Source organism: Magnolia sinica, chromosome 2, assembly GCF_029962835.1.
Source record: "Magnolia sinica isolate HGM2019 chromosome 2, MsV1, whole genome shotgun sequence".
Taxonomy (NCBI): Eukaryota; Viridiplantae; Streptophyta; class Magnoliopsida; order Magnoliales; family Magnoliaceae; genus Magnolia; species Magnolia sinica.
Window position 1 is genome coordinate 133012826 of NC_080574.1, and position 72089 is coordinate 133084914.

At 39.0% G+C, this 72089-nt stretch overlaps 3 protein-coding genes across 7 annotated transcripts; 1 reads left to right on the forward strand and 2 right to left on the reverse strand.

Annotated features, from left to right (window-relative positions):
* Window positions 1-8137: 8137 nt before the first annotated feature.
* Window positions 8138-8837, reverse strand: LOC131230681 (uncharacterized). Its single transcript, XM_058226597.1, has one exon. It carries the CDS (start codon window positions 8753-8755, stop codon window positions 8261-8263), a length of 495 nt encoding a protein of 164 aa, XP_058082580.1. The 5' UTR covers window positions 8756-8837; the 3' UTR covers window positions 8138-8260.
* A 16762-nt stretch (window positions 8838-25599) lies between these two features.
* LOC131237708 (uncharacterized) lies at window positions 25600-43568 on the forward strand. 4 transcript variants are annotated; one of them, XR_009167380.1, is made up of 13 exons: window positions 25600-25865; window positions 30108-30217; window positions 32796-32906; window positions 33102-33159; window positions 33896-33985; window positions 35456-35550; window positions 35729-35782; window positions 37295-37432; window positions 38371-38428; window positions 38545-38659; window positions 39368-39414; window positions 42462-42533; window positions 43215-43281. XR_009167380.1 is itself a non-coding variant. In XM_058235626.1 (13 exons), the coding sequence occupies exons 1-13, from the start codon at window positions 25691-25693 to the stop codon at window positions 43329-43331; spliced, it is 1266 nt and encodes a 421-aa protein (XP_058091609.1). In that variant the 5' UTR covers window positions 25601-25690; the 3' UTR covers window positions 43332-43568. The 4 variants fall into 4 exon arrangements, 2 of the variants coding, with proteins under 2 accessions (XP_058091610.1, XP_058091609.1); XR_009167381.1 differs by having other exon boundaries at window positions 43212-43266; XM_058235626.1 differs by having other exon boundaries at window positions 25601-25865; window positions 39345-39414; window positions 43212-43568.
* Window positions 43569-47255: 3687 nt separating this feature from the next.
* Window positions 47256-53429, reverse strand: LOC131237709 (fruit protein pKIWI502-like). 2 transcript variants are annotated; one of them, XM_058235629.1, is made up of 5 exons: window positions 52819-53429; window positions 50236-50335; window positions 50011-50106; window positions 49286-49366; window positions 47256-47493 (listed from the first exon to the last, which is right to left on the reverse strand). In XM_058235629.1, exons 1-5 carry the CDS (start codon window positions 53412-53414, stop codon window positions 47431-47433), a joined length of 936 nt encoding a protein of 311 aa, XP_058091612.1. In that variant the 5' UTR covers window positions 53415-53429; the 3' UTR covers window positions 47256-47430. The 2 variants fall into 2 exon arrangements, with proteins under 2 accessions (XP_058091612.1, XP_058091613.1); XM_058235630.1 differs by lacking the exon at window positions 47256-47493 and adding an exon at window positions 48737-49153.
* Window positions 53430-72089: the final 18660 nt, after the last annotated feature.

Consider the following 72089-nt stretch of genomic DNA (forward strand, 5'->3'; position numbering starts at 1 on the left):
GTGGCCACGTTAGCTGACTTGTACACGGGTGGACTTCGCACCGCTCTTTCAATATTTGAGAAGAACTTCATTACTCGGGAAAGTGTGTTGGACGATACACAGACAATCAGAGATATCTTAGAAATTATGATGGTGGTATACAAGTAATAAATTATGCTTATTTGATTATCTGAATTTTGAATTGTTGTACTCATTTTTTTATTTTTTTAAAGATTTGGTGGATTTGGTGGACATTTATTTAACGGTCCAGAAGGGGGCTACGGTCAAACACAGATATTTCACCGTCAATACAATGATGAAATAGAAACAATGGTCACTTTCCAGCTCACCTTTGTATGGATGGTGAAGATCTTCCATTGCTACTTACCACTGAGATCTTTCATAGCCTTCTGATTGTGGCCTTTTTTCCTTTGGATGTTGGACCACTTTCGCTATTTTATTTTTACTGCTTCTTTCGAGGCACATGTCATTAAGCTAGGATTGCTCGTTGAGTGTTATTTATTCATGGTGGGCCCATCTTAGATTGAATGGCATGGATGCGCCAACCGTACAACCACGAGCACAGGAGTGCGTGTTTGGGCGGTGGGATTAGAAGGGATTAGGTGGGATGGGATTCAAAAAATATAATTATTACCCATGGGATAAGATTAATGCCATGCTTTGTTGGTAATATAGTGGTACATTGAATGGATATACCCACCATCATTTGAAATTACTGAGAATAACACACATGTGTTATATCTGAACCGTTCATTTATTTTGTAACCTCGTTTTATGGCATGGGCCTAAAAATGAGTTAGATCCAAAACTTATGTGGCCCTAAAGAAGTTTTCAACGGTAAGTATTCAATCCCCGTTGCTTTCTATGGTGGGTTCCACTTGAACTTCAGATTTTCTGATTTTTTGGCCCATGCTCTAAAATAATCTCAAAAAATGGGTGGACGGTGTAGATATAGCCCACACATCATCGTGGGACCTACACATCTTGCTAACATTGAGTGAAATTCAATCTAATTCCAAGCTTTTCCATTCTTCCCAAACATGGAGTGGAATTGGCACAGGACGAGATGAATCCCATCCCACCTAATCCCTTCTAATCCCACTGCCCAAACACGCCTAAACACGCCCATTTTAGGCTGAAGAGCGAATTTACGGGAACACGTGCCAACCTGGCATACATGTGTAATATCCTGGCCATTTATCAGGTGTTGCCCACAGTAAATCATCCCTGGCCCAAAAACCGTGTTGGTCTAATCAGTAGGTGGGCCACACTTGTTTATTAACTGTAGAGTATTCATCATCATATTCTGACCGTCAATTTTTCTCAAAAGCATATCTGGCCTACCTGATGAGTGGACCACCCTACCTTTGGAGCCAGGCAACATCCAGGATAGGCCCACTTGATGAATGGCCTGGATATTGCACACACGTGCCCTCTTTAATGTATTCTCATGAAGACGGCCTATGCGTAAACGGATTGGCTACTCCCCCTGCCACCAGCCAATGGCTGATGGTTGGTGATCTGTGGGCCTCACCATGATGTTTGTGTTTCATCCATGCCGTCCATCTATTTTTCCAGATCATTTTATGGTATGAGACCAAAAATTAGTTATAAACCAACATCAAGTGGACCATATTACAGGAAAAAGTGTTGAATGAGCGTCTACCATTAAAAACCTTTCAGGGGCCATAAAAGTTTTGGATCAAGCTGATATTTGTTTTTCACCTTCATACAGGCCTTAGGAGGATTTTAATGGTGGATATCCAATTACTATTTTTTCCTGTGGTGTGGTCCAGCTGAGATTTATATCCCTCTAATTTTTTGGATCAAGCCGTAGAATGATATGTAAAAATGGATGAAACACATACATCATGGTGGGGCCCACAGAGCACCGACCATCTGCCACCGGGCTGCTGGCAGGGGGAGTAGCCAATCCGTTTCCGGGCTATGCTATCCTACGTGGAGTGTTGCGACGTGAGAGCCCTTGTTTATTGACTTTATACCGTATAAATTAAAAAAAATATTCTATGACTCGGATGGCTAGGACTTCTCAACCTAAAAAGGTTGACTTGGGCCATTTGACTATATACTAGGGCCCACCAGATAGAAGGTCGTGATTGATTCATTGGAATTGCCCTAAAAGTCGTACAAAACATTTAGAAATGAGTTATCAAGAACGAGGAATCCTATGATCCTCCTCTTTCAATCCAGCAGCCTTTAATCGAGAACATGTACAGTTTTTTCTCCAAATACCTACGTACGCATGTGTGGGACATCTAAACCGTGCATTGCATGGGCCTCACAACGGAGATGACATAGAATAAGATCAGGCCATTCAACTCATCAAGCGATTCACACGTGTACATTGAAACATGGACCATTGGCAAGTGACGATTGCTTTGTGTAATGTGGGGCCCGCCTCATCGCGGTCTGATTTTTCACCTAATTACTAAACCGTGAACGTTGGATCGGATGCCTGATGCAGGTTCCAGGTCATAGTTGAAAATAGCAGGACTGGACTCAATGTCCAGTTGAGTCGGATCGACTCAGAGACTAGAACCCGTTTTCCTTCAACCCCACTCAAGATCACTTTTAAGAGGCCTCAGTGTGCTTCATTTCTCTGTTATTTATTTATTTATTTTAATGAGAGTGGATCACGTGTTACCGTGGTGGGTTTTCCCTGGCTGTTGGGCCCACCTTGATGTATTTTTTGTATATCCACGCTGTCTATCAGTTTTTTTCCAGCTTATTTTAGGGTATGGTCCAAAATGAAGCAAATCTAAATATCAAACGGACCACACCATAGGAAATAGTGCCAATTGAATGCCCTCCATTAAAAACTTCCTAGAGCCCACCTTAAGGGGTCGTTTGGCACCATGGATTTAAAGGGATTTCAAAACCCCTGTGTCATAGGGCACCATAAAGTAATTGGGGGTTTCAAATTCAAAAAGATTTATTTAATCAGCACTTTGAAATCTTAGGTTAGACCTTGGATTGCATCTAAAATCATTTCCATAGTTGCATATGTAACATGTGTATCCTTACGCTATTAATTTATTGGACACATGGCCCACTAATGATATTCTAAAAATAATTAAATTATCAATTGCATCACTATAATTACTTTAACGCCATCAATGATCAACATCATCCAAACATTGTCCATGTAAATCACCAGCTAAAAATCATTGGTTAGTTACTCGGACTTTATCCTGTACTTTTGGCCCATCTAAGATTTGGAATTTCATCACTTTTTGGCAAAGCATATATTTCAATAGGCTTATTATAATCATTATATCAAAAATTACATAAGTTCACTAAGTATAAATGTTAAAGTTGATTTAATAATTAAATTCAAACCCCTACAAATGTACCAAGAATAGCTACTTTTGGATTAAAGTTAATTCCCAGTGCCAAACACAACGAGAGGATTTTGAATCCAAGGTGTTTTGAATCCACGCTCCCAAATAGGCTCTAATGTTATTTCTCATCCAACCTGTTGATAAGGTCACACATAGCTAGATGCAGTGGAAAAAAACAAATACCCGTTTCATTCAAAGCCTTTGCAGCCCCGAAGGTGTTTTTTAATAGTCAATTAATATCATTTGGTATGGGATGCATTGCTAGAGATTAGATTATATTTTGTTAGCATGCCCTAAAATAAGTTGAAAAAACTAATAAACTACATGAATATACAATAAATACACCAAGGTGGGTCTGAGGGCAGTGTTTCCTATGACGGAGACTGTCTATATCATATACCCCTTGATTATTCAAAAATCAAAAAGCAAGGGGACTTTCCATTCCAAATAAAGGTTTATTTGATTTAGAGAAAACCAAAATGTGATCATGAAAAAGAAAATATCATATATGACAAAGATATAAATCAAGACGAGCTGTTCATTTTAAGGTTGCTCAGATGCTTGCTAAATTTTAAATTGTAAATACTTGGTACATTTAAATAATTAATTTCCCATGTAAATATATAATTTTAGTATATCATTAGATCATTTTTAATATTTAGATTACATTAGATCCTGCAATATTTCCTAAGATGCCTGTGACCCTCTAGCTCAATGGTAAACTCCCATGATTTTTAACATGAGGTCATGAGTTCTCTTAAGTTACATTCTCCATGTAATCAGAGACATGGATGAAATAAAATATATATATATATAAGCTTGATCCAAAACTTTTAAAGCCCCACAAAAAGCCTTTAATGGTCTTTCACCACAAAAAGCTTTTAGTGGTCTTTCACTAAAGTTTCTAGTGGTGTGGTCCACCTGAGATTTGGATCTACTTAAGTTTTGGGATCACGTCCTAAAATGAAACGAGAAAGCAGATGGACAGCGTGGATATACAAAACATTCATCATGGCGGGCCCCACATGGTGAGGGTAACACACTAATGTATTGCCCGGGGGGCAGAAGGCAGAGAGTTTGTAGGCCACATCAGCATTTCTAGTATTGCAAATGCCAGCGGACTGTCCATTTGTAGGCAGTAGATTGGACGGTCAGGATCATCATCCACCAAGATGAAGAAAACGGTTCCAACTACCAAGTGTATGATGTGAGGTGGACATCAGACCAGGTCTGTGATCATCCAAGGTGGCAGAATTTGATTGGGCCACGTCCCACCATCAAATATTACCGCCAACTACTTAAAAACGTTCATATATGTTTTGCATGCGCCCAATCAAATCCAGCCACAGCCTTGTTGGGCCACTTTTTTTTCAATGCAAACATTCTAAAGATGGGTCCACCCATCTTGATGATCACCTGGAGTGAAAATCAGGCCAATCCGTTTTTCAAGTGATCTGTACCATCAAAATCATTGGGCAGAGACAATCTAACCGAACATATAGATGTGCTTCACCTGACAGGTGGATTGGCGTGATTATCACCCCAGATAATTTTCACAGTGGGACCGTACGTTTGAACGGTGTGGATTTTTTTGACACGTTCCCCGAAAAAAAGGTACACTACATACTGAGGGCTGTATATATATGATCCATCCTCGTGGCGTCGTATCCTTGTTTCTCCAGTCAGTAATTTGATACTCTGACAGTGTATAAAGCTTGATACGTAGGCACTCAAAAATTGTACACGTGGCCACATCAATATTTCTAGGATTAATCCAAACGCCATCGAACCGTTCATTTGTAGGCAGTAGATTGGACGGTCAGGATAATCCAGTCAAAATGTCATCGTCATCCACGGTTGGAACCACCGAGACAAAGAAAACGGTTCCAACTGCCAAGTGTACGACCTTGTGGAGTAGCACAACAGATTGTGGAGTGACCTTGCCACCGTGGATGTGATGACCTAAGGTGGTGGGACTTAGGCACATGTGGTATGTATATAACATCCAACCTATCCAACATATAATCCCTCCATGCATGTTGCCTATGCAAATAAAAAATCAGGGGTGGGACTGATTGATTGAAATTTTTCGATACCACCATTGTGTATGTGATGGATCCATGCCGTCTATCCATTTTATCCAATCTTTTTAGTGCTTTTATAAAAAAAAAGAAAAAAAAAAGAAAAAAAGAAGGTAGATTATAAGCTCAATTGAACCACACCGCAACAAACAAGGGGTTATTGACATCTATCATTGAAATGTGAAGTCATCTGTGGGTTCCATACTGATTTGTATCTGTAATCCAATCTGTTCATATGATCACACAGACACGGATGAAGGAAAAAACACAAATATCATATGGATACAAAACTCCTATGGCCCACAAGAAGTTTTCAATGGTGTGCATTTAATTCTTGTGTTTTTTGTGTTATGGTACACTTGCACTTTGGATTTGCTTCTATTTTCAGTTTATGGCCGAAAATAAGCTGTTACAATGAATGGACGGCTTGGATCAGACGCATATATCATGGTGGGCTCTGCAAAAATATGAAATTTTTTCTTGATGTTAGTGTCGAGCCAAAGCCACGGCCGATTTTTTTTATAGAAAATAATAATTGTTTTTTTACTTTTATTTCCAGCGGTAAATAAGAAAACAAACATCCTTTAAATGAACTACAGTTGAATTTGAATTTTTTAGCAATGTGTATAATGTTTTTTATGAATTGGTTCACCTTAAGATTGGATTCGCCGTATTTTTGGTGTCTAATAATCATGTTGATGTGCATTTGTTAGATAAGTTGGATGTAAGACACAAGGCTCGTGGACCTGCTCCATAATTTCAATTCTCCACCTTTCAAAGGATAAAAGTAAAATGAACTCATTAATGTAATTTGCATTTTGAAAAGGTACTACTAGATAGATGGTTCTTCAAGCTGCCAGCCTTGTTTGGCACCCACTTGTGGATCCGGAATACCTAGATTGGAAATTTCTTGGATTTCTTATATTCAAAATTCTCCTATTGTATTCATTTAAATTATGCAGTATATTTTACACGAGTTTGAGTTTAATTACTAAATCAACATTAATATTCCTAATTAGTGTACCTATGTGATGTTTTATTAAATGATTATAATAGTTGAAATATATACTTTAGTTGAAAATGATGAAAAGCTACGGATGGGCCACAATTAAGATTACAACCGAGCGACTAACTAACAATTTTTAACAATTAATTTACGGGGATAATGTTGGGACACTCATATCATTCTAGTGAAGTAATTTTAATGATGCAATTGATAATCTAATTGTTTTGGGATTTAATCTTTGGCCATATAATATATTAGTAGCCGAGTGACACATGTGACGCTTTCTCCCTTTAAAAATATAATAAAGTAATGAGAGTACGAGATATCCAAGCTAGATGGAGGGGGTGCAAAACTCATCAAAAAGTGAGTATTTGAAATCCCCCTAGATGTGGAATGCCTTGCAATCCTCCCTACTACAACCAGTAAATTTGGAATACCTCAAATCCCCCTAAATTTGTGGTGCCAAACAAACCCCATGTAAAATCAGGATCTTGTAGCACCTAAATCTAACCGTTGATTCTACTATCACCACCATGTAGTCCATTCTCCAATCCACACCTTACCATATCATAACTAGGCAAGATCACAAAGTAGTGAACTTATACGGCCACATCAGCATTTCTAGTATTCCAAACGCCAGCAGACCATTCATATGTAGGCAGTAGATTGGACAGTCACGATCATGCAGCCAAAAGTCTCACCACCAAGATAAAAGAAACGGTTCTAACTACAAGTGTATGACCTATATGCGAAGATGGACGCTGTTTGCATGGTGTGTTGACATGACCAGCCCTACTCTGATGTATGTGTGAGGTCATTTTTAAGGCAGGAAGCAAAAAATAAGGCAGATTCAAAACTCAAGTAAACCACACTGCAGAAAGCGTTGGGGATTGAACACCTACCATGGAAGTTTTGAATCAAGCTAATATTTATTTTTCCCTTCGTTTAATCACGACTTACTAATAGGTTGGCCTTTTAGATGCCCATGACTGAAATGCATTAAGCAATATGTGACATTGACAAAATAGTTGTAGTAAGCCCATTGAAACATATATTTTAACTAAAATAAGAAAATTTTTAAACGGTTGGATTTTTTAAAATGGGCTGGCCCATTTTAAAAAATCCAACCATTTTTAGCATTTGCATGGATTCTTGGCGTCACAAGCTTAAGCAAATTCTAATTCACACTATTTTGTTGCATTTCATTTTATATTAATTCCAATTCTCACATTAATTCTAAAAATCAAATAAATTTAATTTTTGTTCATGATACATCTATAGCTATAAGACTAATGAATTAGATTTTAATTTGAATTACTTGTATTCCCGCTTATGTCATTTCTAAGTGCATGCCTATGGTCTTCCATCACACTCCCGAGTATCAAAGATTTTCTCTTTTCTAAATAGGCAGAGTACGTGTCAGCCATTCGTGACCATAAATCATGGGCCCATTTTCGAAGTATCAAACCCATAATTGAAAATAATGCAACAACCTTCACCAATGGCTGGCAATCAAATGGACGGTTCTAGCTAAATGGTCAATGATCAAAATCAATTGGTTATTCTGATCAGTGTGATCTTTTGTCGTATGCTTCATCCACATGGGGCCGAGTAAATTTGATGGTTAGATTGCCATGCATATATGACACGTGTACGTAGATGATTGACCACCACTAAACTTTGGTCTATGCAATAAAGTTCATGAATTTCCATTAGAGACACGAGTCAATGTAGTTGACCAACATTACAGTAAAATCAACAGGAAAGAACACAAAGACATACACGTCACTAGTGGGCCCCACATTTCAACGTTACAGCTTGCGCGGGCTCTCGACGATCGTATCCAGTGCGGGTCGCCAGGATCGCTGCCTGGAGAACCGTTGATTAGGGTTGGGATGTTGGATCTTGACGGTCGACGGCTTGATTTCGGATGGGAAGATGCAAGAGTCGCCAAAGACGGGGAAGATCTTGCCAATGTTTTTTGATGGCCCACCTTGTTTGAATGCCTTGGAAGCGTTGTGAGAGAGAGAGGCCATGTTGATGGGAGTGAGGACTGAGTAGAGCATGTTCATGGGGAGTAGGAAGTAGAGGTGACGGGGCTCGAGGTCTTCGTCGGCTGCTAGGCCTGGGATCCGGTGGCCCACCTTGAGATCGGATGCATCACAGACGAAACGGCTGGGGTTTTCTAGCATGAGTTCAGCTGCATTGACTGGCCTTGTGTAGACCTCCACTCTTCCATCGAGGCATACAACCTTTACTACTCTACTTGAAGCAATGGAAGGTGCACATGAAATGGTGTTCCCCATGAAGAGAGAGAGTGATGATGATGATGGTGATGAATGAGAGAGAGGTAAAGAGAGGGAGGAAGAAGAAGAAAAGAAGAAGAAGGAGAGACAGAGGGGGGGGGGGGGTGATGGAGGGAGGGAGGGTAGGATAGAGAGAGAGAGAGAGAGAGAGAGAGAGAGAGAGAGAGAGAGAGAGAGAGAGTCTAGGAACAAGGATGTTGATGCGGTTGCACGGGATACATGATGAAAGGTTGGTAAGTTATGACTTCCTTAAGACCATGACCATATATGCATGAAAATGGTGGTTAGATAGAGACAGAGAGGAGAGAGGGGGAGAGAGAGAGAGAGAGAGAGAGAGAGAGAGAGAGAGAGAGAGAGAGAGATGCTAGGAACAAGGATCGTGATCTAGTTGCATGTGGTGGATGATGAAATGTCAGTAAGTTGTGAGGTTGAGGAGTTCCTTTAAATCTATGAATGAATATATTGCATGGAAGTGGTGGTTAGAGAGAGAGAGAGAGAGAGAGAGAGAGAGAGAGAGAGGACTATATGATTACTGAAGTGTACATATTAGTATCTTTTTTACTCAGTTTGTACGCGCGGTGCTCGTGGTTGGGTGATCTAGACACTTGATTGCACGGACCATGCTTCAAAAATTCGTTGATGGGGCAATCCTAACCCTTTGATCAGTGTGGGCTTACAAGTAGACCTGTAAGAATCCAAACTCACCAACAGCTCCTATTCAATGGTAAGAAGTCCAAAGTTTGAAAGAATAGGACCACCTGATCCGGCAGAGTTTTTTGCGGTATGGTCTATCCAAACTGGGCCCCATCAGATCAACCGTCAGGATCAATGAACCATGGGTCCTACCTGTACAAAACAAGAACTCAATGATACAATGCATATCCTCGGGTGGGGAATCATATATTCCTGGAGGGTGATTTGGAGGGTGGTCGTTTTTCTTGTGGATTATTAATTTAATAGAGGGTGCACATGGGTTAGGCATGGAGTAGAAGTCACTTCAAGACAAGGATTGCCAAATGAAAAGATATGGAAGAGCTAGTTCCTACACGAAATTATATTATTTAGGTGGATCACCTAACACCCTATGGCCCTTTAAGAAATATTAGTAATTTTGGAAATGGAAGTGGGGCTCACTTATAGTCTTTCATGGCTGAGAAGAGTTCTTTCTCTTGGTAGCTTGGGAATGGAAGTGGGGCCCACTTATAGTCTTTCACGGCTGAGAAGAGTTCTTTCTCTTGATAGCTTGGGAATGGACTGAGAAGAGTTCTTTCTCTTGATAGCTTGGGAATGGAAGTGGGGCCCGCTTATAGTCTTTCACGGCTGAGAAGAGTTCTTTCTCTTGGGTAGCTTGGGAATTACACATCACCTAATTACACTACATGGGTTTTTACATAGATTCATCATATGACCCCATCTGGGCCCTAAACCGTGTGCCACATTTAGAAACACGTGTAAGGTGTGCAAGGCCCAATGGGGTTTGCAGTGAATGGGTTGTAGCCTAAAACTGGAACCGACGAAGCAATACAACGGTTGGATTCACTACCAGGGTTAGAGGCTAAGGATTAAAGTCATAACTGAAGACTTACGACTATCTTTATAGTCCGCAGCAAGACCGTAGCCATTTGTACCATAGTAATAAGCTCATGGAATGTGGACAACTCATTTATTTATATGACAATGATCTAATACTCAAGATCAACCGATCAGTACAGTTTTTATTGAATGGTAGGGCCAATCCAAACTTCTAGATCATCACATCTGTTTGATATCATAGATTAAAATTATAGTGGAAAAACACCCGTACATAATCAATGTAAGCCCGAAACGTTAAAAAATAAATAGTCAAACAAAAACCAAAAATACCGGACCAAAATAAAAGACAAAAGATACAAGTATTGATTTTTGTCCGAGTCTTACTGCAATCCCCTCTTTTTTATTATTATAGTGATGTTATTTTCTTTTCTTTTTCATTATTTTGAATTTTTTAACTACGGTTGGTGAAATTCTTATTCCATGACACATCTATGCATGATAGGCCCCACTAAATGAACATTCTAGATCACTCCATGCATGTGCCGCATGTAACTTTCTCACAGTGCAGCAGAATGCATATCATACAAGGATCCATTGCTAGATGTTAATCGCTAGGTTAGTTATCACGAACTCAATGTGTATGCACGTGAGGAACGTGCGTGAGATCTGGACTGTTCATCTCTTGCACAGTAGCCTAGATAGGACCTACACTAAAAAATCACACTAATCAGATATCCATAGTATGACCTAATTAATGAAAGGTCAGGATCTCTTACACGTAAGTAGCGTGTGTGCGGATATTGAGTGCTTGATTACTACCTTAGGTAATATTGATAGAATTGCAAAGAGCTTTTGGTAGAATGGCATTTTCGTATCTTTTCTGGGGAGGGATTCATCTCAATGAGGAGCTTACGAGATAGTCCTTCCAGATATTTGCTCAGCCCACACGTGTGTGAAGCCCTGCCATCCAACGCAGCCGCATGTGCCAATATGGTATGCATGTGTAAGATCCTATCACTCCGTCAGGTACGCCACACTGGTTAGATCTTACGGTCTGAAACTTTGGTTATTTCATTCCTCAGGTGGGCCCCTGTGTGGGATTCAAATGGACGGCTAGAAAGATAGTCTTGGCTGTTTTGCACATAGTGGCCCACCCGAGGTGTGAAGCTGCCCGAATTTTTGAACCAGAAGAACTAACTAATGTGGCCCATCTGATGGAAGGTTCCGATGCCGTATTGGCTCTTGCAACTGCACATTTGGAAGGCCTTCAGCAAGCCTCTTCCTTTTCAACCAACGGTTCAAAATTGAGGCCGTTCGTTACAGCTAACACTATGTAGGGCTGAAAGTTGGGCGGGTTCAACCAGACGGACCCGTGACCGACCCGACATTGGGTTGGGATCGGGCAAGATATTTCGGGTCCAATCTTAAGCTTGGGCTATACAAACACCAACCCGATAAAACTTGGGTTGGGCTCGGGTTGAAGTCTCAGGTTGCCCGACCCGACCTGACCCGACCCAAACCCAATCAATATATAAGTTACTTATAAAATATAATTGAGTGTGGATCGTTTGTATCGAAGGCACACTAGTGATGTCTAGTCTCATTTGTGCACATCATTTCCAAAGACTCAAGCTAACAAGATATGCCAGATTTCTCTCCCAAATGGACTTCATGCTATGCTACATGACTTTTAAAAGAGTAGTTGTCTTATATTTTAGCTTGTTTTTTAAAGAAAAAAATGAAGTTCTTTATAATGAATAATCACATATATAATTAATAAAATTATAGATAAAAAAATAGGTCCTATATTGAAATATAATAAACTAATGTAATAACGAAAATATTAGCATGTATATACCCGACCAACCCGATCAACCCGACCGAGCCCGCTTGGGTTGGGCTTGAAATGAGAATTCCCAACCCGAGATTGGATTGGGTTGGGTTAGGGTACAGGAACCTTGGTTTGGGTTAGGGTTGAGCACCAACCCGACCCAACCCGTCTGACTTTCAGCCCTAATACTATGCAGCATAAGAAATCGAGTAATTTATTAATATTTCATATGTTTATTATGGGAAGAAGAAAGGAAGCGGATTGGCTGGTGTACCCTATATCCAAACCGTCCATCCATTTCTTGAGAACGTTGTAAGGGTCTAGCTCAAAAATAAGACAGATCCAAAGATCAAGTGCACCACACTGCAGGAAGCCGTGGGAGATCGAACGTCTACCATTAAAATCTTCTTGAGATCATAGAAGTTTTGAATCAATCTGATATTTATCTTTTTACTATTCGTCCATATTTGTGTGACTTTATGAATAGATTGGATGGAGATAAAAAAAAACATTAGGAACGCCCTACGAATGTTTTAATGATGGGAATCAATGTCCCCACTGCTATTTGTGATGGGGTGAACTTCCGATAATACTCATTTTTTTCACCTATCCTAAAATGATTTTGCCAAATGAATGGACGGTGTAGGTATAATAAATACATTGTGATGGGGATCAGAGAAATTTGATCTCTTTTCCTATTTGGAAACGGATTGGCTACTCCCTTACCAGGCTGCCACTAGCGCGGTGGGTAGGGATGTACATGGAGTCGAACAGAGTCAAGCTGGCCTCAGCTCAACTCAGCTCGACCACTAGTTGACCTCAGCTCGAACTCGGCTCGGCTTGGTCCTCGAGCCTGACTGGCCAACTCGGCTCGGTTCGATTAGCAGCTCAGGCTAGTTTAAGCCGAGTTCAAGCCTAGATCGAGCCAAGTTTGCCTGTGTAGCATTTTCACAAACACTTAGACTGCACCTTCAAAATCTCATTATATGTAAAACAACAATAATAGTTTTACAAGTATTTCATCAAACGCCTTCTAAGCAACATAAAAATCAAGAAAAAAAAAAAGGATAATTGTTTCATATATATACTTTCTTTGCCACCAGCCACACTTCGTTGAGTCGTTTCATCAAACACTTGGTGAACAACATCAATATTAAAGTAACTGAGCCACCAAACTAGTTCAATCCGAGTTCGATTCAAGCTAGGTTCGATCCAAGTTGAGTTGAGCTGGGGCCAGTTCGAACTCATTTTCAAACTCAAAAAAATCGGCTCGACTCAGCTCGAACTCAACTTCGAACCAAGTCGAATCAAGTTTTTTTGAGCCGGGTCGAGCGAGCTAACCAAGCTAGCTCGGTTCGTGTACACCCCTACCGATGGCTAGTAGTCGGTGCTTTGCTGGCCCCACTAAGAAGTAGGTATTTTATCCATGTAGTTCATCCATTTTTAGAAATCATTTTAGGACTTGATCCCAAAAATGAGAGGGATATAAATATAAAGTGGACCACACCACAGGAAAACAATAGTGATTGAATATCCACCATTAAAATCTTCTTAAGGCCCAGTGTATTGTTCATTTGACATCCAATATGTTGATTAGGTCATAAAGATCAAGATGAAGGTAAAAAAACAAAGTTCGTCTTGATCCAAAACTTTTATGGCCCAAATTTTTTTTTAATGGTAGAGGTTCAATCAACACTGTTTCCTGTAATGTGGTCCACTTGAGATTGGGATATACCTAATTTTTGGCCTCATACGATTAAATGATCTAGAAAAATATATGGACGGCATGGATGAACCACATACATCATGATAGGGCCCACAAAACACTGACCACTAGCCATTGGCTAGTGGCAGGGGGAGTAGCCAATCCGTTTCCTCTTTTTTCCATTATTCCGTACCATTTTATAGGGCTCGAGGGCCGCAGGATCTTCTGCATGCGCCACGTACAGCAGCTAATCCGCTTCAAGAAGAAAGGTACCTGGGAAAGCACCCCAAATTATAGTCTACTAGACCATCTTACGTTTGAAATTGTCCAACCTGGGTTTCTTGCAATGTGGGCCATCCACGGTATACCTACTAGATGAACGGTTAAAATCATTAAGGGTGTGACTCATGTACTGTGGATGTCATGTCATAGTTGAAAACCGATAACTAGACTCCAGGGCAGGGACTGTCCCTGTTTCCGTGGGATAAGCTTAATTCCCTTTTTAGTTTGTAATATGGTGGTACATTAAAAGGATATACCCACCATCATTTGAAACTATTGACAATAACACACATGTGTTATATCTAAACCGTTCATTTGTTTTGTAACCTCATTTTATAGCATGGGCCTAAAAATGAGGCAGATCCAAAACTTATGTGGCCTCAAGGAAGTTTTCAACGGTAAGTATTCAATCCCCATTGCTTTCTATGGTGGGGTCCACTTGAGCTTTAGATCTACCTGGATTTTTGGTTCATGCGCTAAAATGATCTCAAAAAATGGGTGGACGGTGTGGATATAGCCCACACATCATGGTGGGACGTAAAAAACTTACTAACATTGAGTGATATTAGCACGGGACCCGATACAATTCCATCCAGCCAACTTCCAAGCTTTTCCACTCTTCCCAGACATGAAGTGGAATTGGCAGAGGACCAATGCAATTCCATCCACGGTATACCTACTAGATGAACGGTTAAAATCATTAAGGGTGTGACTCATGTACTGTGGATGTCCTGTCATAGTCCGAAAACCGATAACTAGACTCAAATTGATCATTTCCAGCCAATTTGGGTTGACTCAATGACTCAATCGGGTCTTATTTTTAGGCCATAGTCTACCAACCAAGACTCTACTTTGAACCCTGATGGTTACCGATTCCGGGTTGACTCGGTACTTGGTGGGTTAACCAGGTTAGTTAGAAATGATTTATTATTATTATTATTATTCTTATTATAAAATAAATTAATTAATATCTCTCAGAATTTAGAATTTACAGATCCACCGTGAGAGACTTCGCCGGACCTTTTTTTGACTCAGCTGGGTCAATCTAGTCAGACCCACTCACCAGGCCAGGTTAATCCAGGTTGACTGAACTGGTTTGCAAACAGTTTCACAAAAAATTATCCAAGCATATGTTAATGCTAATGTAATATAAACATTGGGTGATGATACTTGGAGTCCTAGGAACCGTAATATGGTAGAGCCATATCGTCACAGGACACCTGGGTCATGCGGCTAGTTTATGTCCAAATCACGGTCCATATAAACGGCCTTAGCACATAGATGGTTTATGGCTCAAAAATAAATTCTACTGGATTATCCTATCCATCTTGTCTGCTGATATTAAAGTAACGGTGGAAAAGATAATAAATGATCTTCAAACGTGAATGTGTATATTTGACTTTTTTCTTTTATGATTTCGGGCATTTGTTTTTAGGTCCACAGCAAGGATTGTTGCATAGCCATTTAAGATGGTATATCTTCTTCTTGAAATATGCCGGCGACTCTTTACCTACAGCTTGCATTACATGGTTTTTTAACTTGGAGGAATAGTGAAGATTATTGGTAGGAAAGGTGTCTTATATAGACTTAAGTTGCCCCAGCTAATAGCCTCGCTTAAATCATTGCTTATGCTAAGTTAACTTTATGTATTTCTAACTCTCCTTTTCTAGAGATTAACTCTACTTGTCTTGTCTCCTCTTGACAAGGTGATAACTTGCTCTCTCCCCAAGGGCGTCTCTTTTTCTTCTCTTTTTCTTATTCTTTTTAGGTTCTTTCGACCTCTGTTCTTTGTCCTCCCCTAGCCTAGGTAGTGGGCCCCTTATGTATTTTTGGGTTTTGCACCCTTTTGAAAGTAATGAGTGTTTTCGTTGCCTTTCAAGATACATATATTGTTGGGGGACCGCAGAAGCATATAAAGATTAATCAAATAGAGTAATCCAATCACACCAAGCAAACACAATGAGAATACAACGATTTTAATATGTTAAAACTTTTATGGAAAAAAACCACGGCACAAAGTGAAAGAATGCACTATGAAAGTAGAAATTACAAAAGATAGAGAGAATACTCGATTCGAACATGCCTCAAATCTCCCTTTATAAGCCTTTAAAACCCTAGAAATGAATTAGAAAACCTTAGATACCTCTCAATACCAATTACAAGAATCACAATAGAAATAGAAAACAAATCCCACAAAATCACAACTCTAGAAAATTAGCGCAAAACTATTCAATGACATCAAACATCCTTCAATGTCATCGAAACTTAATCTTTCTATGACATTAAAGCTACTTCGATGGTATAGAAATAATACCAAAACGTTCTAGCAACCAAACATGAAAAACGAATTTTCTCAATGGCATCGAATTTGATCTTCGATATCATCGAACCCTCCTCAATATCATCCAAAAAACACTTAATATGTCCAACAACCAACTAAAGGAAATTCGAAAAATCTCAATGGCATCGAAGCATGCTCGATGACATTGAACTTGTCATCGACAGACTGTTAAATTACAGATTTAAGAAATTTATCAACATGTGTGTGTGGGGGGGTAGGTGGGTGCGCGTGCTTTGGTACAAACCGTAGAAAAATTAATGGACATGATTATCTAGTGAATTTTATTCTTAAATTCTAAGCCATCCATCCTAATGCCAATATATGAATTGACCGGATCCATATATTACCATGCCACATGTCATATGGAGAGATGGCTAGTAGACTTTTCCCACTCCACCGTATCATTTCCCATAAGTATTAGCATTGGCTGAAACGTCCAAAAAATACGTTGTGTAGGAAGGAAATCATGTAAATCTAATCCGGTTTTGATGAGCTTCTCTAATCCCACACGTGTATATGAATCTCATCTACAGGCCACCGAACATGCCAAATAGCAAATGGGTGTGAGATCCAAGCTGCTGATCAGGTGGATCTTGCCACATGGATCTGAGACAGCAGGACCCACCTGATCTAAAGCTTGGATCTCACACTCATGTGCCACATTGGCACAGATGCTGGCGTGTAAATGACTATGTGCACGCGTGGGATTACCAAACAGTATTAATATTTCAAGACCGTTACCAAATTAAGCTGGTCCACTCATCAGGTGGGAGCAACTGTTGAAATAAATGGTCAACTAACGGTCTAAATCAACAAAAAGGTGTGGCCCACCTACTGATCTGATAAGCGTGTATCTTGAGAGGGGCAATACACGTTGGTCTTTCATTTCTATGGTGCTGATTTTCTACCCAAGCGGCATGTCGGTGGGAAAGATGGTATGGTACACATCACAAGCTGTGGTTCCCTTGGAGGCGATCAGTTCTCTTAAAAAATAAGAAGAAAATGATTGGTGAAGATATTGAATAGTACAAGGGATATGGAATGAGAATCAAAATATTCTTAAGCCAAACTTTCCATCTTAATTCTTAATAAAAATGGTTGTTAAACCATGACCTAATATCATTTTTTTTTGTACATCACTAAGGGTGGGCCATAAATAGAAATTTGTTATTTGTTGCAATCTAATTAGGCCACATTATCATATAATGCAGCGGTGCTGACAATGTTAATGAAAGGTGGACCAATCACAGTGCAGGAAAATAAAAAATTTTCATTTGTAGCAAGTAGAGGATCCGAATTCGAAAGGTGTGATATTCTGTGTGAGGCCAAGTAGGCTCACCAGTGATCATGGTCGAACATTGGACAACATATTTTCAAACTGCAGTCACTCGGCTCTCGAAACTTGGTTGAGCCAACTCGACTAGGTCCGCCTGTGATCATAGCGGACCATTCGATGGTGTAGTTCCAAAACACGGTCACTCGACTTGAAACTCAATCAAACCAACACTGACTAGGCCCACCCATAATCTTAATCGACTCAAAACTCAGGAGGAAAGATCCAAGGTAGATAACACATGACCTGAATATCACCCTGATCGGATGATTGAAAACAATCAAATAAGGGTTAGAAGGGTCCTTAATTGTATGGTTGTAATTATCCAATTGTGATTATTTTTGGGACATGTGCAATCCATGGCAGATGACTCTTATCCAACGGTCGTTTTTATCATTGCTCACTCACTTGGGCCCCAAATTCAAATTTGCACCATAATGGGACCGGCTTGAGGAGACTTGCACTGATTCACCACCATTTAGGTGAGTCATGACTCGACTCGGTCGAGTCATTTAACCGTGGGCTCCACTTCATATAATCCTTTGAATAGTCCAGAGCCGTCGATTCTAAGACATTTTTAAGATTGCATGTCAGCTGTACAAAACCATGTTTCATACCAGCTAGAAATTGTTTTAAAAAGCAAAAAAGTTTACTCTTGTGATAGTTCACCATCATTTAAAAAAGTGTTGATGCTCTGGCTGGTAACATCATGGCATAGTTGTATGTTAATCCAAATCGTCCAAATAGCTTATCCGATTGTGGCTATAGAGCAAACCCCAAAATTTGCATTGAAAAGTTATGGTAACTATATGATTCTATCACTGGAGATGGGACCACCTCATTGATTACGATTTAAGGATTGATAGTCATCAATTGGATGGTTAGGATTGATTTATCAGCATGATTTCAAAGATATTCTCCATCCACAATATGACTCACAGTTTTGATGCCGCACACGATGATCAGACGTGAGAAAGATTAGTCACCAACAAATTCAAAATGGTGGTGAACTAACAGAATGTAGAAAGAAAATAAAAACAATATCTCGCGTCTATGAGCCATATCTACCATCCAATAAATGAACATGCCAATCGATTTTGTATATATTCCTCTGGGATGTCCATGAGATTGCACCAATCAGATGTTTCTAGCCATCCAATCTACTGATCTGGTGGATGGAATCATTTGATCAGCATGGCTTTCGGGGCACGGATCTTCTAAGAGGTGGCCCAGCAATTGGTTGGTCAGGATTGAATGGGTTGTATGTAATTCGGTGGTCGTACCAGAAGTTCTGATGCAATCATTTTCCACCAAGAGGTCACATGTAAAATATCCACTCCATGCTAAGGTGGGCCACACAACCTGATGTGAAAATTAAACAGAGTCCCTCATCGGGTGTACCAGACCAGTACAATGTATCGGCCTGTTTTTTCCATGCATGATAATGATGATAGTATGTCCTACCTTTTGTTGAAATTTAGATTTTGAGAAATCAAATATATTAGAATTTTTGGTTGTTCCGTTAAATTGATTTGAAACTTTTAGAAAAAAAAAAAGTGTGAGTTTTTTGTTTTTTTTTTTGTCCTACATTGAAAATGAAAGAATACGTTTTATAGTTTATATGTGAAAGTGTGTGTAGTATTCTTATTTAAGGGCTGTTTGGTTTTTATCATTTCACCGAAAAATGATAAATACCCTGGAAATGAGTGACTATTAGTGGTACTACTTAGCGCACTTTGTATTTCGCACATGTCACTTATAAATAATTCTCCCATAACCCATTAGCAATTAATAAAGGAGTGAATTACGCTTTAAGGATAACGTATTTATCCATGATTCAACAGATGCTAAAAAGAAATAATTTTCTTTAATTTTTTATTTTTCAATTTTTTCAACATATTTCAAAACACATTTTGCATAGATTAAATATTCTACACATTTGACATATAGAAATAGTTGTATCAGAACTTCTGATACAACCATTGTAACTGCTCATCTCTCATACTAGTGTTGCTTTTATTCTTGTTTTGCAGAAAAACAATACCTAGTTTTGAAACTTGGTGACTTGAAGATGCTCCTAATCTCCACTCAGCGGAGCTCTTGAAGCCCAGTAAACTTGACTTGAGCCGCATTAGTCGCCTGCGCTCAACCTAACCAAAAGCCAATCTAAGATGAGTTTTCTTTATTTTTGAACCATGAAAAATAGAAGTTTAATAATGACACTGCAGGTTGGAATGCAGGATTAAATTGTATGGATGGAATTAACATCATTATTGCACAATGATGGTATTATGCAGATATCATGATATTTTAACTGTCCAATCAAATATTTGAGATCAAATTCTACCTTTGGAAAAATTACCATATTAAGTTAAAGGTGCATTTGGTGGACCATGGAATTGTAATCAACATGCCAAATTTCATAATTGACGTTGGTTTCTTGTATGCAACCAGCTAAGATGTCACGTATAAAAGGCACATATGAATAGAAAACATGAATAAAATACATGCTTCTACATAAGGCCCACAATGGAGTGGATTTCGAAATCCAACAAGAAATCCTGCAGTGGTTATATGATATAATATCTGGATTAATCCAATTATTTCCTCTCTTTTCAAAAGCTAAATTGAATTTTTATAATACCAAAATGCAATTCCATGTCACCTAATCCCACTATCCAAACAGGCCCTGGATATTAATAATTCAAAGTAAACCGTTCATAGTTCGCTCGTGACAAGAAAAGAAAAAAAAAAACAATAATAATATCTGGATTATTATTATCTGATTATCTAACTATTATATTTGTTGGACATTAACTAAATGGTCAAAATTGGAAATATTAAAAAATAAATTAAAATAAACAAGTTCTCAAGAATCGAAGGTTAGGATCGTTCAAATAATCATATTTTTAGACTGTAACATAGAGAGAGTGAATTCCACAATTTAGCCAGTTTAATTTGAGTTAATACATGCCAAGTGTACCATTTCTTTATGTATCAAGCATCATACTCCAGCCAGTATCAAATACTCTCAGATGCTTTAGCTGGTCTTAATGTATATTAGCTTTTCTTGGATTTTTTTTTTTTTTTTTTGGACAGTTGTATTATGTGTGTGAACAGTCCATCCGTGGCCCACTAATCGAAGAGCTAAGATATTTGATTCATAAGATCTTTGGGCATTCCCATCCACATGGGTCGGTGAATCAATCTCACCAAACTATGTAAGGCCGAGGTGTAGTGACTAAGCTGAGCATGTCTTCGATGCCGATGTGGGTGGGACCCTAGCCATAGGGCCGGCCTAAATGTATGCATTTGTATATCCAGGCTGTCCAATTATTTTTCCAGCTTATATTAGGCCATAGTCTTAAAAATGAAGCAGATACAATTTTTAAATAGATTACACTAACAGGAAAAATGATTATTGATCATTAAAAACTTTTTGTGGGCCAGAAAAGCTTTCAAGGTCCGTGTGACCTTATCAACAGGTTGACTCTAGGAAGTTTTTAATAATGAAGATTCAATGATGACTGTTTCTTGTGGTGTGGTCCACCTGAAAATTATATTTACTTTAATTTTGAAAAAATCCCCTAAAATAATCTTTCAAAACAGATGGACGGCATGGATATACAATGCATACATTTAGATGGGCCCTACAGTCAGGGTCCCACCCAGGCACAGACCAGTCACAGACGGCAACCTGGTAACCAGCCATGTAGGTGAGACCCTGACCTCAGGGCTTACCTAGATGTATTCATTTTATATCCATGCCGCCCATTTATTTTTTTGGCTTATTTTAAGAATTGTTCCCAAAAATTAAACCAATAAAAATTCAGGTAGACCACACCAAATGAACGGGCGGTCATTGAATGCCCACCATGAAAAACTTTATAGTGTCCACTGTAATATTTATTAACCATCCAACATGTTGATAAAGTCAAACAGACTTGGATGGAAGGAAAAAATAAATGTTAGTTTGATTCAAAACTTTTGTGACCTCCAAAAAAATTTTAATGGCCAATAACTGCTGTTTACTGTGGTATGGTCCACTTAAATCTTTTTATCTACAGATAAGCTGGAAAAATAGATGCACGGCATGAATATACAATTGGAGGTGCGGTCCTGTGTTGGGTTAGATTGTTTATTACCTATTGATTTTGATGATTTAGCCCACCCGATGTGTGGAGCAACCTGATTTTCACGTCAAGTGATACGATTTCACGTTTTATATATATATATATATATAACGGTAGTTATTTGATACTCTGGCAGCATGTGATGCTTGATATGCAGGCACTGATCAGAAATTGCACACTTGTCATATGTGGACTTAAATTAAACCAATGAAATGATGAAATCCACTATCGCTACGTCACAGTATAAAAAGTCGGTTACACAATTCCTTTCTCTGATTAGAATATACTCATTTGTTGAAATATAGTCATTAGATATTTTTCTTTTTTTAAGTGTCTAATAAATGTCCAACAATTTGATAGTCAAATAATAAAATAAACAAAATATTTTTCATTCATAACACATCTAGACCGTTACTCATACCTTGGACAGCTTAATATTTGAATAACTTACAACCACATGTGCCACTGGTAGGTAATTTCTGAATGCCTGAACATCATAGGTCACACTTAACTAGAGTATCAAAGCTTTTTACATATTAATTATCTAGACAGTAATAATAGTATCCTGTACTTGAATTGGTGGCTTATTTTTTCTAATTAATGAAAAAGAGAACTAAAATGATATGGACATACCAGCATCTAATCATAGTATACCTATAAGGTGACGTGGCAATCAAGATATGCATAGCAGGCTTATAGGACCTGGTACTGCCCTTGCTTGCACTGAGCTTGTCATGGTGGGGTTTTGTTTAGATGCAAGCTATTGTCAGAGTTGGGCCGACATAAAGAATGTCAAAAAAGTTACTGGATAAAGCAAGTAATTAATAAATTATTTATTTTTAATAGCAGTCTGCCATCTAATCAAATTTCATACTGTTTTGCTTATGTTAACTCGATCTAAGTTAGGGGCTCAATCCAAGTCCTTTATAATGGCTTAAAGTTTTAAAAAATTTAAATTATCAAAATGACGTTTCTTTGCCTTCCTCCACATGATATTGGCCATGAGGGGGTGTTTGTTTTCCAATTCACCAGGTAAATCCTGATAATTGGGTAATTATTACTTAGTAAGATAATTCCCGAACACTTTTTGATGCTGATGGTGGTGGGTTGCTTTTTGAACACTAAAACTAAGAAAGGTCGGAATTTTGTGTGGGGCCCACTGTAATGTATGTGGCTTATTTATGTCGTCCATCCATTTTGCAAGTTGATTTTATGGCATGAGCTCAAAAATTAAGACAGATCCAAAGCTCAAGTGGACCATGGTAGATTAAACAGTGGGTTGAAGGCTTATCATTAAAAACCTTTTATGACCACAATTTTTTTTGGTGTGGGCTACTTAAGCTTTAGATTTGTCTCATTTTTAAGCTCATGCCCTAAAATATTCTAGTAAAATAGAGAGATGGCATGAATATGTCATAAATATATATCGTGGAGCCCATGAATGGATGTCAATCCTTTTCAAATGGCTTTTGTAAGGATAAAAGAAGTATGTATTTACAGTCTTCATCAAACTGCTAACATATGCAATAATCACTCAATTACGCTCTATTACATGCATTTACATACATTATGGTAAAACAAACATTTTCTAGACTACTTTTAAAATGTTCACAATCATCCTATGCATATGCTGCAAATCCATTTTCCATCTATGTAAGGTCTAACTTGAGGGACAATGCCCATTAACACATGCAACATGGTCATACTCCTGTTCTTTTGCGACATCTAGATGCCAAAGAATATACAGCCTAGGCCCGTGACAGAATATGCCCCCCCAAAGTGAAACTTACTTAATAGCCCTATAATAACGAAGGGGTAGACTATCAGCATGGCAAAGAAGTAATTTTTATTTTTATCTTTTAGGTTATCAGTTTGGACAGCCCTAGTCCCAATGAATCATGGCATGGTTAGGTTTAAAAGTGGGACCAGCTCCATGGCTCTCGGTGGTAAATTGTATCTGTTTTAACGCTGAGATTATGGGATCAAGTGCCTGCATGGTGTGTGTATGTGATGGTGAGTGGTGCAAGTATATGTATTAGAGAGAGAGAGAGAGAGTGTGTCTAAGAGTCATTACCATGAACCTTTCAACAATGGAGGCGGCATTTTAGGTAGGAGAACCTATTATCACTTATGGGTTGCATACATGGCGATAGCCATATAGCAATATTAAAAATAAAATAAAATAAAATAAAAAATAAAAAATCACTTGAATGGGAGAATTTAGCTCTGCCTTAATTTATCTGATTATCTAACTGTCAAATTAGTGTATATTTGTTGGACAGTTAAAATTTTAAAATATCAAATGTTCTTTTTCAAGTCTCAATAAATAATCATCCACTCGATCATATGTTAGGATTTATCAACCAATTTAATTCTAGGAATGTGACTTATTTACACAATCTAGTTGGTTTAGTATCATGAGTTCACACATGCTGCATGTACAATTTTTGAGTGCCTGCATATCAAGTGTCATTCTCTTCCAGAGTATCAAATAACTAAAGTTACAATTAGTCTGGTTTGGGTGAGTTGCGTTTGAGCCACACACATTTTTGTAGCTGGGTCTGAGCTGAACCTAATTCTCCCAACTGGGCACATGCCTTAGGCCGAGTACCTATTGTCCATTCTTTGAGCTTGGCCCAATCTAAGTCCCGCACAGATGTCAGCTCTACAAGACCCAACCACTCCTCCAGTGGGACGTTGGGGCCCACATTCACCTTCCACGCATTAGGTGGGCCACATCGTCCTCTTACTTACCAACCATCATTCTCTTCCAGGCCATATTTACAAAGATCCTAATCCAATGAATGATCCGTTCATCCATTTTGGATTATTATTCCAGGGTATGAGCCCCCAAAAAAATGAGACAGATCCAAATATCAGGTGAACCACACCACAAGAAAACAATGTGAATAAACGCCCACCATTAAAAACCTCCTGAGCCCACTGTAATGCTTATTTTTCATCCAACCCGTTGATTGGGTCACAAGGATCTGGATGGAGGGAAAACAAAAATATCAGCTTGATCCAAAACTTTAGTGGCCCTCAAAAAGTTTTTAATGGTGGGTGCTAATTCAACACTGTTTCCTGTGGTGTGGTACACCTGATACTTTAATCTAATTCATTTTTGGGCACATGTCCTAAAATGAACTGGAAAAATGGATCTACGGAGTGGATAAAATACATACATCATGGTGGGGCCACAGAGCAGCATCCAGTAGCGAGTCGCTACTGGCAGTGTAAGCGCCCAAGCGGGCAATCCGCGTCCATTTAAGAGGGGAGAGTTGTTTGATAATACTCTGTCAGAGCATGACACTTGATACGCAGGCACTCATCAGTCCTATCCGTAGCATACATTAACTAAACTTGAACCGTCTAAATTGTGTAATCCAATGTCTGTAATTCACGTGCTCAAAATAAGGTTTCTTGAACAATCCTAACCCTTGATTCATGGAAAGTTCTTTTGTTGAAATAGGACAGTTGGATATTTTTCAGTTTCAACCGTCCGATAAATGTCCACAAAGCCAATATCAAGATAACAGAATAAATTTATTTTTTTAGATCATGATACATCCAAACTGAAACCCGTAATTTGGACCGTTTAATTTGAATTACTATAGGCCATGTATGCAATTTCTAAGCACCCGTGTATCATCCATCACACTCTGAAAGAGTATCAAAGATTTGTTTTCTCGTATCTTCGCACCATTCCAATCCCTACCCTCGCGCCCTTCCCTCCCCAGCTCGCGAAATCGAAAACACGCACTGGCCTCTGCTAAAATGAGCGGCCCGAGCGCAGGCGAAGATCGCGACCTGATGTCGGAAGCTACAAAGGCGGCCGAACATCTCTATCACGTGCGGGACACGTATTTCCCTTCCGATCCCGAGCAAAAGATCTCGACTCTCCGCAGAGAAGCAGATCTCGCTCTCAAGCTCCTCGATTCGATCCCCACCGGTAATTTCTCTCCTCGAAACAAATATCCACCGTTAGATTCCTCTCCATCCATCACTCGGGGCTGGTTATTTGGTTGTTAGAGTTCGTTATTGAGTTATTTATTATTCTTTTGCTGCTGTGTTGGAATTTCTAGAGTTGGCTTCTGTTTCTTGATTTAGGCCACGTTTGGATCCACTATTGGATTGAATCGCAATAATTAGTTCAACAGAGTGAAATTACCAAATTGCCGCTGGGTGAAGGGGAACGATAGTATACATTCGAGATGTATGGTTAATTGTCATACTTTCGAGCTGTGTGGGTCCCACAGAGATGTGCGAGTAACATCCAAACCGTCCATTAAATGCGGCCCCCCCATGTTAGGTTGACAGGACGCGGATTGGGTACTGCTCCTGCCTGTACCCCATGTGGTACAAGCATGACGTGGAGTGATTTGATTGGATGACAGGCTGCTGTCAGAAATTGGGGCCTGGTCGAGTACACCGGGGAGCCGATTTTGTGGCCCTGATGTGGCAACATTTGATTGGGCCACATGCCACTGTCAAAGATGATGCCACGTGAAGCATGTTTGAAAGTGGTTCAGTCGAACACGTACTCGACTGACATGGGGCTGGATGAATCAAACCTCGCCACATCAGGGCCTTACCACGTTTGGTGTTGCCCTCGCCTCACCGAGTCCCCTTCCACTTGACTGAACAACTTTCAAACATGCTCTGTATGGGCCCTATCTCTGACAGTGGCCTGCCATCCAATCAAGTACCACTATGTCATGCTTGTACTGATGTGGAAACAGGCGGGGGCAATACCCAATCCACATCCATGTTAGGTCTAGAGCCCAATGATCATCCTGATTTGCTGCTCATGTGGACCACACCAAAGGCAACAATGGGAGACATTGGGGAGGGAGACACCCACAGTAGAAATTTCTAGATGGAATGTGGGATCCAACATGTTGTGTATAATAATCAGGTGCACTCCACTTGGATGAAGGGATACGTAGAAATTCATGCCACTACAAAACTCAATTGGGCCACAGTAGATGAATATATATGTTTTAGGCAATGTTGTAAAAATCGTTCTCGTATCACAAATTGTAATGGGGGTTGAATCGTATCGTAAATCGTAAGATTTTTTTTTATGATTTTCTGAAAAATATAAATAAAAACTTTAACAGTATCATGATATGGTATTACTTAAAAAATAAATGATTCTTATCTTACCTTCTTCTTCTATTTTGTTGTCTTTCAAGAAATTTTCCTTAAAAAACATACAAGCATCCTTTAATAATTTATGCTCTTGTTACCTTTCTTGAATGTAGAATCGCATTGGAAAAGTAGAAGTTAATTTTGTAGATCGATGAAAAAAGATATTTGGATTTCTAAGTTCTAACTGTCATTCCACAATACATAAGTCCACATAATCATAACCATCCATAAAAACATTCTAGACAAGTCATACATCAATTTGGCATTTCCACCAGTTAAGAAAAAAATAAATCATTAAAAAAGCTCTAGAATTTAACATGAAGAGAATATATATCATTTAATCTCTTATAAAGAACAAAATAAAATAATTTACCTTTTCTAAACAATTCTTCTTCTTCTTCTTTTTTTTAAAAAAAATGTTTTTTACTAAATTATTCTTAAAACCCCTACCAATTTAAAAATATAAAATGGAAGCCGAGTGAAGCGTAAAACAGAAGAAAACAAGAATAATTTGAATTGTAAATCGCAGGATTCAAATCATAAAATTGTAGGATTCATATGAAAAAGGATTTAAATTGTTTTGCTTAAGATTTGACTCAAATCGTAAATCGTAGGATTTTGACAACATTGGTTTTAGGCATGATTTTACATTGCTGCCTGTTTTCTGACCCACCTAAGTTTTGGATTGGGATGATGCTTGGGATGTACAATGCACACGAGGATTCACACCAGATGTATGGTTTGGATTCCACATAAACATCATGGGTGGACCCACACATCTCAAACGTATGGACCACACATTTGAATGTATGTGATCATGGCCCGACCAAAAGGCTGGTAGTTCTCTGACTACTGACACTGAAGTGAAATTGTAGTCCTCTGTCTGGGTCATGTGGATCATTTTAAGACTCACTTCAGGAGGTCGATTCTACCATGGCCGGTCCTCTTTTTTTTCTTTTTTTTTTCCTACAAAGGTGTTGACAGCCATTCAAAAAAATGAACTTGAATGATACCAGCGACTATTCTATGATTTTATCTGTCCATGGACTGAATGGCTAGGATCATTCATTGTAGTTCATACTTTGCACATGGCCTATTCATGGTGGGGCGTACCTCTTGAATGATTCCGATCATCCACATGCTCGTCCAACTAGCAGAATATGTGTTCACTTTGGTAGTTGATGGACTACAAGACCAGGCCTCAATTGCAGTTACATTCATTTGGAGTCCAACTTGAAAGTAAAGTAACTGCAATTTGGAGACTAAGTCGCTCAGCATGAAGGGTAAGGAAGGTAAGTCTAAGTCCCCTAGCATGAATGGTAAGGCTAAAGAGTGCGTGTAACATTAGGATTTGGAATGCTTGTGTGAACGCATGTGCATGCATTCATGTGTGTTTGTAACAATAGGATTTGGAATGTCTATGCATGTGCACACATGCCCGGCTTTATAACAATAGGATTTGGAATGCCTGTGCACGCACGCGTGTGCGTATGTATTGGTGTGCGCTCATGCGTGCATGGGTGGATATGTGTGGTTATAACAATGGATTTGGAATGCCTCAATTACAATGACAAAAAGAAAGAATAACAAGTCTAAGATATGCAAATAGGAATTTAGATGGCCCCTACTGAATTAAATGACAGAAAGAACGAATAGAAAGTCTAAGTTATCTCAAATGCAGATAAGAATCAATGCTCTTGCTTATATTGGATAGACGATCCCTACCAAATGCCTCGATTACAATTATAGAAAAAAAAAAAAGAATTACTAGTCTTAAGTATCTCAAATGCAAATAGGAACCAATGCTCTTGCCTGTACTGGATAGACGGTTCCTACCCATATGCCTCGATTGCAATGACAGAAATAAAGAACCACAGGTCTAATTTGTCTCAAATGCAAATAAGAATCAACTCTCTTGCCTATATTGGACAGACAGTCCCCCACTCTCACACACCTTAATTTATTTACTCATTTGTGTACTTCAATCACAATGATGGTAAGAAAGAATTACGAGTACACCTTATCCTCAAATGTAAATAGGAATCAACACTCTTGCCTGTATTGGATAGACAGTCCATACGGATGTGTATGGCTGACTTCTAATTCTTGCTTTTGCCTATTCTCCTGTTGCATTTCTAAGGTGCATATTAGTGTTTGTGTTTTTGCGGAGGCCAATACTCTAGAGACTGCATTTTTGTGTTTGAAATCATAATTATGTGCTTAATCTTTTGTAGTATCAAGTAACGTTGCTTTCATTTTTATTATATTTTAAACCTTTGAATTGTCATATTGCTGCATTTGAATTTTTTGCAAGCTGTTAAGGTTGTCATTGGAGTTTCGCCATTGTTGACTTTATGATACATTTCGTTGGTATGGTGTGGTGATATGTTGGTTGAAGATAAGCTTGGCAAACATTGCATACTAATGTTGATAGAGGGATTATAGAATGCTAAGACCCAGACTTTCTACAGTAGGCTTGGGTTTTCAGTTTGTACAAGCGGGGGTCAAGGTTCAGTGATCAAAGCTGTTGATGTGATGGATCCCACCTTGGAGGGTCCACTTAGAAAAAATACATCAGACTGGAACATCGCTAATCATCAAATCTTTGGCCTTTTCTTTGTTGAATGTGGACCACTGCTCTATTTTGTTTCTTAACTGCTATTTGCCTCACACATAATGAAGGGTTAGGATTTTCCTATAGGGGAAATTTTGGTGTGTGGGCCATTGAAAGCGGGTCTAATCATAGCAACAGTTTTGATCACTGGAGCATGGGGCCCCACTTGTACAAACTGAAACCTGAGCGGCATACTGTACAAAATCACGGTACAAGCATTGCATTGCACCTCATGTTGATAAGGCTTTCATTCCGTGGTTCTGAACTATCACATATCAACGAATCTGGTCACTTTGATGCTGATGAGGCTTTTCTTGCATGTTAGTATGTTACTGAAGTTTTCAAAAAAGCAGTCTAGCGTATGTGATGGTTATTTTCTACATCTCATTGACCCCCAAACGCATGATTATCTGTGTTGTTGTGCAGAAGAAAGGAAATCACCAGCACAACGTGCAACTTATGAATACCTAAGAGGGAAGATATTGGATGCATTTCCAGATTATAGGAAAGAAGCAGAGGATCATCTTTCAAAAGCTGTATGTGGTTACAGAAGCTTCCTGTTGGCGTTTTACAAGAGGTTTGCTAATTCCACACACTAGTTGATCCCAGCCTGTCTATACGTCACCACATGTGCCAATCTGGCCCACACGCAAAGGTTCCAAGCACCCATCAAGTGAGTCCCACCATGTGCCTTACACATTGTTCACTCCCCAAGTATAGGGTTGTGATGTAGTAATAAACTCGGTGAGACCGAGGTCGAATCCCAAGGGACTGATACCTGTACGTAATCTGAAACTAAGTAGAACTAGAACTAGACTAAGATGAAATCTAAATCAACAGTAATTTGAGGAATAATGGTGAAATACTGATCTAGAACTTTAAAGAATTCAAAGGTAGGAAACTAGGGATTCAGAGGATCCACTTGTAGAGATTAGGGGAATCTTATGCCTATTTCAAGAACTCAACTAGACTTAGAGTCTCATCTTTATCCAATGAAGGGTGTAACCATGAAAATCAACTGAACTTCCTTTGATATAGTTTTCAAGAGATGAAAGGTATATGAATTAGAATGGATTCCATCACCAAACCATGCCCAGGAGACAAAGTAAACAACAGAATTAAACTAATTAAAACCAATCAATATGATGTGAGGGTTAGGAAAGGTTTTGTCATCCAACCATGCCCAGGAGACGATGGTGAACAATACGACTTCCTGACATCATAATCAAAAGAAGGAAGGGAATATGCTCAAAGCTATCGCAAACCCATTGTAATTTTAGTCACAACAGACCATTAAAAACTGAAAACATTTCCTTAATTAAACTAGTATCAAGTTCAATTCAATTTAAATAAAAAGGCAGAAACAACAAGTCTCCCCATCACGCTACAAGCTTCACCTCTTAGCCCTAGCTAAGAGGTTTAGCCCAATATGATGGGGTTAATCTCTCAAAAACAATCATGGAAAAAAAAGAATTAAACAAATAAAAATTCAACAACCCTCTCTCTTCTCTTTTGCTTCACGTCCAGCCAAGCCAAGCTTCCCCTTGGAATCCCTGCCAGTTGAAAAATTCCCCTCCCTCTCTCTTCTCTCTTGTATTTTATACATGCCAGGGGCCGTGGAGTGGAGTGCGTCCCAAGAGACTGGAGTTGGTGGCCTCTTTTACGTAGAGGAATTTGCATGCGAAAGGAAACACAACTCACTTGCGTTTGGCCTGAATCTTGGGACGATGGAGTAGCTGATTTCGAGATCTGAGCTGTTCAGACTCCTTGGTGATGGAAGGTGGCCCCATAGGAAGACTTTGAACGGTTCAGATCAACGAACCGATCATGATCTTGATCGTGGAACGGCCTGGAAGTCCCGGTTTTCCCGGATGCGGAAAACAGGGCCTGCGCAAGGATGGGTTCGCTGTTGAAGACGGTGGGGCGCACTTCGATTTTGTTTTGAGAAATCCATTCCGTCCACCGGATTCCTCTCGAAATTTCGGTCAGAAATGACTGTTTTTGGATTGCTTTTGATGCGGCCCTTTGATGTTTTGCTTCCGCCGTCCATCCTGCGTTTGATCGTGATTTACACATATGTGCACAGTGGGAACAGGGGGACACCTAAGTGAGGGTTACGCCCCATCTATTGAGCGACTGGATGGTCCAGATTATCAAAATACATGATGGGTGGGGCCCATAATCAAAACCCGGTCCGTCCACTGGTGTTTTTTGCCCAGGAAGAAGATTTGAGTCGGTCAAATTTGGTGCACAGCAGGACCATGTGCACTGTGTACACGTGCTTCAAGCATGGGTCCACTGAGATGTATTCAGAAAATCTGCTCCATCCAACCTGTTTTTCATATAATTTTAAGGGTTGAGACCAAAATTGAAGCATATCCAGATAGCAGGTGGGCCCAAAATCAGAGTTTTAGGGGCTGATCTGTCCGTTGGGCCATTTTCACAGGGATCGAACGAATGAAATTCGGCATGTACGGTTAATTTATGGTCCTCAGGCCATGTATGAAGTTTCAAGCTGAACGGATGGTGGGAACCCTGTGATCTTGCATTCTGGATGTCTTTCGGGCTGCTTGAGCCTCAGTTTCTTGATTTTCGCGGATCCCTGGCGTGTAATTCCGTCGATCTTAGTCCCTTGGAGTCCGTCCCTTGCCTTTAGTGTCATCAGAGCATTAAATCCATGCTTTAAGCTTCCTTTTCAGTCCATGCTCGTAAATACACTATGCATCACAAACATGATTAAAGCGGGCCATTAAACGGTATCATGTTCATAAATCCAAGCAATAACTGGGGTCTAATATGCAATATTTGACCCTTAACACACATGAATAAGGCCAGTCCAATCATCAGGTGGACCGCAATGTACAAAATAAATGGACAGCTAAAATAAACTCATCCAAGTCTTTTTGCTGCGGACCAGCCTGATTCTTGGGTTAGGGCATGTAGTCCGTGAAGCCCACCCGATGAAAAGCTTAGTTTTCTGCACTTATACCATCTTGGCACATGTGGTCGCATGTTGAGGGGCAGAGATCTACAGTTGTGCGGAATTAGTGAAACTCACTATATGGCATTCCTCAAGCAATGGGTTATGTTTTGAAACTTAGCTTCATTTTCCAGGTTAAGTTGAATCCGTCTCTTGCAGATGCTTGGCTATGCTTAGGAAATTGCATTTGGAAGAAGGGAGATCTGCTTTCAGCAAAGAACTGCTATTCTCTAGCTCTAAATAAGGTTTATTTACGTCACTGCATTACCTTCCTTTTGGTACCTTACCTGACCCATGATGGATCTCTTCAGTTAATATTGTGGCCTTTTCTCTTTCTTTTTAAAATTTTTCCTTGCTATCGTTATTTTTTTTTTATATAGCTTTTAATAAAGTCTTCGTCATCTTTCAAAAATAAAAAATAAAAAATCTTTGTCATTCAGGGTCCAAACAAGAAGATACTTTGTCAGCTGTCAATGCTCGAAAGAAAATTGGCTCAAGGTAATTAGCTTAGTTTTCTTTTTACTATATTCTATTATTGAGCTTAGGGTTTGTATTGAGCTGATTTGGGTCAATAGTGTATTTCAAATGGTACATTTGGCTGCTTGAGGTGAGGAATTATGGCACTTTTGGGGTTCGAGTCCATCCCTCAATGACAGGTGTTCAGTGCTCCATTGAGGTCTCAGGTTCAGGTCCAGCCTACCTACCTTAAGAAAAGGCATTTGATGCATCAGGCATGCATTTTTGTGCAAGCAGGGCAGTTTTGATATTATATAATGTTAATCTGATGGGTCTCACCCCTATAGTTCCTATCTTGAGGCTATGCTTCAGCGAACATATTCTAATTTGGTAGAAATCCTGATTAATGTGCAAGTTGACTTGCCAAGATGAAGAAAGACCATTTTAAATTATTATTTTTTTTTAAAAAAAAAAAAACAGAAAATATGCTCTCTGGGGTTAAAGCTAAGTCAGACTTGGATAATCCACCAAAAAAATGAGAACCAAAAAAAAAAGAGAGTATGACTTGGATAGACAACCAACTGATATAGTCTAGAGTCTTTTTGATTCTTTTTTTCACTCTTTTCTCCAGTTTTTTTTTTTTTTTTTGGTCCTGCCTACGTAAATAAGCACGGATGTCTCAAACATTGATGATGCTTTCTTCATCCAATTGTTGTGTTTCGCTTTTCCATTCCCCCTTTTTTTTCTTTGCTTACAAGTCTTAACCTTATTTTTGTAGGCACTGAGAATCAAGCACAACTTGTCGAGGACAGCATTCACCATGCAAAGGAAGCCATAGCACTGGATGTCAAGGATGGCAATTCTTGGTGTAACACTCCAAACCTTTACTTAATTCAGATGATAGTTGTAAAAATCTTCTATTGAGGGTGCCAATCCCACCTTTGCATCTCATGATTCCTAGTTGCTTTGGGTCATAAAATACCTAAATTCCTACTTAGGTTACAGCCAACATTACCTGCATGTGGGGACAATGTCAGTACGACAAGGATCAGGACAGATTTGTCCTCCAAACTCATTCTTAGCAGGCGGGTATAGTGAGGATTGGTTATAAACTTGGTAATCCATAAATATAATTCACGAATTGAGCTAGAAGCCCACTTGATGCAGTGACTCCAAATTCTAACTAACTAGCAGATCTAGAGTTCAAAACTCGGAAATCTTGAGTTGAGAACTTGGAAAGAAGAATCTCTCATACTTAGTAGGCATCAGAGTACCCGAGTCGGGTCCTAAAAGTTTTTGAAGGATCTGAATATCATAGGTTGTCATTTGTGTCTTGCACCCAATACTGGTAACTGAGCTTCAGACAAAAATATGGTATTCCTTTTCTTCTAAAACTTTCTTCTTTTTTTCTTTTTTTGCCTCAAAAATGTTTAAATCTCAAGGCTGTTGGATCAACAAGATATTTCAAAATTATAGATATTTAACTGACCTTTTCTATTTCATTTTGGTTTTTCAAGTGTTTCAAAAATTTATTTACTTGCAAGTTAATTCCTTAAAAATTTTGATTGTCAATCAACCTTCTGAAAACTCTTTGCTTGTCTACCAGTTAGGCATTTCTGATTCTCATGGCAACTTGTTTTCAACCCGTGGAGTATTCTTGCACGCACGATGTTAATATGGCTTTCTGTCATACCTTTTGTGAATTGTGATTTCTTCTGATTTAAAACATCCTGCTTTTAAGCCGGATTCTCCTGCTCTAATAGTCTTACTAGCCACTGTGCTGTATACTTTGTGCTATTTGATTGAGCGCTGTAAGTTATAGTGCTCCTATTTTCCTGGGTTCATTTTGACAGTCCAATAGATCGATTTGAACTGTCCATTAAGTGGGGAGAATATTTTATGAACTACCTTGCAAAATTTGCACAGATGGATGATCCAATCCATCCTTTTGCCTTATCTTTATAGCCATCCTTTCTCCAAGCCATGGATGGGATGGTTACAATTGCCTAAAAAAGTGAATCATTGGAATCATGAGCAATCCACAATGGCCCTAACAAATAGATGAATCAAATTGTTAATTGGAATATTTGTGTAAACAATTTTGACCATCCATATTAAAGGTCATCGATTAAATGGTTAATGTTTGTCATTTCCATGTGATATTTGCATGGTAGCCTATGAAATGTGCATTTAGCCTGAAGAAGAGTCGAGATCAATGGATTTGACTATCTAAGTGTCCCAATGCAACTAGGAGCACTGGAGCATTTCTCTTGTTTTTTTGTTAAAGTGTTTTCTCTTTAATTTGTACCTCAATAATGTTCCTTTTCCTTCTTTACAGACAACTTAGGAAATGCATGCCTTACCAGTTTTTTTGTAACTGGAGCATGGGACCACAGCAAGCTTTTGCAATCATTAAAAGCTTACCAAAATGCTGTAAGTGACCAATATATGGTGTTCTCTTACTTATGATTTTTTTTTTTTAATCATTTTTTTCTTTCCCTTTTGCAAGAATGGGGTGAATTAATCTGCAACATTTTTTGTTGTTCAACCTTATTCTGCATTAAACTGATCTTAGAAGTTAGATGTTCTAAATCTCGATTGTATATTCCAGGAAAAAGATGAACAAATGAAGTCTAATCCTGATCTATATTTCAACTGTGCAACTGTAAGTCTTGGACTTTGTTGATTATTCGTTGACCTTTTAATGAATGAGCATGCTGCGATTGACAATATCTGCTAGGATTTGTGAGCTTATAGCTACCATATTCTTTGGTAGTGTTGATGATTGAATTTCCTTCATTGCCTATTAAACACTATTCTCTCGGTCGTCGTTATTGTGTCGGCATGGTAGAAGTGAGTATAAGTAAATGACTTGACTACCTTTGACTGATCCTATATTCACACCTATGACATACTGCATGCACATTTAGGCATCTAATATATTTCTTGTTGGTATCTCATATGGTTTATTTGAATTGGGATTGATAGTTCACCCATTGCTACCGGTAATCATGGATTCATGTCCTTCCAATGGGTGTGAGGAAGCAAAAGTTGTTTATTTGAGATTCACAATGAGGTTTATTACTAAGTAAATTTGATTTTTGTTTCATTAGAGATGCAAATTTTGATTCCAAAGTAGAACTATGATTTGATGGTTCTAACCATGTGATCTATGGCTCGTAAAAAATAGACGGTTGCAACAAATTCAGCTATTCGTGGGGTTAGTATCAGCTGATTAGTGTGATTCTTGCACCATGGCCTGGTCCCACTGGTACTATTGAATGAACCATCCCGATTGATGATTGGGGGTCCTACATGTCATTCAAAAGCTTTGGGGATGTTGCTGACATCCCCATGAAGGTGGGGATGTGTTGTGTCACTTGTGTGCATGTGCCCGTGCGTGCATGCATGTGTGTGTGTATTGAAAGGTCAAAAGGCTACAAATATCCATCAAGTCAATGGATAAGAATTGCCAATACAACAAGATAAACAGACAACAATCCCCAGCTAGGGAATCCGCAACCCAATTATCCTCTCTCAGAATTTGATGCTACAAATATCCATCAGGGCAATGGATAAGAATTGCCAATACAATGAGGAAAATAGATGGTGACATCCCTAGCTAGGGAATTAGCAACCTGATTAACCTTTCTCAGAATTTGATGCTAACTAATTGAAGACCTGTCGTGTTGTAAGAATCTACTTCCACCATTAGCAACCAGCCCACTTGATCAGTGAAGATTTCATCAGTTGGGTTAGATTCAGATTCACATCCTTGAATCTGATTAATAATTGTTTCGGGATACAACTTCACCAGTTGATTTGGGTCAGGTCCACATCCTGGGATTCAATTTATAATGGATCAGATCCAGGTTGACCTTGATCCCACCTGTTTATCCCTGGTCTTACTTTTTTGGACGAGTCATTTTATTTTGTGTTTCATATAGTTACATACTTTCTTTTTTGAAATCGTGCTTCAGGTGTCTCATCTCACATTGTAGCTCATTGGGGAATGTTAATGTCCAATTGTCCATGTCCCCTAGGCTGTTGTTGGCTGATTTCTCATACCCTTCAGCTTTTTTGTACTTTGGTTTTTTGTCTTAATAAATCTTCATTGCCATTCAATAATAATAAATAAATAAATAAACTGTAGAAACTGATATGAATTTATTTTCAGGTGAACAGGTATCTAGAAAACTATGAAAGAGCCTTGAGTGGATTCGAAGCTGCTGCTTTGAAGGATCCTGGCCTCAATGCCGGTGAGGAGGTGCAGAAGATGGTCAATCTTCTTGACAAGCTGGACATCTCCATGAAAGTAAACTACATTTCTTTCTGAAACTCAAAAGCTGTGTGTCTGTAATGGAAATTTAATTTTCTTTACAGCCTCTATAATTTTTTTGCCCACTACTGTCAGATGCATTCATTTTGATCAGATTGATAGAATGCCCAGCATTCCCGAAACTTGTATAGTATGCTTTCAGTTTTTTGCCTTTCCGATCGCTTTCTCGTGCTTTAAACAGAAGATAACCATTTCAAATGATCTCAGAACTTTTTCTCCTTTTTTTTTTGTTGACACCCTCATAGTATTCTTTGAAGTTGTAAGTTGTAGCATAATTCTTCAGGTTCATGACAGTGTAGATAATTCATCATATGCTCCTATACATGTGCAAGCATGCAATCATGGTGTGTGCACGTTTGGCATGCACATAGATGCATGCATGTGTATATAAAAGAGTGATGTTGAAAGATGTTTTACACCCCCTACACAGTTAAGTTCTTATATAGCTACTTTTCAGGTTTGTTATAGTTTTCTTCATGTTTTAGTTTATATTTGAGGAGCATTGACACAAGTTCAGACACTGTAATCAGCCTCATTTTTCTATTAAAAAATAATAAAAATAATAAAAATAATTTTAAAAAAACAAAAAAAAAAAAAGTAAAGAAGAAAAAAGAAAAAGGAAAAGGAAAAAAAAAAAACAGAGAGAAAAGAAAGAAAGTAATTAGCCTCATCATAGGCAAGCATTTGATCTTGGGTACTAGACCAAGAATGCATTTAATTCATGTTAAATCCTATAATTTCTATAATTTTCCGAGTATATTGTTGTGGTTCTTTTAGTTACGGAGATTAAGTGGAGTAAACACATCCATGCATGCATGCAGGCATAAATACCGATATTCATCTTTCATTGATCAAGTGAAAATTTTATTAATGCTACAGAAAATTTGATACAAGCGATGATGTTGATTTGATAGGGTCAAGCTAAGGCAAGACGACTTGCATCAGTGGCATCATCTTTGGGCGAGGCTACAGGTAAGTGCCCCAACTTATGCATGCATTCTACAGTAACAAAGACTCCAGATAGGCATTTCCAATAATGAACCATTTCAAATTTGCTGATTGTTTTGCTTCTCTCTTTTGTACTGTAGAGAATTCATCATACAAGAAAGCCACTATAAGTGACCTCTTGGAGGGGCTGAATAAAACAGTCGTAGTTGTGGGGAAAGTGCTCCTCTTTATTAGGCACGACAATATAGCTCCTCTGTGAGTCGTCTTCCTTCAATTTTATCATGGCTTATTTGATTTTGTATCAATTATACCACCAGCTACACCATCTCTAACATATTCAAATGACCTTTTAATGGGTCTTTGTACGTGTATTTCGTAAAGTTTTGGAGCATTTCTACTATGAAAATACCAGAATGCAGCCTCTTGAATTTCTTTTTTGTTTTTTAAAGAAAAGAATGGTGCAAGTTAAAGAGTAACTATGGAATGAAAGTACCATTTCACATTATGCTCCCTAATTCGGCATGTTTAGGGCCTCTGTTTGGACACGCTTGCGCAGAAGGGGGTTTCAGGCCTGCTTTTTTGGTCTACTTCAAGTCACCATTTAGGCGCCTATTTTGTCTAGTGGTATGGTGAAACCGGGGTTTGCAAAGTCCATCCAAACACATCAAAAACCCGGATTTGGTTTAAAAGTAGGTCAAATGCCCGTTTTGAGCTGCGTCCAAACAAGCCTTTTGGATATTACAGGTTTTACCCATAAACTTGAGATGTCAAACATGATGATATGCTATGGATGCATTCTCTAGTTTGAAGTATCTGGGTATCATGTATTTTAATTAGACTTGACAACATACAATACTTGTTTAGGAGAGACTATAAGTAGTCAAAAGCTAAAGTATGGTCTGGGTTGAAACATTATAACTAATCAGTTATTATTTTGCAGATACTATTTGGTATGTGATTCAGATCAGAATTGTTTCGTTCTTTCGGTGTATGGGCTGCGGAATGATGCTGTAAGGATGACCTTTTCAACTATCTAGTTTTTCATTTCTCTTTTATGCTAACAGTAAACTCTGTTGCCTTCTTTTATGGGACTTCTCCTTTATAAATTTTGTAAAGTAGGCCCCGTCAATAGGCTGGCCCTAGGGCTAGAAAAATCATCATAGTTGTCATCATAACCTTGTCCCAGCTTTCTGAGTCCCGTTTCACCATCAGAGGCCTGGCAAGAGGCGGGCCTGGGGCTGTATCAGGCCTGGATTTTGATCTGGTTGGGTCGGGCCTGTTCAAAATATCAATTTTGTCTGGCATATTGCCAGCCCTTATCCTATATAAAGCCTATCATTGGCAGGTAACAAGCCTTCATATTCCTTCTCACTCCCTCACTCAAAGGCTTTCTAGTTCTTCTCTTCATCTTCTTTGCACACCTTCGGGGCAAACAAAATCAAATTATTTTTTTGCTGGGGCCGGCCCTGCCCAACCAACCCAGGCCTGCCTATGGACAGTGTATTCAGGAAAAGTATACCCCATCGAGGATATTTGAATGATGGGAAATTGGACCTTTTGAGATTAGTGCTTCCTTTGACTACAACACCCTGCAAATAAGAAGGAAACAAGGAGCATCAACAAGGATATGATGGTGGTAGACTCTCAGGAGTTTCAGCACCTGGTTGAGGGTTCGAGTACCCATAGGTTGGTGAAATCCCACTACGGCGTGAGTGTGTGGTGGTGTGTGTGCGTGTGTAAAAAAAAAAAACAAACAAACAAGGATATGATGGTGGCTCTCCTCCAGTCTCTGCTCTTTGTTATCTTACTAGTTTATCTAATGCTCACGAGTTATGTAGTCCTCACATGATGGCATCAGATTCCATGAGAAGACCACCCTTGATTTCCTAAGCTATGTGTGGCTTGTCGTATTTCAACAAGGATTATTTTTTCCGAGAGGAATTATGGGATCCTGAACCTGTGGTTTTGTATTGTATGTGAATAGGGCCAACTGTTTGGTGATTCAGAGCATTGGCGTCTCAGCATGGATGGATGATGCCCGAAATCGCCTCAATTGGCAGATCCTAGTTGACCTGTGTCAGGGCTTCTTTTCCCATTGAATATGGACCGTTGTATTTTTCTTCTTAACCATCTATTTCTAGGACACTAGTCACAAAAGGCGAGGATTGTTCTATTTAGGAGATTTTTGGGGCATGGTCTATCTGTGGTGGGGTTTGGCCTACCAAGGGTATGATTATTGGATTGCCAAACCATGTGTCCCACTTGTTTGAACCAAAAATCTAAGTTGTGTGAAGCCTGAGGTTCCTGTAATTCCTCGTTGGTAACACCACTAGGTAATTGTTCGAAAACCCCAACCCTTTGTGATACCTTGGAAAAGGACGCATATGTTGTAGTCATAGGCATAGGTATGAGCTGTCAAACAATGTACCTTGAAGAACCTAATGCATTGACATGTCCACAAGTATCTAGTTACTGCTAAAAACATATTAGGAAATCACCAGTGTCACATGGACATGGCACAAGCACAAGGTAGCGAAGTGTCCTAAAGTGTCCAGTATGACAAACTCCAAAAATATAGGTAGGGCCATAGGGGGACGCTTCAGTACACACGATTGAGATTTTTAACTAATCAATCAACAAAATTGAATACAAAACAAACAATGAAAACATAAATAATGAATGGCAAACTTAGAAAGAACATATAAATATTTCTAATCAAAACCAATTAGTATTAATGAAAACTAACAAATAAGCAATTAACAAACAATGAAACAATGCAATGATCATCTCAAGAAATAGCGGCTTGTATGAAGGCGGGACAGTGCTTGCTCTCTTTAAAAATTCAGAACCCAACAATAGAAAAGGAAAACAAAAAATAATAATAATTAGCAAAACCTAGAGAGGATGAGGCAACCTTGTGCATAGCTTCTTCGATACCATGATAATGGAGGCAACAGGCAAGCCTTAGGGCAAGGAGCGAGAAATCTTTGGCTTTACAAATGAAATTTACATAGCAAAAATCTAACAAGATGAAAAGAAGTGTCACGTACCCTTCAAAAGAAAAGGCAAAAAGAAAAAAAGAAGTGTCATGTCATGTTTGAGTGCACAACACCTCACTTAAAAGTGTCCAACACAAGTCATTTTTCAATGGCATCACTAGGATCCTGTCTGTGTAGAATTTTAAGCCTCATGTTGTGTCACTGAGTATCCAAATGTCCCCAAGTGTCTAGCATGACAAAAACCAAGTAGAAATGTCCATGTAAAAGTGGAAGTTACTGTTTAAACCCACTTTGACTGCTAGCAGCGCTCTTTCTTTTCTGCTTTTTTGTTATACAGTTGTTTGATTTTTCCATTAAATAATCAACAGTAGAATGAATTGGTACAGCTACAAATCATAGTGGATGTGAACAGCAACTGACAACATATTTTCAGATGTAGGGTACATTTGGTTGCACCCATTCACATATTTAAATTTCTAATTTCATATGTAAATGGGATTTTCCCATGTTTCTGTCCATCGACTTTCCTATGAAAATGTTATCACATGGGCCAATTTTCCTATGCAAATGCCCATTTTATTTTCACCTCTCTCCCCATATGGAAACACTTTCCTATTACCTCTATTTTACCACTGTATATAAGCCCTTCCAAGCTTGCACATGAGTGAGATCCAAGCCATCCATCAAGTGATCCCATCACATAGATGGCCCGGCCCTTGAATAGGCTTCTCCACTCAGGTGAGCCACAATGTGCTGAACTACTTGACAGTGAAAGGGTTTTTAAGCCAGCCAATTGTTTTGCACATGGCTGACCTGATGAGTGGACCGGCCTAATATTGGCACTTGTGCTAATGGATGGCTTGGATGGACCTTTGCCATGTGTGCTGGAGTTTACGAGGACTGGATTATATACTCCTATGGAATTATAAATGTGTGAGTTTTCATCATTTTTTAATCTATTTATTGCAATTTCTATAACAACAATATCTTTTGCAATGATTTTCTTATCAATGCTAAAGCAAATTGCTAGAATTAACTTCAGGCATTCCATTTCTTAGATCAAGGAAGGAGATCGGTTGACATTGATGGAGCCTTGCTACCGAGCTGTAGATTTTACCTGGAAGGGCAAGGTATGTTCTTGTGCCCTTATTTTTATCAGGTGGAAGTTTATATATATAATAAATAAATAGAGAGAGAGAGAGAGAGAGAGAGAGAGAGAGAGAGATTACATGTTGCCATCAGCTATATTTAAGAGTGTTATGATTTGTGTATGCCTACCACATCACCTATGTGGAATTGCCAAGGGAATTGATATCTACACCCGCCCAGATTGATTTGCATGCACCCATTTTCCATTTTGAGGATCGAAATAGTACACTTTTGTACTAACCAATCTGCAAAATGGAAAATGGGTATTCGCAAGTTAATCAGGATTTGTGTAATGGTGGCTCCCATTTGCTATTCTGATAGACAGATCCATGGAATTGTTTGTCCACCAATTCAACAGGCGAGACGGTCCAATCTTATGCTATAAACAAACAGCTCCGTCCACCATTATACCCCTCAACAAATAGTCTGGATCGATGACCCGTTGTTCCAAATGTCCAATTAGAGTGCAGCTCCGCTCTTCTTCTTTTCTTTTTTTTTTCTTTTTTTTTTCTTCTTTCATGTTTTACTTGCATAAATTCTGATCAACTCAAAACCAAAATGCTTTCATGTTAGATTGGCCAACCATTGCTTCATGACTGACAAAATGGGAGCAACCAACATCAATCACTGATTTGTTTATTTATTTATATTTGCAAAAGCAGCATTACCAATTCAGATCGATACGGGTGGACTTCATGGAGCAAATTCTCGTAAACGGAAAGGTGCCAGCTCCTCATCAGGCAGTTCGTTCGTCCATCCATGCACAACATAAACCATGAACCATCATCGCTTTTCAAGCGAAAATCTCTGTGAGTGATATAGTTTGATGAGGGTTTTTTTTTTTTTTGTATTTTATTTTTTCATTTTTCTTGATCTGTAAACTGTGTAATTAAAGAAAAAGGAAAGCACAAGCTCTCCATTGTCTAAAAGTGAAATGCCTCAGAAAAAATGGAAAAGAAAGGGCAGGTGTATGTTGCATGCTTACTGTTGTTGAATCTACATTACATGATTGGCTAGATTCGTTGTGCAGTTTTTTAATAGGGTATGATATTCTTTTTTTCTTTCTTTTCTTTTTCTTTGAAGCTATGATCTAGACCATTTGCTCCGTGGACCCCATTTTGGATGCCGGCAATCAGATGGCAAGGATTTTCCAAACAGGGAAATTTTTGAGGTATTACCATCCATAGCTTGTCACTATATAAAGGGTGTACATTACTCATGATTCAACCTAACAAGTTCAGAGGCGCTGGGTTCAGGCTCTAATACCATATGTTACAAAGGTGCTGAATTGGGGGCTCTGATACTAGATGTTACAAGGGTGCTGGATTGGGGGCCCTGGTAGCATGTTATGCACCAGAGACTGCCTTGAGATTTTAACAGGCATGCACGAACTCCACCGAAATAGCTGTTTATAGTATGTACAGTTGTACATATGTAGCCTTTAACAAATACAAAGCATTTAATAGAATAAGCTAATAAGAGATTTCCCTTTTTATCATATAGGGAGGTGGTGATGGCTTAGGTTTACTACAGGATTTAATGTTTTTGAGGTTGATCTGACAGAACAAATCGAGAAGAGGTTATCAGCTAAATGGATATATGGGCATGTCATAGCGCTTCAACTGGACGATGAAGATCACACGTAGGTACCACACGTTCACATGCGTACCCAAACTCACATGTGCGAGTGCCTCATGCTTTGTAATTTGCGAACGCGGATCCCTCTGCCCGTCTCCAGCTCGGAACGGGCAGGGCCTCTGAGTTGCCACCGTGATGTGTGGGTTTTATATACACCGTTCATCCGTTCTTTCTTATCATTTCAGGTTACAGGCCCAAAACTGAGGCGGATCCAAGATAGGTGGACCACACAATGGGGATTAAACTCTTACCGTTGAAAACTTCTTGTGGCCACAGAAGTTTTGGATCGAGCTCAAATTTGTGTTTTCCCTTCATCCAAGTCTATGTGAATTTATGAATAGGTTGGATGGCAAATAAATATCACGGTGGGCCTTAGAAAGGTTTCAACCGTGAGCATCATTATCACCGCTGCTTCTTCTGTTGAGGTCCACTTGAGACTTGGGTTTGCCTAACTTTTGGTCCTGTTCCATAAAATGACACGGTGAAATGGATGGACGGTGTGGATGAAACCCGTACATCACGGTGGCCACTCAGAGCTCGTTGGAGGCGTCTGTGGCCAGTCATCAGAAACTCGAAGACTTCTTTCTACTACTAAAGCGCAAAACACTCGCTGCTTGACTAACCTTAGAATTTGATGAGCTCTGGGTTATGTGCATGTGGGGCCCATGGTTCCTTTAATCTTGACCATTGATCTAATGGACCCCTACCATGGATTGGGACCCCAAATATCAGATCAACGGTCTGTATTTCTGAACCGTGATGAAGCTCGACAAACGTAGAGTACCATGTGCTTGAATTACTATTTATATTTAGATAAGTCATATCAGTCTACCCATCTGATCAATGACCAACAAAAATGGACGGTCTAGATCATTTGAACGAAATAGTGCCAATCAACAATTCAAGCCCTCTGTTTGTCGTGTTCGTCATGAATAGCGTATAATTCCAAAGCATCACTTGTATTAAACAATCGTAGCCGTCCCATCCATGGCTTGGAATATGGATGGCTATGAAAAGAAGGGGAAGTTACGAGGTGGATTAAATCATCCTAGTCACTGCCATTTTTGCATGGTTAGCCCATAAAATGTGTGGACCTAATTACCAGCATGGATTGGGGTGTCAACGTGCCAGGCGGCCCACCTAGCCGGCTTTGGACCGAGCATGGACTTATCAGCTTGGTCCGTGGCCGGGGGTTAGACTTGGCATGCCCTGGCCTGACCCGTTTTTGACCTAGGCTTGGGTTCAAGTCTTTTAGCCCGGCCTGGCATAGCTTCTTCATCTGTAGTTGTGTTCCTTCTATCCTTCAAATATGTGGTTCCAACCTTCTCGTTTATGCAACACATGTAGGCGGTTGCTTTCATTTTTTTTCTGTCTATTTCTTAGTGCATGTAGGACCCACTTATTCAACGGATAGATTAGGAACATTCATATGGGGAAATAGGGGGATTTGAACAATTTTTCGGGCCAGTCTGGGCCAGCTTGATAGGCCCATAACCATAGTACCATATCGTTAATTCTAGACCTTTCAATATAAGTGGCCAGCAAATAAATGGTTAAGAAAGAAGATATAGCCATCCTTCCTATTCGAATAATAAGAGGCTAAAATTTCAATGGCGAGGATCTTTTAATCGGGGTGATTGTGGTGCATAGGCCATCCACAGTTAGTCCCATCATATCAATGCTTTAGATCATTAAAACACGGCCCCAGTGAACAAACTAAAATCCATAGGAAGTACAATCTCTCCCACTGGAGCATTGCGTGAGGAACCACACTAGGGTCCCTCGCGCTGAGCTACCCACGATTAGGGGTGGAAATGGGCCAGTTGACCTTAAGCCAGCCCTAGTGATCTGGCTAGATTTTTTATTTTTTCAAGTGACCCTAGATCCAGAAGTGTTTTTATATTAAACCGATGTTGAATAGGATAACTCACAAGTGTCTTCAATGTGGCCATCCATCTTGTGGGGTCCACCTTCAATGCGGAGCGACCACCATACCAATATTATTATTAGAGGAACCAAAAATATGACAGATCCATCCAATCATAAGGTGGGCCAATCCATAAAAAATAATATACACTACTCAAAATATCCCCATTCAAGTAGCCCATCTGATGATCCGATTAACCTCATGTACGGTTTGTGTTATCACTGTGGTGTGGTGCATACGTTTTAACTAACAAATTGGATGTTATACGTGGCCCCCCACAAGCCTTGAGTTCCACTACTATTTAAATAAAATAGTTTGAGGGCTTTTTTTTTTTTTTTTTTTTTTTGTAATTTCATCCATCGAAGAGCACCTCCATATAATTTCTAATCGCTGAGGCATCAATTGATAAAATATAAATTGCTCGTGACTTTTGCCTTAGAAATCCCTAAGAAATAACCCCTTGCTGTTTTTTTGGGAAATTTACCGCAAATTTCTTCGGGGAATTAGATTTTACCAAATAGTGCCTCCATTAACCAGCAACTGATATTCCAAGTTAGTGCTTTTTAAGCTGAGAATTACGTTACTGCCCTAATTTGCTTTTTCTTTACAACAGTGGAAAACTGAAAGTTTTGGGGCCCAAATGGTACATCTCTCACATCCAACACACTTAACAGATGCACACCAACATTATTATTAGACGAACTAAAGATATGGCGGATCCAATCATAAGGTGGGCCTATCAATAAAAAATAACATAGGCCATTCAAAATATCCCAATTCAAGTAATTCAAGTGTAGTCCATCTGATGATCCGATTGACCTGATGTTATGTTCGTGTCATCATCATGGTGCGGTACATAAATTTAACGGGTTGGATGTTATATATACACATACCACATGGGCCCCACAAGTCTTGAGCTTCGCTAATTTAAATGAGGGCATTTTTTGTAATTTCATCCCACAAAAACCACCTCCATATAATGGAGAAAATATTACGTAAAATGTAGATTTGCCAGGAATTTTGTGATAAAAGCGAAAAGCCCCTTGTTTTTTTTTTTTTTACTGTTCTGTCTTGCCTCTTAATATTCCTTTCATCCAAAATATATTTTTTTTTAAAAAAAAAAAAACAGAGCTACCAATTATTCAAAAACATCAAGGATCATTTTATAGCTTTTTTAATTTTCCGAACCCTCACATCAGGGCCAGAGGTATTAAACAAAATCTTAATTAGTCATCTTCTGCAGATGAGTGAAAGAATGAGATTTGACAGATCGTAAAAAATGCTACAACAGAACAGATGCTTACCAACCATATTTAGAAGTTCTTCAAGATCTTCTCTCTTGAGACTCCATCCGCCACAAGAATTGATGTAACCTCCTGCCATGTTGCAGATATTGTTCTCAAACTTCAATTTTCAAATTTGCAAACGAGACCAACAGAAAATTTTGAAGAGAAGCCAAGGGCTAAAAGAAATTGAGATTCACTTGGCTCAAGAGGATTCTTACTCTTGCTCGGGTGGTAGACTCTCAGGAGTTTCAACACCCGGTCAAGGGTTCGAGTATCCATAGGTGGTGAAATTCCACTAGCGTGAGTGTGTGGGGTGTGTGTGCGTGTGTAAAAATAAAAATAAAAAATAAAAAAAGGAGGAATCACACGATCCCAAGCTGAGGGCATGCACAGGAAACTTGGATTTTCAGTTTGCACAAGTGGGGCCCATTGTTCATTGATCCAGACTGTTGGTTTGTTAGGACTTATTCCTCAAAATTTCCCAGATTAGAAGATCCTGACTACCAATCTCAGGCCTTTTATCAGTTTAAAGTGAACTATTGCTGTATAGCAGCGTCTTGATCATCTATTTGCTAGTCACAAATTGAAATGTTAGCAATGTCTTATTGAGAAGATTCCCATGTACAGTCCATCAACAATGGGGCAGGACAAATTGATGTTCTGGTTCAGGGAACCATGGTCCCCATCTTGTACAAACTGAAATCTGATTGTGTTGCAAGTCCTTGGGTTGAGAATCATACATTCACTATTCAGTCAATGCAGAACTATAAGAACTAAATCTGTCTCTTGACTGCCACATTATGAAAAGAGCCATAAATTTCAACTGGTATGATCATATAGTTACCAGTAATCCCATGAAGAAATGTACTGTCCATACGCTACAACAACAAAAAAGCAGACCAACTATGGCCTAATGGAGTGAAGACTAGATGAAGAAAGTAACCAGAAAAGTGCCCCCAACCACAAACTCACAGCCCAAAAACCAATACGTACATTACATACGGGCAAATCTGCACTACAATTGGCTGCATCATTGCAAAATTGACCAATTTAGTTCCATGTCACCGAAATATGGAGGAAAAAAAATACCGGTATGGTTTTTCAAAAGGGGAGTTATTTGATAGTCAGGCCGTGAATGATGCTTGATATGCAGGCACTTCAAAATGGTACGTGTGACATAAATTCTAAGATTAAACCATCAAAATTGTCAACCCCATTGTCACCCAGTTAAATTCCAAAAATCAGATTGTTTTTCCTGACCTCTGATTAGTGGACGCTTGTTTGTTGAAATATGATCATTGGATGTTTTTCATTTTGAACCATTCAATAAATGTCCACTAATCTGATAATCATATTATCAAATAAGCTCAGTTTTTGTTCCGCGATACATCTAACCTGGTATACACAATCTGGATTGATAATGGAAATTACTTGTATGAAATGTATACATCTAACCCGTGTATCATCCATCACACTCTACCTGAACATCAAAGATTTGCCCTTTTCAAAATACAGACAGGTATCACCAGTAAAATATGCATCAGCCAATATTTTGAACCATGGAGAAACTGAATCATATCAACTGACAGCGAAACCAAGCTGACTCAGTTTCAGCGAGTTTGACTCGTCTGAATCAAAGTTAGAAAGGATTTGGAGCGAAGATTTGAACTATGTCAGAGATTGTTTGTGAGCAACAAACCAATCAGGCCATTGAGTTCATCACAGCAGAAAACTTCACAAAATGCCTCTCCTGATACAAAGCTAGGAATGTAAATCTACCATTGGAGTTAAAAACAGAGTCTATGCAGCTACGCATGGAAATCTTCTAGAAGGTGTAACCTTATCTCTAAAAACAAATCAGTTCATGTGAAAGGAGACGAACCTCAGCCATTTGTCTGCAGCCGCATACCACTACACCAGTACCCAAAGGGTTAGATATTTGTTTGGCTCTAGCAAAAGCAGCCTACAAAAATTCATATGAAGTGAGTAACACAATGAAAGAACCTGCCTCCTCATATATCCCAAGATCTAGGAGCATTGCTAACCCCAAAGATATCCCTCCCCCCTCCCCTACATGACATCACACATGCCAAGCTGGCAAGTGTTTGGGGACCCATGTTGTCCATCAGGATGGCCCACCTCGTAGATAACCCGGCCCAAGAATCAGGCCATTCACAGATAGGACACATGAGTGTTGCTAAGCTCAAAGGCAGCTTCCACATAAACTCTACATCTGGCTACATGACCTAATCAAGCAAATGTGCAGAATATTCACACAGTGCATGGGAGGGCCCACCTTGGAGATGACCTCGCCCAAAAATCAGTCCAGTAGATCCATCAAGTGGACCGCTGAGGAACAAAAAAGAATGGATGGTGTAAAAAAAATTGCTAATGGTCCACATTTGATGTACACATAAAACCCCCATTGGTGAATGGACTGGCCTAATTTCAGGATTAGGTCATCCACATGGTGGGCTCACCTAATGCACAGATCTGATGTCCCAGACATGGGCCAGCTTGATCATGCGGCAATGTGGCAGTGTGCGCGGGCTTCGCAGAACTCATAGCGTGGAATAGAAATTAAAATTAAAACATTCAAAACAGTACCTGTACATAGCCACGTTCACCTTGCCATCCACTGTCCGGCTGTGATAATACAGGTATGATTCTAACACCAGAGGATTCCCAACCCTTAAACCTATCCTATAGGCAGAAATGGAACACAGTCTCGCATTAGACGAAAACAACTCATTTTAAGTGAATATGGCTTGCTGAATTCTATTAAGATTTGAGAAAAGAAAATAGTAATATGGTGAATACCATCTTTCAAACCTGGTAGGCCATTCTCCGAAGGTTTTTAGCCCCATAATAAAGCCTTACATCTGATCTCCTATCAGCCCCAAAACCTGACTCAATAAGGGACCGGATTGGACTGCTCAAAAAATAATAATTTAATTAGTAAAAGATCATACAGAAAGGAATGCTACTTACAGACACTCCTGCAAGTGCTAAACGCAGACATCCCATACATGCCAACCTGGCACACGTGTGCAAGAGTTAGTACATCATCAGGTTGACCCCTCAATGAATGCGCCTTAATGTAACATTCAGACCAGTCAACTCATCGGGTGGGCCACACGTGTATGTTGAGCATGACCATTGGTTATCTCTTTTTTTTTTTTTTTTGAAAGATCATTGGTTATCCTTTTTCAAATTGTCCATTGCTTAAAGATGGAGCTCACCTGACAAACAGCCCAAATCTTGCATGCTTATGTGGTGAGCATGTTTCTGGTGTATGCAAATGCTCATCTGCAAGTAGAATTCCCTCGTAAAGATAAATTGGTCGCCGAAGCCTCTAACAATTGCTGGCCTGAATGAGAACGTCAGTGATTTGGACTGACCACTGTATAGTGGCATATTATCCAATGCTCAGACCACAGTACAATACAGTTTGGGTTTTCACTAGTACAAATGGTGAAATATGGCCCATGTTTCAATGATCCAAGTGGTTGGATGGATCCCACTTTTGGATGGCCCCTGGAAAAAAAAAAAATCCCCAAGATCGGGAAAAATGTAACATTCAATCATTGTTCAAAAAATTCCCCAATATAACTTGCTTTCATCCAGCTCGTATCAGCTTCAGTGGACAAAGAACGAGTGAAAGGACCGAAAGCAACCAAAATGGAACAAATCGGGGTTGAGTCGTAACTGTTTCAGTGTCTAGGCGGGTGGCACTCTGAAAGCACTATTTAAACATATGCCTTCAATAGGTGGTCAATAAATAAATGGTTAAGACTTAAGAGAGAGAGAAAATATAGCAGAAGTTCAAATTCAGCCTAGAAATCAACATCATCATAGGCGTGCCCGGCTATTTGGGTGGGCTTTACAAATCCACTTTTGCCAATCAATCCTATCCGAAGCCATACTCTTGGTAAGTGAATAAGCCTTCATATCCCTTGTTGCCATCTCAATCTGGGTCCTTTTCTGTCTTCCTCTCATCCTCTTTTAAGGCCCTTTAACTCCAATCAATCTTCCCTTACTGGAGCAACCTCCCTTTAACTCCAATCAATGATCCTTTACCATCCCAATCTGTTCTTTATTATTTTATCTCTTGTTGGAACTACTCCTAAGGTGCTTCCGATGACTATGTTCTTTATTCTATCATTCCTAGTCTTTCCATACATCCACATCAAACATCATCATCCTTGAAACACAATCTCTATTCATGTTGCCTTCTATCAAACACTCTACCCGATATAGTATATCCATTCTAAAAATCGTCTAATAAACTCCTTTCCCTAATGTTTTACAGGCATGTGCCATCTCCACTTCATCCAACCAGCTCTAATTCTATTGGAAACATCGGCCTCAATCTCCACATCCATTTACATTCAACCCTGAAAAAGGTCAAATGCTGTAGATCTAGAATCCTTCAATCTGGGGGTTTTTGGTGCATGGGTAATGCACCTTGAGGCTTGTCATATCAATTGTTTGGATAACTGATCCACCGCCCCCTGTCCAAAATACAAACTGAAAACCCAAACGGCATTGTACAACATTTCAGCCCGAGCATTGTATAATATCAGTCTATGAAGGGAAACGATATGGAGAAGATGGGAGAAATGGATTGCCTCACAGTCCTCCATCCACCAAACAGGTAGCAGTTGGATGATTAGTCATGGTCCATTGGATGGACCCTACCAACAAACACAAATGGTTCAAGAACGACACTGATCCAAGGATCCTAGCCATCTAATCATTGGACCTAAAACCAACAGTTAAAAAAGGTTTAGGGCTAACAGGTCAGCAGGGAGAAATGCAGAAAGCAACTGCTAGAATCATCAGACGTGCAGATTGTTAATCAGGAGTTATTTGATACTCTGGCTAGGTACGACGCTCGATACGCAGGCACTCAAAAGTGGTACATGTGGCACAGATCAACTCGACTGTCGCTAACTTAACTTCCAAAATCCAGATTGGTTGAACCATCCTATCTGCTACCTGGTCACTTGTTTCTTGAAATATTTCCATTGGATAGTTTTCATTTTCAACTGTCCAATAAATGTCCACCAATCTGACAGTCAGATAATCAAATAGACTTATATATCCAAACTGGTACCTAAAATTGTACAATTCCATTTGAATTACTTGCAGCCATATATGCATTTTGTAAGTAATTTTTTACATGCCTGTGTATCATCCATCACACTCTGCCAGAGTATCAATCTTTTTCTCCTTTGAACCACCAGCCATCCAAAATATGGCCCAATAGACACACGGTCCTGATCGATGCACCCACAACATATCATTTCCCCCATTTGTAACTATTAATTGATTAATTACAGAAGAAAATCAACATTTTTCAGCAAAATAGAGAATGAAAGAAAAAACAAATCAAATCTCATTTATAAGCACCTGACACCAGAGCCGGTTGCGAAGATGAGAACCGTCGGATACACCTCCGGAGGCGATATCTCCTCCATGTCGAATCCCCGCCCCATCACACTGCTCAATTCGACAACATCACCTCTCCGGAGCCTGCAGAGGGCCTCTGCGGTGGACCCCGTGACGCTCTTAACCAGGAATTCGAACTCGCCCGTCGATGCGGAGAGGGAGGGAGGGGAGGCGATGGCGAGGAAGACGGGCTTTAGAGCGTGGGGCAAGCGGAGCTGGAGGTATTGGCCAGGCCAGGCGTGGGAGTTGATGAGATCTGGATGATCTGAGACGTCGATGGCGACGTGGAAGAGGGATTCTGATGAGTGGTGGATGAGAGAGATGGGAGCTGGGGCCCACGGTGTGGTGTTGGGGCACTGGCGGAGAGCGTTGGAGAGGGAGGAGAAGCGGTGGAGGTTAAGATGGCGCATGATAGCCATGGGGTGGCATGGGAAGGTTGGGAGAGAGGGGCAGTATTGTCGACGGGATGGTTTTGAGGGATTCGTTTCCGCCGCCGCTGCCCAACTGCGGACGGTGGAGTAGCATGTGCGCCGGGATGCGGAATACGCATATCGCATGACTTACGGTCCTCGTGCGACTGCACTTTACCGTGGAGTCGTCGACTATCACGTGCGAAACGCTCACTTGAACACTTGAGGCCGTTCGTTTTGTGCGGCCAACGGTGCAGATGCACTCGGTTTGCCCCACACGTGTAGGTGGAAACACCAAAAGAACGGTCAACACAACTTTCTTTCCACCATCTTCTCGTGCCTTCCTTGCCACGTGCCTATCCCACGTGGTAAATGGACTCACCGGAGTCGGGCTGAGTTGGCCTCATAGTAGAAAAACTCGACGCCGAGTCGGGTCAACAAAAAGACTCGAAAGCTGATTGCGTCCTGCCCCCTGCACGGTCCAGGCAGGGGCTCTGTGGGACCCAACTTGATGTGCTGGTTTAATCCACCCCATCCACCCATTTTTCCGTATAATTTTATTATATGATCCTAAAAATGAGGCAGATCCAAAGCTCAAGTGAACCACACGCTAGGATTGAACGCTCACCATTAAAAGCTTCTTGGGAGCCGCAGAAGTTTTGATCAAGCTGATATTTTGTGTTTTCCCTCGCACAGGTCTATGTGATCTTATGAACAGGTTGGATGGAGAAAAATGTAAGCCTTAGGAAGATTTCAATGGTGAGCGTCATTATCACTTGCTGCTTAATGTGGTGTGGTCTACTTAAGCCTTGTATGCCTGAAAAATCTTTAAAAAAAAAAAAAAAAAAAACCAAAACGAATGGACGACTGCTTCATTTTTTTAGCTCACATCCTTAAACAATCTTTAAAAAAATAATAATAATAAATAAATGGACGATATGATAAAACCCATATGTTATAATGGGCCCCGCGTAGACCCTACTTGGACCGACTCTGTCTAGGCTGGGCAAGAGGCAATCCGCTTTCAGACGATTTAGCAGAGCTTTTAGTGACTCAGCAAGAAGTTTTTATAATTAATGTAAATTGTTGATGCAAAAATTTGGTTCACACTCTCTGAACGCTTTTATCCGAGGACTTGCACAGATGAATGACAATGGAGACCTTGGTTAGAGCATGGGACCCTCCGATGCCAATGTCAGGCCTGGAATCTCGGTTTAGGTTGTGTGGATGGGGTTTTGGGTGAAAGATTTTGCGTACCTGTCTCATTAGGTGAGGTCCTTATTTATACTTGTTTGGTAGGACGTGGGCGTCCGTTAATCTTGGCACGATCTCAACCATTAGGCGAGAGCCGTGCACGTGATGATGTTGTCAGTTATCCCTAAGATCATGCGTCAATTACTTTTATCATGCCTTATTGGAGTGAGTTTAGCCTTGCTTGTCGGTTGAGTATCTTCTGAGCCGAGCTCATTCCAACTAAGGACTGCTCGAGCCGAGCTTATCGTCAAGCTGCATAGGATGTCTTCGAATTGGGTCCACCTGTGGCAGCTTCGGGCATGACTTGATCACTTACTCGAGGACAATTTGGACTAATTCATCCGAGCCCATATCATTCTACGTCATGGCTCGGACCTATCTTGCCTGTTGGTTCCTTTTAAGGAAGTATCTCCAGAATGATTGCTCGTCTAGTTGAGCAGACCTTGAAGGTAGTTCAGTCAAGCTATCCGTAATCGCAGCTGGGCCGAGGTGACTTCAATGATGGTCGGATCATATTTTCCCATAACATAAATTATTTACTGTACAAAAGATTTTGAAAATTTTAAATTGTGGTGAAATAGATAAAGTAAAACAATTTGACTTGCTTGTCATTATGAGCATATTTCATAGCTGGCATCTACATTGTTGTTGGTCCTCTTCACTCCCCTATCCGGTATGCTTTCTCTTCATATTTTGGGACAAGCACTACAAGATTGCTAGTGGTGTGCAAATGGTCTTGGAACTATACAAAAAGATTCAAAGGTTCTTGATACAGCCTTTTCACATCGTTGAAGTGTTTATGGCACTCCTCAAAAATATTTTGAATCAAAAGAAAGCATTACTAGCTTTCAAGTGAGAAGATTATTCACTCGTATCCTTATCTATTATTTGTTGTTAACAGATGTCTTAAATCTGATGAAATTCGACTAGCCCAAAAAAGTTCGGCTAGAAGTCCAGCAACAATTTATTTTGAAACTTATGAGAAATTAGACCAACTGAAGGACATGTTCGACTAGCCGAAGCTCTGGTTCGATTAGTCGAAGGTTACGCAGACTGCGTAAATTTGAGGTAGTTTCCAGACTATTCCAAGTCGGTGTGAAAGCTGGGTTTCCTAAAGTATAAATAGGAATTCCTAGGGTTATTGTAAAACATTATAAGGCTTCCTAAAAGTATTCAAAGGGTTTCTAAAAGGGTTTTAGAGTTTGCAAAGGGTGTGGCAAGGGTGAGATTCGAGGTTGTTCGAATTGGGTAAGTCATTTCTCTTTGTAATTTCTGCTTTCATAGTGAAAATCTGTCGCTTTGTGCCAATGTTTTTTTCGGAAAGGGTTTTCCACGTTGAATCTTTGTGTTCTCTTGTGTTTGCTTGACACTATTGGATTGCTATCCTAGATCCATCTCTATGTGATTCCACAGAACATTCCCCAATAAGTGGTATCAGAGTAATTGTTGGGACACAAATTTGAATATACAAGATTAACATCAATGGGAAGCACTAGGTATGATATTTAAATGTACTCAGGGAAAAATAACTTTGAGTTATGGAAGATCAAGATAATCAGTTCTTTAACCAAGCAAGGCGAAGATGGTGCTCTTGAAGAGCGAAAGTCTACTATAACTGATGATGAATTACGAGAAGGAAAAAATCAAATGCAAAACAAACTAAGTAATAAAAACTAAATTGATGATTTGATCTTGAGAGTTTTGAATAAATATAATTCAATTGAATTAAAACAACACCCAAGCTTCAAAGTTCCACACATAGGTTAATGTTCCAAAATCATGATGACTTAGATAACACAACTAGGATTTGAGCACTATGGTCAGCCTAATCGGAAAATGAAACAGTTTAAATATTTTAACAAATGATATAAAAGATCAAAAAAATCATGGATTTGCACCATTGATATATATTCTCAAGCGCCAGTGATTTTAAGAATTCAATATCAATTAGATAATGAAAATCAAAGAAATATAACAGGTTGAGAACCTTTCCTATCTAGGAAATCTGATTGATTCAAGGTAAGCCTATCCATCAATGTGGATCTCATATGATAGAAACATATGGATCTCACATGAGGATAAAAAACTAAACCTAAACAATAGATAACATGCATACATTATTCTTCTTATCATTAAAACAATCGATCATCATAACTATGATAACATTAAACCAATGTGTTTCCCTTCTAGCTTGGGCTAGAGGAAACTAGAAAAACACAACTAGAATAAATAAAAAAAAAAAGCAACAAGAAAGAAATAAATGTAAATAGAAAATATCTAAAATTAAATTTTTAAAAAAACTTATAAAATTGAAAACCCTTTAAAAACTCCAAATATTGCTCTTAAATGCTTTTAATGATGCTTAAGAATGTCCTAGGAAGCCCTATTTATAAGTGAGGAACTTCAATTTTTGTACAAGGTTGGAAAACTATAGAAACCGCCTCAAATTTTATACAGTTTTTCAAAATAGACTTCTCTTTGAGGTTGTTCGAATTGAGTAAGCCTTCTCTCTTTGCAATTTCTGCTTTCATAGTGAAGATCTATCGCTTTATGCCATAGTTTTTTCCCGAAGGTTTTCCACGTTAAATCTTTGTACTCTCTTGTGTTTGCTTGGTGCTCATGGATTGCTATCCTAGATTCATCTCTATGTGATTCCTCCGTCCTATCCCTAATAAGTGGTATCAGAGCCAGGTTGGGACACATATTTGAATCTGTAAAATTAGCATCAATGGGAAGCACTAGGTATGATATTGAGAAATACTCAGGGAAAATTAACTTTGAGTTATGAAAGTTCAAGATAATCAGTTCCTTAACCAAGCAAGGTTAGGATGGTGCTCTTGAGGAGAGAAAGTCTACTATGACTGATGAAGAATGGAATACTCTTGATAAGAAGGCTTTATCCTCGATCCGTTTATGTCTCACGGATGAGGTCCTCTATAATGTTTTGAGGGAGAAAAATACAACTAGTTTGTGAGTGAAGTTGGAGGATATTTATGCTAAAAAATCCATTGATAATCGCCTACACTTGAAGCTATAATTGTTCACCTTCAGATTGGCAGAGGGTTGGGATGTAGAGGTACACATCAGTAATTTTAATAAACTGATTTGCAAATTGCTAGACATGGAGGAAGTGATCAAAGATGAAGATCAGGTATGTATATTGTCGAATACTCTACCGTCATCATACAAGTCATTCAGGGACTCATTGTGCACTGGAAATAAAATCCTAAGTGTGGACACCGTTATCTCAGCCCTTCAAGGGAAGGTTATGAGAAAGATGAACGGTAGCTTGGGGTCATCTTCTGATGCACTGTTTACAAAGGGAGGAAATACTGAGCGAGGTACAGGATCTTCAAAACCTAGATCCAAATCCAAGGGCAAGGGCAATGGAAAACTAAAAGTGTTGGAACTATGTGATGAATGGACGCATGAAGAAAGATTACACAAATCCTAAAGCGAAGAAAGAAACTCAGAAGCTTCTTCCAGGGAGGCCAATGTTATCACATCTGATGAAAAAATAAGTGCAGGTGATGTTTTGTCTATGTTTATGGTCGGACACTTGAATGACAATCTTAAAGATGAGTGGATCCTTGACACATGAGCATTGTATCACATGACTCCTCATCAAAGTTGGTTTGCTAGTTGCAAAGAATGCGATGGTGGACAGATATTTATGGGCATTGACAATGCCCGTAATGTTACAGCTATTGGTATGATGAGCATCAAGATGTTTAATAGGATAGAGCGTACCTTAACTAATGTCAGGCATGTTCTTGATATGAAGAAAAGTCTGATTTATCTTAGTGTACTTGAGGCTATAGGGTGCAAATTCACTGGTATTAATGGTGTCCTTGAAGTTTCAAAAGGGTCACTCGTGGTTATAAGAGCGCAAAGGCACAGAAACCTTTACAGGTTGATCGGGAGCACTTCAGCAGGTGGAGCGGTAACGATTGTTGCAGATTCCACGTATGTGGCATACTCGTCTAGGCCACATGAGCGAGCGGGGCATGAAGGTATTATCTGATCTTTGTTTGATTTCAACTTTAAAAAATATTGATTTAGATGTATGTGAGCATTGTATATATGGTAGACAATCTAGATTATCTTTTAAATATGAAAAACATGTATGTAAGAGAGTACTTGATTATGTGCACTCTAACGTATGGGGGCCCATCACCAAAGGTTTTCGTTGGGGGGTCATAATGGTTTGTTTCATTCATTGACGACTAGTCCCGAAAAGTATGGGTTTACTTCATGAAACGTAAATCCAAAGTTTTCACCATATTTAAACAATGGAAAGCAATTTGACAAAACAATCAGGGCGAAAAATAAATGTTTTAAGGACCGATAATGGTGGAGAATTTAGTTCCAATGAGTTTAATATATATGCGCAAGGATGAAGGGATCATTAAGCACAACACAATGGCGCCACACGCCCTAACAAAATGGTGTGGCTTAGCGGATGAATCGGACTCTCTTGGAGAGGGTCGATGCATGTTAAATAATGCTGCGTTAGGCATGGACCTATGGACAGAGGCCATTAACACGGCTTGCTATTTGGTGAACCGATATCCTTCTACAAAGAATTGAATGTAAAATACCGGAGGAAGTATGAAATTGTCATAAGTTAGACTACTCAGATTTGCGCATATTTGGTTGTGAAGCTTACTCTCATGTCTAATCAATTGAGAGATATAAGCTAGACCATAAAGCCAAAAAGTACATTTTTGTTTGCTATGGTATTGGTGTGAAAGGTTACAATTTATTCGACAAGGTCACACGGAAGGTCATCACTAGCCATGACATCAAGTTCGATGAAAGCTCCCTATTCCACAAAAATGATTAGAGCAAGAGGAATTGGAAAGGTTGATCGTAGACGTCCATATTGACACAAATGATACTCATGCAGAGACGATGTGCAGATAAAGGTACAGGAGCAGGTGGAGCGGCCACCTGTGAGAAATCCCTTAGTGTGATTGTTCACAACCCCAAGTGTAAGGTCGCGATATAGTAATATTCTCAGGTAAGATCGAGGTCGAATCCACAGTGAATGGAGAACACGGTCTAAACTAATCTAAGTCGAACTAGAAGCAGAAGAAGATGTAATCTAAATCAGGAGAATGTAAGAGAATAATAGTGTACTAATTAATTAAAATTTGTAAAATTCAAAGGTGGGAAACTAGGGTTCCAAGGATCCACTTGTAACAATCGAGAAGCTACCTTGTATGATTCAATGACACAATTGGAATCAAATTCCTATCCTATCCAATTGGTAAGAAAAGATTTGTCAGATCTTTGAACTTCTCATGGATCTAATCATCAAAAGATGAGAATGGTGAAGATTTGGAAGTGATTCCATCACCAAACCATGCCCAAGAGACTATGGCCACCAACAGTAATATACCAAATTCACAACCAACCATAAGAGAATTGTGAAAGTTAGGAAGGATTCCGTTACCCTACCATATGATGGTGAACAATAGGTCCGCCACAATATCAAAACATGAAAAGAAAATATTCAAAGTAATTGTAGATCCATTGTAATTTGAGTCACAACACACCATTAAAAACTAAAAATATTCCTTAATAAAGAACTAGAATCCATAAGAGTTCAACAACCATGAGTCAAAGTAATAGAAAATCACCCATCACGCTACAAGCTTTACCTCTTAGCCCTAGCTAAGAGGTTTAGCCAATCATGGGCATGATCAAACTAAAATCTCTTAGAAAATAATATAAACAGAATTCAAACAAAGAAAGGGAAGAACTCCATGAACCACAGTGCTCCCTCTCTCTTCACATGTTCTCCTCTTCACATCGATCGATGATGCCTCCACTACGCTAAGATAGGACACTGGCTTCTGGATTTACGCAGCAATAGATTGGAAGGAAATCGTGCGTAAGGCGTACGCACGTTACGCAGTGAAAGTGCAAACCGCGCTTGCGTTTGGACTGAGTTTTGGGGCCAAAGATCGTCCCAAACTCTGCTTCCATGGTTGGGGTCAAGACCCCCTTTTCTAACGTTTGAACGGTCCGAATCACGCATCAGAATGTGGTCTTGATCACGTTACGACCAGAGAAATCGGGCAGCGTCCGGACGCTCGTGATTATGCACGCCAGGTTGCGCTGAAGCTTGGTGGGCCCACTTTGGGTAACGTTTTGAGAGATCCACACCGTCCATTAGTTTCTTCTCCAAAAACCATTACAATATGAGTCGTTTTGGAGCGCTGATAAAGTGGCCCACTTGATTGATCTTGCAGCAATGATTCTGTCGTTGGAATGGTTGGGACGTCGTTTTTGTTATCATCTTCAAGTTTAGATACCTAGGCCCTAGCAACATGGACCCTGGACGGTCCAGATCGAACTGAAGAATCAAGATGGTGGCCCACCGCGGATCACGCGGACCTATGTTCTCGGACGTTTGTAGTGGCACAACAGAAGAAGAATTTCAAAATCCTTCGATCTGACTAGTCGCTAGTCCGGTGCACAAGGTACACTCTATCAGTGCATGTGCACAATGCGGTGTGGCCTGTTGTGATGTTCTGCAAATCCACACCGTCCATCCGTCTTCCCATCTAATTTAAGGAGCTGAGACCAAAATTAAGACCTATCCAAAGATCGTAGCCCTAAATTGGTGATTTTGTGTCCGATCTCTCCGTTAGGCCACTTTCATAAAGATCCAATAGCTAAAATTTTACGTGTACGGTTACTTTATGATCCTCGGGCCGGATATAAGGTTTCGAGCCAAACGAATGGTGAGAACCCTATGATCTTGCATTCGAGAATTTCAGGCCTTTTCATCTTCAATTACTTAATTTTCTGGATCTTTAGCATGTGAATTCTTCGATCTCGGTCTCCTAAGATCCGTCCCTTGCCTTAGTGATTTGTGAGCATCAAATTCATGCCTTTAGTATCCTTTTTCAACCCAAGCTCTTAAATTCACCTTGCAACAAAACATAATTAAAACCGGGCGTTAAGCAGTATGATGTTCGTAAAACCATGTGATAATTGGGGTCTAATATGCGATATTTGACCCACATCGCATGATTGTAGGTTACCGGTGAGATATAGGGATTACTCCAATATTAGATATGCCCTCATTACAAATAAGTGTAATCCGTCTACTCTTCATAAGGCTCTTTATGAGTAAGATGCCGTTGGGTAAAGGCTATGGATGATGAGATGGACTTGTTACACAAAAACTACACATGAGAGTTGGTGGGGCTTCCCATGGGCGAAAAAGCAATCAGGTGCAAGTAGATCTCCAAGAAGAAATATGATAAATACAAGGCAAGGTTGGTAGTGAATGGATATGCTCAAAGAGAAGGAATCGACTTCACAGAGATATTCGTACCGATTGTAAAGTAAGTATCTATCAGATTCGTGTTGGCACTAGTTGCCCAATATAATGTCGAGACGGAATAAATAGAAGTGAAGACTATATTCCTACACAGGGAATTGGAAGAGCAAATGTACATGAAGCAACCAGAGGGTTACGAAGTACAAGGGATAGATCATAACAAGGCTTGCAAGTTAAAGATGCCGTTGTACGACCCGAAACAATCACCCTAGGCAATGGTACAAAAAGTTTAATTTTTTTGTGTTGAGTCATAAATTTACTCGGAGTGAATATGATTACTGTGTTTATTAAGATACTGAGTGATGACAAGTTCATCATCCTAGTATTGTATGTTGATGATATGTTGATCACCAGTCATGATATGTCCGAAATCAATGTACTAGACTCAGTTATCTGGGACATTCGAAATGAAAGATCTAGGGTCTGCAAAGAGGGTTATCGGCATAAATATTCATAGAAATATGAAAATGAGCAGGCTTTAGTCATCACAACAGAATACCTATAAGGTGCTAATCAAATATGGGATATATCAGGCAAAGCTGGTGAGCGTTCCTCACGTGACTCACTTCAAGCTTTCCTCAGAATAATATCCTAAATCAATTGAGGAAAAGCAGTTATGTCTCATGTGCCTTATTCGAATACGGTTGGCGAGTTTAATGTATATCATGGTCTATATGAGACCATATATTTCACAGGCAGTTGGTGTTGTGAGTAGATACATGTCAAACCCGGGCAAGCAACATTGGGAAGCGGTGAAATGACTACTTCGATACATTCGAGGTACAAAAGATTATGTCTTAACTTTTGAAAAGATAAGAGCAAAATTGGTAAGATATGTGGATTAAGATTATGCAGGCAGTGTGGACTCCAGGAAGTCGACTTTTAGTTACTCGTTTGTAATAGCGGGTGGAGCAATTAGTTGGATGTCGAAACTTCAATCCGTAGTGGCTCTTTCCACGACCGAAGCAGAGTATATGGTAGTAATATAAGCATTTAAGGAAGGTGTTTGGTTGAGAGGTATGATAAATCATATGGGGCTTCAGCAAGAAGCCGTGCTAGTTAATTGTGACAACGAAAGCGCTATAAATTTGGCTAAAAATTTCATTTATCACTCTCATACTAAACACATTGATGTTCGTCACTACTTTATCCGACAGGTGCTTGAAGAATGAGGTGTAACTCTGGAGAAGATTCACACCAGCGTAAATCCATCAGACATACTCACCAAGGTCGTTCCTACAGAAAAGTTCAAGTTCTGTGCAACTTATCTGGGGCTTGGCGATTGCGTAAAAGGAATACGGAGTATGCACGATAAGCATTGATTGAAGCTTTGACGTAACACAGAGATAAGAGAAGAGGAAAAGAAGCTACACATTTGGAGATTAAAGATATGGTAGAGATTGTTGTTAACAAATGTCTTAAATCTAAGAAAATTCGACAAGCCCAGAAAAGTTTGGCTGGAAGTCCAGCAATAATGTATTTTGGAACTTTTGAGAAATGACTAGTCGAAGGACAGAGTCAACTAGTCAAAGGTTACGCAGATTGCACGCGGACTGCATAAATTTGAGGCGGTTTCCGGACTATTCCAAGTCGGTGCGAAAGTTGGGTTTCCTAAACTATAAATAGGAGTTCTTAGGACCATTCTAAAACATTCTAAGACTTTCTAAAAGTATTCAAAGGGTTTCTATGAGGGTTATAGGGTTCGCAAATGGTGTAGCAAGGGTGAGATTGAAGGTTGTTCGAATCGGGTAAGTCCTTTCTCTTTCTAATTTCTGCTTTCATAGTGAAGATTTGTCGCTTTGTATTGTGGTTTTTTCCTGAAAGGATTTTCCACGTTGAATCTTTGTGTTCTCTTATTTTTGCTTAGTACTCTTGGATTGCTATCCTAGATCCATCTCTATGTGATTTCGCAAGAACAATCCCCAACATTATTTCTTATTGTAACTTTGGTTACAACTTAAAAAGTTTGGGAGTTTGCATCCTATTCTGCATCAACATTTAAGTGTAGATCATAGGATTTTTTTTTTAACTATCCACTTTCTACTTTCTTTTTTTCAAACAACTGTAGATGATTAGATTATCTAGAATAATATGCCTAATCATCAAATCCTGTTGATTCCAGCATGAAGAACAATATGTTGAATTTGGAGTGAATCCATGATCCTTATTAGCATTGAATGGACGGCATTCAATAGTTTTGAATGCATACCTTGATCCACAATTATTTTATGTCTGTCGAGATCACTGGAATGGATGGTGGCTCATTGGCTTTCCATCCCCTCTACACCCACACTTGTACACCCTCTAATGGGAAGAGAAAAGAACCGTCCACTCTGGTAGAATTGGCAATTGAGCACCTCCTTATAATGGGGCTACATGAAGATCAACCCATCTTATGGCTTCCTTAAGCTCATATCTCCTCAATCCCATCACTAGGAGAGAAGCCTTCTCCTTTATTGAGATTTGTCTATTGTACTTAACTCCTATGGAAAGTGTGTACACCCAACAATTGCATGGGTCCCATCTTGATGGTCTGTGATCAATTCAATCTTATTATTACATTGCTAGATGGAAATATGCCATGTGTGGCCCATAATTCTAACAGACATGACATGTTAAAAAGTTAAACATCAAGGTCATGCGTTTTACATTAATACTGCCAACTACATATACATAGTTGATGTATACAAATATACTCAATTATCTGGTCTATTGGAAATACTAACACTAGACCGCAACAGTCATCGCCTTATTTGTCGAGGCGGGACTAGGCACCATTACAGATGTCAATGTTTCGAACGACATGGATACCGAAGAAAAGAGTGCAAAAAAATGAAAATCTCATGTTAAGCATAACCTACATATAGACTTTCAAATAGTCTAATTATCTCTATCAAGAGATGCCTTTGTCTCAATCATAGCTAATCATAACTGTTAATTTCACATTATATATGCACAAAGATTATACCTTAATGAACAGAAATCAAAACTTAAATCATCAATTAAACTTTAATTATTTGTGTACATTACCATAATGTTTATACTCCCACTGACCCTTAGCATCCTATTAGCCAAGATGTAATTTTCAATAGGTTATGTCAAGTGCCACTTTGTTCCTATATTAATTTAAAGAACTATAATACCACAACATCTAACACATGGCTTCACGATAGACGTTAAAATTATGTTTCAATGCATGGTGTCTCAAGTGCTCGTATTGCATCCCAATGAGCAATAACATTCATGCCATAAAACAAAATCTCAAACTGGACCTCCCATTGATAAGGCACTGAGCGTAGTCCAAACAGTCACTACACTCGAGACAGACTTCCACTGTTCAATCAAATGATCACAGGGCATATATGGTCTTATAGGTACAACTACCTTACAAATGATAACACTGTTTTGTCTAATTTAGAAATTTTTTTACGCATATCACTTTTAGGGATTGAACCTATTCATGACTTATACTTTCATTCTTTTCTCTAAACAAGGTTGCCTTTAATCACATCTACATTTCATGCACGATTAAAGTATCAAGGCCTATATGAACATTTGAATTTAAAAGAAAACTAAAGAAACATTTTATTTCCAAACTAACGTATTAAAAAATAAAGAAATGTTTCAAGAGATTCAAATGCAAACTAATTCTTGTATTTAAAAGGAAAAGAAAAACAATCAGACTTGATTCTACACTTAGAACCCACTTATTAATCACCTAGCGCTCCGCATCCCTAGGTCTCTGGCTCCTTAGGTGTCATTACATGTGATTCAAGATGTGAGTGTCGGTCTAAAATTATAAGACTCGTATCCTAGTCTATACCGTTTTACATATTGTTAGGCAGGAATCTTTACATTTATTTTTGTTTCTATTTTTCTTGAGCCAAACTTTATACCCATAACGCTGTTTCTTTAAGTAACCTTGTTGATCGCAAAAGTAGTAGGCTCCGACCACTTGGTTTTAGTCATTGGACTTTGCACCATTACTATCAGCCTTCTCTTTGCCCTTACCCTTATGCATATAACCTATTTTTATTTTCTTTGCATTATTCCCATGAGAGGACTACGGGAGATGAATACTTTCTAGATTTTCTTACCTAAGTCTCTCGTCCTCTTGCACATAGTGCGATATCAACTTAGTCAAGGTCCATTTTTCTTTTTAAGTATTATAATTGACCTTTAAAGTATTGAAATTGGAAGGAAGAGAAATCAAGACTAAGTAGATGATTAGGTCTTCTAGAATGTTTAACTAGAGTACTCTTAACTTAGCTGCAAGGTTGACAATATTTATGATGTGATCCCTAATTCCATCACCATTATATTTCAGATATACAAGTTCATAAAAAAAAACATTGTAGCCTGTCTTATCGGATTTGGTAAATCTCTTTTTGATTTTCTTGAAGAATTCTTTCACGTTCTCTTTCTCAAGTATACTCCCACGAAAAGACTTAAGAATGAAATATCTAATAATCTTTATACTTAACTTATTGACAATATCAAAAGGAGGACTAGATTCACTTAGTTTGGAGGTTGATTATCATTTTACGTTAAGTCTAATTCCATTTCGCAAGAACAATCCCCAACATTATTTCTTATTGTAACTTTGGTTACAACTTAAAAAGTTTGGGAGTTTGCACCCTATTCTGCATCAACATTTAAGTGTAGATCATAGGATTTTTTTTTTAACTATCCACTTTCTACTTTCTTTTTTTTCAAACAACTGTAGATGATTAGATTATCTAGAATAATATGCCTAATCATCAAATCCTGTTGTGAAACTTTGTGCATCATTATGACCCATTCTTTTGAGTTGAGATCGCAACATGTGAGCAGTCTTCACAACATGAGATTGGATGAATATTAACAATATAGGCCCAAACAATCAAACACCTTTATGACAAGATGGACCACATGATCCGACATTGTTAACATCATCCACCCCACCTTACTTGGCTCCAGTTAGATGAAGAACTCCTTTGAATCTAATATTGACTGTTCAGGGACAAACGTCATCTTATTAGTCCTTAATGCACGGCACTTGCACCATGCCCTTGAATTCAAAATCCAATGGATATCCTTAGTCACGACCAATACTTTAATATAACATGCAACCAAGAGCATCCATTGAGCCCTGGAAACTAAGACCCTACACAATCCAATTATCCTTAATGGAGATTCTCGATGCTCCATAGATAAAGAGACGGGTGAACTGAACCATATGGGTCACTATCTCTAGAGTGTCTAGCCAGTAACAATGCATGGATACTAATAAATTAGATAAGCATGACACCCATAAATGTTGTCCGATACCCTTATAATAGGATCAGTGAAATTAGGCATAAATAACCAATGTCGATAATCCAAATATAAAACTTCGTAACCCATTCACTTTATTCAACAAGAAATAATCAAAACTTTATATTTCAATATGCAAATTAGGTAGTCAAACGATTCAGAAATTAAAAATAAATAAATTCGGTTCTTTAAAAGTATTTCAATTAGGTGCCTAAAATTATGTCTAAATAGGCTTACATCTGGTCCTCAATGAGGTATTACTTAATAACCTCAAATATGCTCATGGCTAAGTCCATAAATGGCCCAAAAACAGGCTTTAAAAAAACCCACAACACAACCTAAATCAGGCCCAAACAACAGCCTAAATCAGGCCCAAACTACAACCCAAAATAGGTCAAGCTTCCAAGCCCAAAAGTAGCTTAAAATAAGGCCAATTTCATGTCCAAAATTAACTTAAAATAAGGCCAAAACCAAGCCCAACTTGCAGCCCAAAAGATGCGCAAATCGCAAGCTTAAAACCAGCTTGCGATAAGGCCAAAACCAGACCCAAATTATAGCCCAAAACATGCCCAAATCGCAAGTCCAAAACCAGCTTACAATAAGGCCAAAACCATGCCCAAATTACAACCCAAAACAACTCCAAATTACAAGCCCAAAACCAACTTATGATAAGGCCAAAACTAAGCCCAAATTGCAGCCCAAAACAGCCCCAAATCGCAAGCCCAAAACCAACTTATGATAACAGGGGTCGAGACCCTATTTTAGTAAATGAAAACCACTTGTAGCCGTTCTTAGTACAAACCCCATACCCTTATCCTAACTACCAACAAGGTCAAAACCCTAGCCACCGCTAACCATAGGCCACTTGCAAAAACCCTAGTTGTGATCCATCATTGTCTTTGCCCCTGTCAGTCTTTTCCTTTGGCGTCGACGATGGGCGACAACCATCATTGTTGTCGAACCTAGCAACCACATAGTTCTCCATAGCTGCAACCCTAGCCGGCAAACTCCATTAATTCTAGCAACAGTCGCAACATGTGGAAGACCCAAAACTTTATTTTTCATAGCCACAACCCTAGCTTATCTTGACAAGTTATCAAGCCCATTTAGACACCACTGAATAAGTTACCTTTTCTACGTATGGTAGTAAATAAGTAGCTTATTTGATATAAATTTGGTTTAAGATCAATTACAAGTAACTTTTTTACTTAAAAGTTACTTAATCATTTCAACTTAATAAGTAAAAAACCAAGATAAGCTACTTTAGGCATAAGTAGCTTATCTTAAGTAACTTGCGATCCAAACGTGTCTGTCACTCGCTAGACTCGTTTGTTCTCAGACAACATTAAGTTGTATTTTGGGTTTTCACCTAAATGGGTCAGGATTTTGAGCTAACATGGCCAAATTATACAATGAGTCTTGTTTCACACCGGTAGAATATGGACCATGACTAAATGTATACATTGGTGGTCTATTGACAAATGACTAGGAAGAGAAATACAATGGTATATGTTCTATTGAAAAATTGAAGTGTGAGTCTAAAATCTCCTAATTGCATGGAGATTATTGGGCCATGTTCTATTCATAAGGAAAAGCAACAAAGTTGTGGTTTGGATTAACGGGGCAGACACATTAGGTGGAATTGAAAGTTCATGTGTGCAGAGTCTTAGGTTCAACACTGGGGTCATGCAAGAATTCACATGGTTTGTTACATTCCTTCCAAATGCAGAGAGACGTGTGTTATCATCTTCTATTTTTGGGTGGATTTTGCATGTGGGCGAGATGTGGACACAACCAAACTGGTCCCAGTCCTGGCACCACTTTACTCTGCCCCATGTGAACCTAGCACATGGGTATTAAATGAAGACCACACATTAGGTGGGTCTACCACTAATGTTCCCTTGTCCATAAGTCTAGTTGGACGACTATGATTGTTGAAATTTCAGCCTACTCAATTGGAAGAGGAGAAAATCTATTGGAGATCCAACCCTGCAAAAGTACCTTAATATAGATTGAAACAAACAAGAGAAAATGAAAGTCCAAGCAAACACAAAGAACACATATTTTTTTTACATGGAAAACTCTTATAGGAAAAAATCACGGCACAAAGCAACGATCAATATGCTATTCAGAGAAGATTACAGGGATGAAGATAACTCATAACCAAAACCTTATCTCTCTCTCTCTGTCTCTCTCTCTACTATGGGCTCTCGAAAAACATAAAAAACAATTCAAAAATTATAACTCACTGTTAACCTCGACATAACTAACCTTAAAAATCTCCCTTTTATGAGGGAAATGTTAAAAATATCTATCCAAATGTCCGCTAATACTAGGGCCTTGTTGGCATGTGAAACATGAGTCATAAGGGCTCAGTAAAGTAAATAAACTCAATAGTAATTTTAGTATCACAATTTTAACAAAATCATGGATTATAGGAGAATGGTGTTTCTCTTGTTGTGGGAAAGTAATTAATTCCAAAAGGCGAGCTTTGTTTGAATTGGAAGTAGAACTCATGTAAAAATAATATTCATCAAATAATTGTTACCTTGTTTCTCATGTTAGAAAAAATCAAATGCTGAAAAAACTAAGGATGACTTTGTAGGATCTATTTTTATCTACAAATTCAACAACAACAAAAATGCAAAGGAATGTTGTTTTCTTTTCTCATGAAATCTATTGTTTTAAATGGGCCTTTACTAAAGTCCTCATGAACACTGATTTTTTATAAAATGTGCCTACTGATTTAAAGTTCAATGAAGTGATTTCTTGAAGGTGAGATGACTAAAATAGCCTTGCATCTTTTGAAGGGGCCATATGGATGCTCACAAAGTTAGGCATGACACAAGCTGCTCTAGCTAGATAGCTTGTATGTAATTTTAAACTTGCACTTAGAAAATGAGCACACTATGTACATAAACATGATTGTTAAGGATAGACTAAGGGACTGTTTGGTAACTCTTATCTAATATACTAAGAGTTGCTCTAATAGGAGCTAGAGAATTAGGATTTTTTACTATGACTTTTTGTTCACGTAAAACTGTTTAGTAAAATCACATTTTCATAATTAAAAAACAGTTCTTATTTTAAAAGGCAAGTTTGTTGAAACATTCAAATATGAGCTTTTCTTAATATTAGATGTTGTCTTTTTTTAGAAATTGTTACAGCTCTATCACGATCAACGTGAATTATTTGTGTTTTTTGCTATTGATTGGAGGGTTAAAATCATTCAATTAATAGAAATGGACAACCAAAGGTGGGACCCACCTTTAATGTGGGTCGTTCATCATGTGGGGCTCACTTTGACGTCCACCATCCACTGACCCACCGTTGATGTGGACCATCCAATATAAGGGCCCACTTTTGATGTGGGCCATCCATCATGTGGGCCCGCTTTTCATGTTCATTGTCCATCATTTGGGGCGCACCTTTAATGTGGACCATCCATTATGTTGGGCAACCTTGGATATGGGTCATCCATTATGTAAGACTTTAAATGTGGATTGTTCATAAGGCAGGCCCACTTGATGTAGGTCGTCCATCATGCAAGCCATACTTTAATGTGCATGTCCATCATGTGGGACTACCTTTTATGTGAGCCCACCTTTGATGTGGACCATCTATCATGTGGGCCCCATCTTCAATATGGTCGTTCATCACGTGGGTCCACCTCTTATGTCAACCTCCATCATGCAGGCCCACCTTCGATGTCCACCATCCATTATATGAGTCCCACCTTTTGATGTGAAACATGTTAAGAATATTTTATAAAAAAATTTTAAAAAAATGAAAATCGAAAAATAAACTATAAACAAAGTAATTAGAACCAAGTTGAAGCACGTATTAGATATGTTGTCCTTAAAGCGTGATTCGCCCCCTCTCCTCTAATATTACATATCGATGGCAAATTGCTTACAGGATACAACAAACTTGTTTGATTCTCTATGTAGCAATATTAAAGGAATTACTTTAGGAACTTGGTTAAAGTAATGACTGTCTTTAGCAAGCTTAATGAGTTTTCAGACTGAGTATCTCAGTGAGCTCGAGAACTCATTTTGTAAGTCGCTTAACTTAGTTAAAAGGAAAAGAGTTAGGATATCACTATTTCTGGATTTCCTAACGTTCTAGATCCGGGGGGGGGTCTAGTTTATATAAATGGGGCAAAATGAGGCCATCAATGATCGGAATGTTGTAAAATGTTTATGACTGTTGGTTGTGCCACTAGTGCATCTACAACTACTCTATCACACTGCCTCACTACTCAGTGCCCTCGCCCTCGCCAATGCGCATGTGTTCTAGTGCACCGAAACACGCAACCTAATCTCTCCCCCCCCCTCTCTCTCTCTCCCTCCTTTTCAAGTAGGTTAACTAAATACAAGAGAGTTTATTATTTTTTTAACAAAAAAGTCTCATCTCTAAGCGATTTGTGATTAAATGAAAAAATCAATTTTTTATGAATTTTAAATTATTTTTTAAAGAAATTTTGGAATTTTGATTTTTTTTCATTTGATTTTTAAAATTCATAATCATTATTTCATTTAACTAAAATAAGAAATTCTCAACAATCCCCACTTAGTTAAATTAAATAATAGAAACAACTGTTAGAGATAAAATATAGTTCTTATGCATAAAGAAATATATCTTTCGATTTAAATACTCCCTTGATGTAAGTATTTCAAAGTTATATCAAAATTTCCAGTAGCCGCAACCCTAAATAAGTTATTCCTTAATGAAATAATGAAGATACCACACACATAATCACATATGCGTTGCATGAAATCCCTTATATTATTCACTTAGCACATTTAATGACCACATGTTTATCCTATTTCATGAACGATATCGAGATAAACCATATCTCTTATGAGAGGCGGCACCACCTCTACATTAGATAGGTGAAATCCTTTAAGTTT

Excerpts from the sequence above, each read along its gene's own strand:
- LOC131237708 (XM_058235626.1), top strand. The coding sequence starts at position 25,691 with ATGAGCGGCCCGAGCGCAGGCGAAGATCGCGACCTGATGTCGGAAGCT. Across the intron at positions 38,660-39,344 it reads CACGACAATATAGCTCCTCT|ATACTATTTGGTATGTGATT; the intron begins GTGAGTCGTCTT and ends ATTATTTTGCAG. Across the intron at positions 39,415-42,461 it reads ATGGGCTGCGGAATGATGCT|ATCAAGGAAGGAGATCGGTT; the intron begins GTAAGGATGACC and ends TCCATTTCTTAG.
- LOC131237709 (XM_058235629.1), bottom strand. The coding sequence starts at position 53,414 with ATGCGATATGCGTATTCCGCATCCCGGCGCACATGCTACTCCACCGTC. Across the intron at positions 50,107-50,235 it reads TTCGGAGAATGGCCTACCAG|GATAGGTTTAAGGGTTGGGA; the intron begins GTTTGAAAGATG and ends TTCTGCCTATAG. Across the intron at positions 47,494-49,285 it reads GCTGCAGACAAATGGCTGAG|GAGGTTACATCAATTCTTGT; the intron begins GTTCGTCTCCTT and ends GCAACATGGCAG.
- LOC131230681 (XM_058226597.1), bottom strand. The coding sequence starts at position 8,755 with ATGGGGAACACCATTTCATGTGCACCTTCCATTGCTTCAAGTAGAGTA.